The sequence below is a fragment of the Marmota flaviventris genome, chromosome 1 (genome assembly GCF_047511675.1).
Source record: "Marmota flaviventris isolate mMarFla1 chromosome 1, mMarFla1.hap1, whole genome shotgun sequence".
Lineage (NCBI taxonomy): Eukaryota > Metazoa > Chordata > Mammalia > Rodentia > Sciuridae > Marmota > Marmota flaviventris.
In genome coordinates, this window is record NC_092498.1 from 12,465,734 (window position 1) to 12,537,822 (window position 72,089).

A 72,089-nucleotide genomic window follows, 5' to 3' on the forward strand; every position below is an offset into this window, starting at 1 on the left:
TGCTTGTATTTTTGGTGTTTTTTTGAGTTTCTTAAAAATTCTGAATTCTTATAAATTCAGTATTCTGGATGAATACTGAGAATATATTCCCCATTCTAGGTGTCTCTAAGTCTGTTGATTGCTTTTTGGCTATATAGAAATTTCTTAGTTTGGTAAATCACGTTTGGCTATTTTTACTTTTGTTCTCATGCTTTGGGATCCTATTTAAACATCTTTTCCTACTGCTAGGGTTTGGATGTGAGATATCACCCAAAAGCTCATGTGTGAAACAATGCAAGGAGGTTTAGAGGATAAATCATTGGGTTATGATTATTGGGGATGTACCTTTGGGGTATAAGATTTTGTATCTGGCAAGTGGAGTCTCTCTCTGCTTTCTGATCATCATATATATTTGGTGAGCTGAGCTTAGTCTCTCTCTCTCTCTCTCTCTCTCTCTCTCTCTCTCTTTTCCTGACCCTCACATGAGCTACTTCCCACCATCATACTCTTATGCCATGTTGTTCTGTGCACCTGGATCCCTGGGGAGTGGAACCAGCTGTTTGTAGACTGAAATCTCAACAATTGTTCTATTCAGGTCTCCTAGTCACAGCAGCAAAAAACTGACTAAAACACTTACACCTCAGTTTTTAAGTGTTTGCACATATTAGTTTAATTGTTTCTTGTCTTACATTAAGTCTTTGGTCCATTTTGAGTTGATTTAGTATATGATGAGAGGCAGGGACTAAGTTTCATTCTTTTACATATTTATATTTATTTTTATCAGCACTGTTTAAGAAGAGACTAGTCTTTTCCCAATGTACATTCTTCATGCCATTATCAAATATCAGCTGACTGCAAGAATGTGGGTTAATTTCTGGGTTTTCCATTATGTCCCATTGGCCTGTGAGTTGGTTTTTATGCTTATGTCATGCTGTTTGGTTACTATAGCTTTGTTGTATGTTTTGAAGCCAAGTGTTATGATGTCTCCAGCTTTTTTTACCTCCCACTCAGGACTGCATTGGCTATTGTGGGTCCTTTGGATTCCACTTAATCGTCAGGCTTGTTTTTCTATTTCTGTGAAGAACACCATCAGTATTTTGAGGGGAATTGCATTGAATCTATATCACACTGGGTAGTATGAGTATGAGCATTTAAACAATATTAATTCTTCCAATCTATGAATACAGGTATATTTCAATTTTTTTATGTTCTTTAAACTTTTTAAAATCAATGCTTTATAATTTTCATTGTGGATGTTTTACTTCCATGGTTAAATTATTTCCTAAGTATATTATTTAGTTTTGTAGCTATCATGAATGGGATTGCTTCCTTGACTTCTTTTATAGAAAGTTCATTATTAGTACATAAAAATGATATTGTTTTTGCTGTATTGACTTTGTATCTTGCAACATTGCCGAATTCATTTGTCAATTATAAAATCTTTTTGATGGATTATTTAGGTTTTTATATGTATGAAATCATGTCATCTAAAGATCGATACCCTTTTTTTTAATAAATCAGATTTTAAACCCTTCTTCCAAAAACAAAACCCTTCAACCCTTCTGTGGTAAGCCATTGTTATAGATCGTGGCCGCCATTAGAAGATGGCGCTGGCTTCCACTGTGGCCTGTGGTAAACAACTCCTTTTATGGAAAGTTGACACGCAATCCCTTACCACCCTATGAGAGAGATCCACGTGGCAGCTTAGGATTGGAGTGCGGGGGGCTTTATTAAGCTGTGCTTGCGGGCGGACGCCATTAGATGATTCATAACTCAAGGCCTGAATAAACTGTTGAAAGAAGAATCCTGTGTCGTGTTTTCCCTTGCTGGCGAGGGGTCGCGACAATTGGTGGCCCGGATGGGGAACCATATTCCTCGAACCCAGGATCCAGAACTTTCAGCAGTCAGGGTGGTGCACCGGTAAGTTCCCAGGTAAAGTGGGAATCCGCAAGTAAGTAGCGGGACGCTCCTCTGTAGAAAAGGAGAGAGCGGGGATTTTTGTACTTTCACTTTCATTATATCTTTGGAGACATTATGGGCGCTACCTCTTCAAGCCCAATTTTGTTGGCCCTAGATGGGTTGCTACGTTCAAAAGGACTTAAGGTAAAGCAGAGTACTTTGCAAATGTTTTTGAGAGAAGCTGATATAGCGGCTCCTTGGTTTGCCTTTTCAGGGAGTCTTACGATTCCTAGCTGGGACAAATTAGGGAAAGATCTAGATTTCGCTCGTGAGCAAGGCACCTTAGAGGGTGGTGTTATACCACTTTGGAAGTTAGTTAGAGGATGTATAGTAGATAGTAAATGCCAAGAAGCTGTGAGTGAGGGTCAAGCTGTTCTTGAACAACTACATGAGGAAAAATCTGAAGGATCACATAGTGAAGTGGCAGAGAGTATTAAGAGTAAGAGTAGTGAGAAGGCAAAAGAGCCTGAAAATAAAAATAGGAGAAGGCTCTACCCAGACTTGACCGAATTAAAAACGCCTGAGAACACAAGCGACTCAGAGAGTTCTGAGGACCTTGATATATTGCTACAACAACTACGCAAGATAAAAATGAAGAAGAAGAAAAAGGAGATACAGGGCACGCAGGCCTACTATAAGAAGGGGAAAGGATCTAATATCGGTCAACAAAACTCTGAGAGGGAAGAGGTAGAATATCTAGAAGAAGATATGGTGCCGGTTGCCCCACCCCCATATGTGGGGGGGAGCCAAGGTTCCGGGAGATCTTTTCATGCACAAGTTTGGAGGACAGTTAATACCGATATGGGACTTGCCTACCCTGTATTTCAGGACAATAACAGGGGAAGATATCATGAGCCTTTAGACTTTAAGATAATTAAAACCTTGGCAGAATCTGTCCGCACTTATGGCATAGATGCCGCTTTTACCCTTACTCAGGTGGAGGGACTTACTAGATTTTGCATGACTCCCTCAGATTGGGCTAGTCTGGTGCGCGCTTGTGTCTCCCCAGGCAAATACTTGGACTGGAGAGCATTTATGCTAGAGGGCGTGGTAGAGCAGGCTGCACAAAATCATGCAGCGGGACGCCCTGCCTGGGATAAGGATATGCTTTTTATCTAATGCTACATTACCTTCCGCAGCAGTCTGTCTCCAATCTCCGTTCCTGTTTATTTTGGCTAATTTTACACCACAGGGGATACTTAATTGTTCTAATATTACCTGCTATTTGTCTGAGTGTTGGAATAGCTCCTGGACTACGGCAGTGGTTATGAAAGTTCCGACCTTTGTCCCGATTCCGGTTACTGCAGATCCAGAGTCTTTTCCTATTGTTGAACTGATTAGAGCCCGTAGAGATTTTGGAATTACGGCAGCTATAGTGACAGCTGTGGCAGTATCTGCTGTTGCAGCAGTTACAGCTGGAGTAGCCATGGCCAGCCAGGTACAAACTGCTGCCACTATTAATCAGGTTATTCAACAAACATCCACCATACTTGAATCTCAAAGTAGAATTAATCAACACATTTTATCTGGGATTCTGGCTGCTAATCAAAGGATAGATCTGCTTCAAGCTCAAGTTGAGGAGTTGTCTGATCTAGTACATTTGGGTTGTGTCGATCAATGTGCGCATTTATGTATAACCTCTGTCAGATTTATTGATTCCAGAAATGCCTCCCGCATCATCGGGGAGTATCTATCCGGAACCTGGTCCATGGAAGCAGAAAACTTGATCCAGTCTCAACTGACGCAGATTGCTGTTTTGAATAGTACCCGTGTCGAACCAGTGACTTTGGGTCAATTCACCAGTTGGCTATCCTCTGCCTTTTCCTTCTTTAAGGAATGGGTGGGAGTGGGCATTTTTGGGGCTATGTGTTGCTTCGGTGTTGTACTTTGTTTGTGGCTTCTCTGTCGCCTTAAAACTCGCCATGCACAAGAAAAGGCTATGATTGTACAGGCTCTTGCGGCCTTAGAAAATGGCATTTCTCCACAAATCTGGCTTGCACATCTTAAACAGTGATTTCTGGGCATGGCCATTGCACCCCAAGTTAGTTTCACATTGCACTGGGATTGGCATGTCCTCTTCCTTATTCTCTCCAGTGCTGAATAGCCCTTGCACTCTGCAGGTCTTGTTACCATTGCACGCAGATGGGTTTCAGGACTGCTCTTTCTTCTCGACTGCAGACTCTTTACCTTTCTCTGGGGCTTAGGGATTGTGTTGCCAACTTAAATTTTGTTATTATTACCAGGCTACCTGTGTTATCCTACTTCTCGCCGTCGTCACGATGCAGGATGCGAGGCAAAGCACTGCACTTGAGTGATCCCTCAACGGACCTCAAGGAAAGCATGTCCTATTGCATGCGGGTTTGACGTCCACGCCCCGCCCTACGAAAAAAGGCGTCGGCTGATATGGGATCAGGTCTGGGGAAGGCGCCTCCTTAGGACTGAACCATACATTGCAGCCACTTCTGCACAGTGGGATAGGACCTCTACTTTCGCCTGCATTGTTAAATAAAATAGAAGGGGGAACTGTGGTAAGCCATTGTTATAGATCGTGGCCGCCATTAGAAGATGGCGCCGGCTTCCACTGTGGCCTGTGGTAAACAACTCCTTTTATGGAAAGTTGACACGCAATCCCTTACCACCCTATGAGAGAGATCCACGTGGCAGCTTAGGATTGGAGTGCGGGGGGCTTTATTAAGCTGTGCTTGCGGGCGGACACCATTAGATGATTCATAACTCAAGGCCTGAATAAACTGTTGAAAGAAGAATCCTGTGTCGTGTTTTCCCTTGCTGGCGAGGGGTCGCGACACCCTTCCTGATGACATATCCCTATACGTACAGTAAATTGGAATATTTCTACCCTATCGTGGCCTCATGCTTCTAATTTTATCTCCTACTATTATTCTTCTAACTCTACCACATTAACCTTGGCCTTCTTGCTCTCTCTACACACACTAAAGTGAACTCCCTCTTCAGGACCTCTGTACTTGCTTGTAGCTCTTACTTGTTCCTCTGCCTAACAACCACTATCACAGGTGTGGAAAGTTCTGGACCACCCTGCCCAAATATGTCCTTTCCAACAACCACCTTCATGGCCACCTGTTTAAGTCATTACTTCTAGATGCTCTTTGTCCATTTTCCCTGGTTTATTGTTCTCCATTGGACTTATCAATACCCAGTATGTTACTGTGTATTTATTTATACTCTGTCTGTCCCTCAATAGGATGGAAGTCTTACAGGCAGGTCATTGACTCAATCTCATTTCTTGCTTTATCCAGAAGGCACAAAACACTAACTTTCAAACAGTAGAAAATCAGTAAGTATTTTTCAAAAGAATAAATGAGTGAGTAAACTTCTTTCAGAGTTAAAATATCTTGAAAGCTTGGAAGTAATTTTCTGTTATGGAGAAAAGTATAGATCTGTCTTTAAAATTCATTGTAACATGGCAGCTTTTGGCATCTCCTGGTGGTGTTTGTTTAGTACACATTGTATCTCAGATCCCATTGGGACCATTATTCCTTCAGATTCAATCTTGGGTGCAGAAGCCTCCTCAGCCCATGGCAGGCCAGGACAGCTGCAGTTGGGTGGGAGGTGTCTGGCCCACTGCAGATGTCTTAACTGGATCTTGAATGAAATGTCGGTTGAGGGACCCTTAAAGGTAGGGAAGAGAGAGACAGGGAGCAAGGGAGAGGAGAAGCAAATATATGAGGATGTAAAGTGACAGAACATTTCAGGAAATGGATTGCCATTTCAGAGTTTAACATTTGGGGACCTGACAATTTTAAGAAAGTTACAAACTCCCAATGAGCAACATTCTCCAGAATTTGTTTCTAACAAAAGAAGAGAGCACAAGAAGACACCGAGGCCTGAAAGAGATTGTCCAGTGCAGCACAGAACAACCAGGAAGGAGAAACTTATGTTTCGGACCTTCTCAGCCAGCCAAGCCAGGAAAATGGAACCCTCCATTAACCTTGTTCAAGAAACTGCTCTCCAGCAGGGCCTTATTGACTTCCTGTGCACCCTTCTACCCCAGAAGTTCCTCCTGGTATCTGCTTCTTTTTAGGTATCTTGGATTAGCAACGTGGGAACAAAGTTTTTGAAACCAGTGAAACACCTCACACTAGTCTTGTCTCATGCAAAACAAAGAGGCCAGAGAACCAGATGGAAAAATGAGGTTCTTTGGTTTTAGGTTCTCTTTTCTGGGGTGGCAGGAAGTCAGGGATTTCCTTTCCTTTAATAGATTTACGCCTTTAGCTTCTATTTCTAAAGGATTTCTTTGATATACCAGTTCCAGAAGTGTGTTGGCCCTCTCTGGTAGAGGTCTTCCCCAGAGGCCTTTTGTGTTCCTAATGAATTAATTATGTATGGAACAAAAGAGGATTGAGTGAGAGAGCAGGGAGGATTGTAGGAAGAAGAGACTTTGGCTCATTTTCATCAAGAGATCTGAGTACTGGGAATGTCGGAGGAGGTCATTTTCTGACTCAAATATCCAAACCTCTCAGAGAGAGGTCTTTGGAGCAGGATATCTCAGAGACAACACTAGCTCCATGTTCCCTGGAATGGAAAGGAAGGTCCTTCAACATCCTCTTTAGAGTAGAATGGAAGCCACAAATATTATTTGGAGCCTGGGGAAGTCTATATGGGAGATGAAGAAATGCAACCTGATAGGCTTTAGAGTTAGAGTTACAATAATACCTGGTTCACAAAATAGCTGTGAACAATGAGGAAGAAAGAGAGGGTTTCTGTTCTTAGGTAAGACCATAGGGCAGAGGGTCATATGAAGAACAACACACACCACACACACATCCCATATCACATGTACATAGACACACACAGATGGAGAGTCAGAGCACTTTGTGGGAGAAGGAAGAAGAGTTTTCTTTCTTGTGAACACGGTGCTTGTCCCATAAAATCCCTATGAAATACAATTATTAAATCAACGATAGTTATAAGAGAACTAAATACCATAGAAATTAATTATTTACCCAAGATGATACAGATAGTAAGTTGGCCAGACAAAATTAATGTATCCATGTTGCTCATTGCAAAAGCCCTTCTCTTCTCAGTATAGCATGCTGCCTAACAGTTAGGACTTAAAATCCCAGCTTAATCCTTGCAGTGATCCTCTGCACACAGAGGCCAAGATAAATGCCTCCCACCTGGCAGCTAGCGAAGACCAGAAGGATAAACCAATGTCCACAGCCCAGCAGGATTTTTGGAGGGATCAGGAGGAAGAGAAAGAGCAAGAGTCCCTTCAGGCCAGTTGGCAGGGGTTCCCAATGATCCCTCTTCTCCTTTCAAGATGTGCTTTCAAGCGGATTCTGCTTCTATACACAAAGTCAACAGCAGCTGCACAATGGCACATGTCATGACTAGGCCTCCAGGATAGGAGACAGGCTGTTCTTCCTGGGTTTATAGATGAAATAATGTCCTTCTGTCAGAAGTCAATTTAATCCACCTGTATCCACCTGCTTGCTATTTCAAAGTCAATCATGTGAAACAATTGCTGCTCAATTTCCATTTGCCACTCTGGCACTGACTGCCCTCATCTGTTTCCTGCCTTCACTCCAACCCTGTGTTCCTTCTTGGAGTGCCTGCAGGGACTGCACCCCAGATACTTTTCCTGCTCAAGTCTCCAGGGCTCTGGTTCTATGGGAAAGTGGTTGTTGATAGAAACCTCCACGTAAACCAGGAGCTTCATCTGTGTTGTATACACAAGGAGCTCACCCATGCTTTCCTTATAATTCTCTGCTTCCCAGGCCTGGGAACATTTTGAGAGAACCTGGGGAAATAATCAACCAGAGCTATGGCATTCCTTCCCACTGTCACCGTTTTACCTTTTTTTTTAAACCATCGCACCTTGATTTTCCTAGACTTTCTCAGGTGTAGCACTGAAAGTCTTGTGTCCCGGGAAATCCCCAGCTCTGGACACATCATAGTGGCTGATCACTCTAATTCCCCTTTGTCTCAGCTTCTATCTCACACAGTCCTTCAGCACTCAGGTTAGTTTCCAGGAACCTGTACTGGGCTGGGATAGGACAGTTCTAGGGAGGTGATGAAAACAACCTACTCCAGAGCTGCTCTCCTCTCATGGGCTATGGTTCTTTCAATCTCCATTGGAATCATTTATTTATTATTTATTTATTTCTTTTAGTTGTTGATAGAACTTTGTTTTATTTATTTATATGTGGTGCTGAGAATCGAACCCAGAGCCTCACACATGCCAGGCAAGTGCACTACCATTGAGCCCCAGCCCCAGCCCTCCATGGGAATTTTTTATTATGGGGCTTTTAGCTCAAGATGGTAAAATCAGCCCACTTGTTTACTTCTCCCCCTCTCTCCCCGTGAAATAAATGAAGAGAACAAAAACACTAAATAAAAATAATAACTAAATCACACAGCAAAAGCCAGGACCCGAGAAACCTCTTTAGTATAAGGCCCCACTCTATCCCAACCCAATAAACAGAGTTTTAAAAATACTTATTTGTGGACACTCTCTTGATATTTTTCCCAGCTACAAATTCACCTTGAGACTGAAATAACAGTGTCCAGCCCTGACTTCATTCCTGATCTCCTGCCCCTCATTCCAATGGCCTGTTGTCCACTTCCTTGGACATTCAGTTAAACTTTCATTGAGTGTATTCAAAATCTATTTTACTCAAATAATCTCTTCCCCTTGTTGCTTTTACCATTTCTTCAGTCTACCAGGTATGGAAACTAGCATCTTCTTCCTAGAATGGAGCAGGATGAGAGAAGGATCAATCAGCCATCAAGTCATCAAGAGTCTTCCTCCACTCCATCCTTACCCTGGTTTTATTTTGGTTTCAGCCACATTATTTCAACCTCGATAGTCCACTGTGACTATAAGAGTTTCCTATCTGTTGTCCCTGTCTTCTCTTTCCTTCAATTCAAATAACTTTAAACAACATAAATTAGCCTTTTGAAGCTGATGCTTCAATAGGACCACTTCACACTCAAAATTCTTAAGATGTTTCTCTTTCTTATCAAGGTGAATAAAAATTCCTCAATCTGGCCTTCTACTGTGACACCAAATGGCCTTGACAGGTTACTTCCTTCTGCTTTCTGTATTGGCTGCACCAATTTGCAGTCCCACCAGCAACGTATGAGAGTGCCTTTCCCCACATCCTCGACAGCACTTATTGTTATTTGTATTCTTGATAACTGCCATTCTGACTGGCATGAGATGAAATCTTAGAGTAGTTTTGATCTGCATTTCTCTAATTGCTAGATATGTTGAACATTTTTTCATGTATTTGTTAATCAATTGTAAATCTTCTGAAGTATCTGTTCAGCTCCTTAGCCCATTTATTGATTGGGTTGTTTGAGTTTTGGGTGTTAAAGTTTTTGGGTTCTTTATATATCCTGGAGATTAGTGCTCTATCTGATGTGTGTGTGGCAAAAGTTTGCTCCCAAATTGCAGGCTTTCTCTTCACCTTGTTGATTGTTTCTTTTGCTGAGAAGAAGCTTTTTAGTTTGGATCCATCCCATTTATTGATTCTTGATTTTATTTCTTGTGCTTTAGGAGTTGTGTTAAGGAAGTCGGGCCTAATCTTATGTGATGAAGATTTGGACCTACTTTGTCCTCTATTAGGTGCAGGGTTTCTGGTCTAATTTCTAAGTCCCTGATCCACTTTGAATTGAGTTTTGTGCATGGTGAGAGATAGGGGTTTATTTTCATTTTGCTGCATATGGATTTCCAGTTTTCCCAGCACCACTTGTTGAAGAGGTTATCATTTCTTCAATGTATGTTTTTGGCACCTTTGTCTAGTATGAGATAACTTTATTTATATGGGTTTGTTTCTGTGTCTTCTATTTTGTACCATGTTCTACATGTCTATTTTGGTGCCAATACCATGCTGTTTTGTTACTATAGCTTTGTGGTATACATTAAGGTCTGATATTGTGATGCCTCCTGCTTCACTTTTCTTGCTAAGGATTGCTTTGGCTATTCTTATTTTTCCAAATGAATTTCATATTGTTTTTTCTATTTCTATAAGGAATGCCGTTGGAATTTTAATTGGAATTGCATTGAATCTTTATGGCACTTTGGGTAGTATGACTATTTTGATAATGTTGATTCTGCCTATCCAAGACCTTGGGAGATCTTTCCATTTTCTAAAGTCTTCTTCAATTTCTTTTTTAAGTGTCCTACAATTTTCATTGTAGAGGTCTTTCACCTCTTTTGTTAAGTTGATTCCTAAGCATTTTATTTATTTATTTTTTTGAGGCTATTGTGAATGGGATCGTTTTTCTAATTTCTCTTTCAGAGGATTCATCACTGATGTATAGAAATGCATTTGGTTTATGGGTAATGATTTTATATCCTGCTACTTTGTTGAATTCATTTATTAATTCTAGAAGTTTTCCGGTGAAATTTTATGAATCCTATAAATATAAAATCATGTCTTCAGCAAATAATGATAGTTGAGTTCTTCTTTTTCTATTCATATCTCTTTAATTTTTTCATCTCTCTAATTGCTCTGGCTAGAGTTTCAAGGACTATGTTGAGTAGATGTGGTGAAAGAGGACATACCTGTCTTGTTGCTGTTTTTAGAGAGAATGCTTCCAATTTTTCTCCATTTAGGCTGATATTAGCCTTGGGTTTAGCATAGACAGCTTTTACAATGTTGAGGTATGTTCCTACTATTCCTAGATTTTCTAGTGTTTTGAACATGAAAGGTGTTGTATTTTGTCAAATGCTTTCTCTTCATCAAAAAGATAGATTTTTATCTTTAAGTCTATTGATGTGATGAATTATATCTATTAATTTCCATATGTTGAACCAAGCTTGTATCCTTGGAATGAACTCAACTTGATAATGGTGCACTATATTTTAAATATGTTTTAGTATGTGATTTTTCAGAATTTTATTGAGAACTTTTGCATCAATGTTCATTAAGGATATTGGTCTAAAATTTTATTTCCTTGATGTGTTTCTGCCTGGTTTTGGTATCAGGATGATACTAGCTTCATAGAATGAGTTTGGAAGGGTTCCCTCCTTTTCTATTTCATGAAATAATTTGAAGAGTATCAGCATTAATTCTTCTTTTAGGGCTTGTAGAACTCAGTTGTAAATCCATCTTGTCCCAGGATTATTTTGGCTGTTAGGCTTTTGATGGTGTCCTCTCTTTTCTTGCTTGAAATTGATCTGTTTAAATTGTGTATGTCCTCTTAACCTAGTTTGGGTTGATCATATGCCTCTAGAAATTTGTCGGTGTCTTTGAGAGTTTCTATTTTACTGGAGTATAAATTTTCAAAATAATTTCTAATTGTCTTCGGTATTTCAATAGCATCTGTCATAATATTTCCTTTTTCATCACAAATTTTAGTAATTTGAGTTTCCTTTCTCCTTCTTTTCATTAGGGTGGCTAAGGGTTTGTCAATTTTATTTATTTTTTCAAAGAACCAGCTCTTTGTCAATTTTTTTTAAAATTTTTTTTTCAATTTCATTGATTTCTGCCCTGATTTTAATTATTTCCTATCTTCTACTACTTTTGTTGTTGGTTTCTTCTTCTTTTCCAGGGCTTTGAGCTACAATGTCAGGTTGTTTATTTGTTGACTTTCTCTTCTTTTAATGAATGAACTCTATGCAATGAACTTTCCTCTGAGGACTGCCTCCATAGTGTCCCAGAGTTTTTGATAAGTTGTATTGGAGTTATCATTTACCTCCAAGAATTATTATTTTTGAATCTCCTCCCTGATGTCTTCTCTTATCCATGCATCTTTCAATAGCAAATTGTTTAGTTTCCAGATTTTGGAGTAGCTTCTATTTTTATTTTATCATTGATTTCTAATTTCCTTCCATTATGATCAGATAAAATGAAGGGAAGCATCTCTATTTTCTTGTATTTGCTAAGACTTGCTTTGTGGCATAACATATGGTCTATTTTGGAGAAGGATCCATGTGCTGTTGAGAGAAAAGTGTAATCGCTCGTTACTAGATGGAATCTTCTATATATGTCTGTTAAGTCTAACTTATTAATTGTATTATTGAGTTCTATAGTTTCTCTGTTTAGTTTTTGTTTGGAATATCTATCCAGTGGTGAGAGGGGTGAAATAAAGTCACCCATTATTATTGTATTGTGGTCTATTGGTTCTTTGAGTTGAGAAGTTTTTTGTTTGTTTGTTTTTGATATACATAGATGCCCCATTGTTTGGGGCATAGATATTTATGATTGTTATGTCTTGTTGATGTGTGAATCGCTTAAACAATATGAAATTTCCTTCTTTATTCAGTTTCACTGGCTTTTGTTTGAAGTCCACTTTATCTGATATGAGGATGGAAAGAAACCTCCCTGCTTGTATACCTGGTCCATTTGAATGGTACGTATTTCCCCACCCTTTCACCTTGAGTCTGTGGCTGTCTTTTCCTGTGAGATGAGTGTCTTGAAGGCAGCATATTGTTGGGTCTTTTCTAAAAACCCAATCTGTCAATATATGTCTTTTAACTGATAGATTTAAGACATTCACATTCAGGGTTATTATTGAAATATGATTTGTATTCCCAGACATTTTGGTTTATTCTTGGTTTTTAACTTGAATTGGGTTCTTCTTTGATTGGCTTTTCCTTTAGCGTAGTTACTCCCTTTGCTGATTTTCTTTGTTGTTTTTCATTTCCTCCTCCTGGAATTTTTACTGAGGATGCTCTGCAGTGCAGTCTTTCTCACTGTAAATTCTTTTAACTTTTGTTTATCATGAAAGGTTTTTAGTTCATCATCAAATCTGAAGCTTAATTTTGCTGGATATAAGATTCTTGGTTGGCATCCATTTTCTTTCAGAGCTTCGTATATATATTGTTCCAGGATCTCCTGGCTTTGAGGGTCTGTGTTGAAAAATCTGCTGAGATACGAGTTGGTCTCCCCCTATATGTGATGTGATTCCCCTCTCTTCTGGCCTTTAAGATTCTATCCTTACTCTGCATGCTAGGCATTTACATTATAATGTGCTTTGGTTAGATCTGTTGTAATTTTGTACATTTGGTGTCCTGTAAACCTCTTGTATTTGATTTTCTAATTCATTTTTCATGTTTGGGAAATTTTCTGATAGTATCTCATTGAAGAGATTGTGCATTCCTTTGGTTTGAATCTCTGTGCCTTCCTCTATCCCAATAAGTCTTACATTTTGTCTTTTGATGCTATTCCATAATTCTTGGGTGTCCTCTTCATGGTTTCTTACCATCCTCACTGTGTGGTCAACTTTATTTTCAAGATTGTATATTTTGTCTTCATTATCTGATGTTATGTCTTCCAAGTGATCTAGTCTGTTGTTGATGCTTTCTATTGAGCTTTTTAAAATTTTGTTTATTGTTTCCTTCATTATAGTGATGTCGGGTTTTTTTTCCCAGAATCTTTATCTCTTTCTTGAATACTCTTTTGCTACCTGTATTTGCTCCCTTATCTCTTTGTTGGTGTGATCAATGGTTACCCCTATTTGCTCTCTTACCTCTTTGTTGGAGTGATCAATTTTTGACTGTATTTGCTCACTTAGGTCATTCTTTAATTTTTAGGTAATTTTAATTATGTACATTCTGAACTCCTTCTCTGACATTTCTTTAACCGTGCTGTCTGTGGATTCTATTATTGTAGTATCTTTGTTTGTTTGGGGCACTTTCCTCCCTTGTTTTTTAATGTTTTCTGTATATCTCCCTCCCTTTTTTGCAGAGCAGATCTGAGGTATTACAGTTTCTGCCCTATAATCTTGTAGAGTCTCTGCAGATTACTTGTACCTCACCTTGGTGTTCAGCTTCTAGACCCTGGCTGGTGTCCCACAGTAAAAGCTAATGCAACTAAAGGTGGTGGTGGCAATAGCAGAGGTAACTCAAGATAGCAGTGGGGGTGTCCCAAGATGGCTGCAACCACTTTCAGAGAGATGGGGCTGAAAGGGTGGGTTGCCTGTTCAGAGATTCAGCTGCCTCCAGGCCCTGTCGGTTGTCTCAAGGCTGAGGCTACTACTTGGGGAGGGCTATGGTGATGGCTGCAGTGTCCCAAGATGGAGGTGGGCTAGGTTCTGGGCTCAGGGGTGGGTCTGATGGTTGGCAGGGTGATTCTGGGCCTAACCATGTCCTAGGCTCCCACAGGGGTCGGTGGGACAGTCCTAGGCCTGGACTCCCCAAATTTATTTTTGACATTAAAGTTTATCGCCCATTTCCTGCACGGGCGACGGAGTCAGGGTCACTCCACGTGAATTGGGTTGGCAACAAAAAGACCACACACAAACACAGAAATAACCTTTTCCAGGGTTCAAGGAGCCTCTGAGATCTCAGCTCCCACATTGGAGGGCAAGGAAAGCAAGGGAGGCAAGAGGCAAGAGAGCGAGCTTACCCGATCCCTTGTTTTTATTTAGGGGAAAGACATTCAATAAAAAACTCCACCCAAATAAGACAAAAGATTGAGTTATAGCAAACAGGGTGGTGTAGCCCAGTCCCATTGGGTGATGCCCACTCCCAAAGCTACCCTTCCTTGTAGGGAAGGTGAGACCCACCTGCCTTGACTGCATGGGATGCCAGTTCCACACCCCCTTTAATCAAGGCTCAGGGGGTGTGCTCAGCTCCTGTTCAGGGTGGCCCCCAACAATAGTTTTCTGATACTCCTGTTTGACTCTAATAAGGCAAAAAGTTCTTAGAGGACTAACTTCCTCCATATGTAAAAATCTTTTGAATACGTGATTATGCAATGAGAAGTTGATCTGCTGAGTGTTGGAGAATGGATTGCATTCAGAAAGGTGGAAAGAATATAGAGGCTCTGGGTGAGAGATGGTTAAGGGTATGACCAAGGATAGTAGGGGCAGAGAAAACTTGTGAGAGGAACAGTGTGGTTAGAACAAAAGTGGGAAAAGAGAAGGAATGGATAGCTTTAGGTGCTCATCATGGAAGAAAAGATATCATTGGGCAGTGGGAATTTATTTTCCCTCTGACATGAATATGTCTAAGTATTGATAGACAAGGGTCAGAGGATGATGTGTGGGTGCATATATGTGCCAACTCTCATGAGAACCAGGTGCTGATGTCCTCAGCCAGATATGCCTGCACACATGTCTGTGTATTGGTGTTTGTGATGTGAGTCAGTGTCTTTCTGCACATGGGTCTATTTCCAATATGTAGGTGCTGAAGAGCAACTTCAGAGATGTCTATCCGCTCTTTGCCTCATTTCCACATGGTATTTCTGAAAGATTTAGCCCAGGGTAAACATCTGGCTATAGGCCTATGAGGACAAACCTTCTGCTAAGTCACTTAGGACATTGGGCTAATCCCATAGTGTTGTTTTTGGATGATTCAGGAGACCATAATCTTAGGGACAGAAAATAATCTTGTGACTCCTTCTCCTAGAATAGCCCTGGAAGGATGGGTCATCTGAGTCTATTGAAGAAAGAGTTATTTCTTTCTTTTGTTCTTGCACCCAAGAAAACCTGTTTCCTAGTAATTTTTTAAACAGGCAGATGATCCAGATGCAGAGGTGACTACCTGTTCCTGTAGTCTTCTGATTACATTTGGGCCTAGGACAGAGGTAAAACATCTCTCTCATAGAGCATTGAAGGACCTGGCTTCAAACCACACAGGGAGATATCCAAGTGGGGGTGAGTGGGGAGAAGGTATCCACTCTTGACGTCCACTGTTGCCTCATCATTACTTCACAAGACACACAGCCAGTGGCACCATTGGTTAATAGAATCCAGGAGATCTAGTGAGAACATTGTTTTTGGCAGTGTGTGCTTAAGGTATAGGAAAATCAGCTGAGCATGTCAGAGACCATCTGGTTACATGGCTGATGCAATGCCCAAAGCTATAAGAACTTCAGTAATTACTGGGACCAGGGAAGCCAATCATCGCTTCTCTGACAATGCACCGAGACTTGGTTCTTGATGTGTCTGGGGAGCCTCACCTGAGACCAATTAATTATATTAGAACTTCTGGGCATCCTGCCCAAGTGTTTAGAAACATTCTAGAAGGAATTGTACTATGTAGCCAGAGTTGCAAAACACTGGAATTGTGGAATCCCTGGGCCTGTAAACATAACATGTCAAATATTCAAACAGGCACTAGAAATTAAGAGAAATAACAACTCTTTCATGTGAAACTTTCATAACATTCAGTAGATTGTCTAAAATCTATAAGCTGGATCAACTAAGATTTTTTCTCTCAGGAGTTTGAAAGAAAAATTAAAAACAATAGTGGATATTTGACCTAAAAGTTCAGACAAGTTGATAGCCATGCATATTTATCAGGTAATTGGGACCCAGAGGAAGTTGGTCAAGAGAGGGAAGAGGAGGGAAAAAAAAAACATTAAAAGAATCCACAAAGTGATGGGGAAAGGTGTGTGTGAGTGGGGGGCCACCAACAGGGGAGGACACCTGTTCTCTGCTGAGGTCCTTCCCAGATCACTCTACAACCAGAAGAACCCTAAGGAGAACTTGAATTCAGGACCTTAATCAAGGAGGCCAAAGGTCCCTGAAGATGCTGCTTCTCTCATAGCTTTAAGCCAGGCATATACCTATCTTCCTGTCTTCAATGCATCTCATTCTCCCCTTTGTCGCTCAAATACCGACTCAAATACGACAAAAGAATGCTCTCTGAGCTTAGAAGATTGGGGTCAAAGGAGACCCAAATGGAAGAGTGAAGGTCCCAGGGTTATGGAGGTGAAAGAAAAGGTCAGAGGGTGAGGTGAAGATTCTCCCATAGCTCCTCTGTGGAGCAAGAACATAAACTGGTCAGATGATTCTTGATTTCAGCTCCCACACAAGACAGTAGAAGTTTTAGGAGGGGCAGAGAACAACAAACTCTTCATGTTTGTAAGGCTTTTGTAAATTTGGTCATAATCTCAGTTTTTTTTTCCTCCTCTAACTTATACTTTTAGTGTCTGAACCTACATTTCCTGAGCCATTGCTTTAAATTCTTGAATTTTTCATTCATATCCAAGTGTGTTTCCTAAGTAATGTTCAATTATTTACTAGGACACTATCATCAGACAGACACAATTGTGCTGTAATGTATTTAGCACTCTTTGGGGGAAAGTTTGACTCCCCGTGGTTGTTTTGCTGCCAGGATGTGTAATATGTGGTGATTATGATGCTTCCTTCCTTTAGAAAGTGTACCATGGACCGATCACTAAAAGCTGCGAAGGGACCTGCAAACTCTGCCTCTGCAGGAGATGCTGGGACTTGTTTGGGGTGAGGAAAATCCTTAATGAGTCCTTTATCCTCATTATGGGTAATTTACTTTTCTAGATATCTAAGAACAGCAGTATACTAGCTCTTTTATTAATTCTCATTAATTCATAATTTCCTGCTAATTGCCTTTTCTTCCTCTCAGCCTCCATCAGATGTTAAAGTGAATCAATTCTTGTGTAATCGGAGTCCCTAAGTGCTAAACAGAAGATGGAAACAAAATGACATCAGCAGTTAGGATTTTTATGAGAATGGAAAGGGAGCCACACACATTTAAAAATATGCCTGGTAGAAAGTGGTGTCAAGGAGGATGTGACACAGCATTCGTAGGAAGCAGTGGGGACTGAGCCCCAGCTCCAATGAGAGAGCCAGATGTGACAAAGAGGATTAGCTGAAATTTCAATAGTGAAATTGAGACACCAGAAACAGCGGCTTCTAGGTTATTGAGAGAGACAGACAGACAATGTCTGTGGGAAGCACACACCAGTTGAGTTATTGCTATGGGGTAAAGCAAGGGACAAGAAGATGGGGACAGAGATTCTGCCCGAGACATGGTATTGGGCAGTAAGGAGGCTGTCAGAACAGAGTCTGCCAGAGTAAAGCTTATTAATTTGATTTGAGAATTAATAAAGAACCTAAATCTGTTTTGAACTGTTGATGATGCTGTATTTTTTAAATTACTTAGAGGACTGTGGAAAGATACTGGATGTCTCAGTTTTGAGCCAACCATTGTGGGTAAAAGATCCATGTTCCCTCAGGTAAGATGCAATCATATGAGTGTGTGCATGTGTGTGTATATGTGTGTGTGCCTGTGCACACATGCAGAGGTGAGGAGGCATGGTCATTGGGAGAGGATTATTATTTTATAAGGAAGGAATGTGCGAAGGTACTACATCTCTGAGATAATTGCTTTCCACTTGGTTTATAGGTTCTAAGTCCACAAAAAGGCAAAACAATTAGCCTCCTGAGATCCACAGCATGGAAGCTGTACCCACTGTGGGTCCATCCCCACAGTTCCCAAACTGCCCCAAATTCCTTCATCATGATATTCATTTACTCACCAAGTATTACCCTCCAAGCAGACCAGCGATTGACCAAACCATCCTCAAACAGCCCTAAATCCAAGGTTCTCCTAGGTAGATTTTCAAGCCATTGGCCTTGGGACATTTTCTAATGCCTTTTGTAAGAAAGGGTGATTTTTTTTTCCTATAACAATATCCTGCAATTCCTACCCCACTTTTGTCTACAGTTTGTCCTACCATCCACCAATCCCTAGGAATTAAAACGAGCTCAAAATCTGCTCATGGGCCCGGCAGCATAAGGAATGTAGGCAGAATTTACAGACGGTGGAGATCAACTGTATGTGCCTCATCTTTATTAGATATGAGCTTATGGCAGTGACAGTCACTGGCTGACTCTATTCTGCCTTCAGCATGGTTTGGGATCATTATTTTTCCTAGTCAGAACATCTTTCACCTTCACACCCAGGAAGAGTCCATTTACTTGTTCATGTTATTGTTCTACAAGTTCTCTTCAAGCTTTCTTGTCCCCTGAGACCTATGGGGAAAATATGATTTTCTTGCCAGAAGTGCAAAGCCATCATGACCTCTGCCTTGGACTGCTGAGCAGCCTCCTTCAGATCCTGGGCTCTCAGAACAGTTTGATTTGCTGAGTACTTTTCCTTAGGCAGCCCACAGCAGTGTGTCTGTGGCAGTTTTCTCCATTTATTTTCTGTGCTCTCTCTCATGTTTTTCTCTCAAGCTGAGTATCACAGCACCTCTACTTCATTCATCTCGACTAGTGTCCTTTTTGATTATTTTCTCAACTCAGCTTCTTAATCCCCACACCCTCCATCTCTCCACCTCACCTTACTCTCTTTCTACCACCACTTTTAGTTTGATATGGGTCACTCACAGCTTCTAGATAGAGTGGGGCATAAAAATTATGTGGAGGTTCCGAATGCCTTTCATATTTGTCATACTTTGAGGTTCAAACATTAAAAGGCTGGTGGCTGTACCCATCACCAAATTCAGCATGGACCTAATCAGAGATTTGAAGCCCCAGCAGGACAAAGATATGCTTCCCCATATATGCAAGGAAAGGATGATAGAAAAACACATTGACAGGTATTTCAAAGAAGCACAACTGTCTCAGACTCTTTTTTTTGGAGCTTTGACATAGAGGAATTCATAGAACTCTACTCTGGCTTAATCTTGGAGACAGATGTACTGTAATTGTTGTTTGTTATTGTTTTACACAATTCTCGCATAGATATATTATGCAAATATAAGTTCCCCAACCCCAGTTTCCATTTTTCACACTCCAGTGTTTTCAATAAAAATACTTCATAATTGATTAGACAAAGCTGACCTATTGTACACTTCTGGGTGTGATACTTGAAATGTTCACTGGTCAACAAATATGTGAAAATCTGAGTTTGGCAAAGGTGAATGAGCTATGTCAATATAGAGTGTCTTCAGGGTCACAAAAGTTGGAAGTATGTAAGTCAAAGCTTAGCTGTACTCTGCTCTTTGGGGCTGAACCCAGACAACACTAACTTGTTATATGCCCTAGGGTTAGGGGCTTCCTCTTTACCATCAATAGTGAAATAAACACACCAATAACTGCTTCTAGGTTATTGAGAGAGACAAACAGACAATGTCTGTAGAAAGCACACATCAGTTGAGTTATTGCTATGGAGTAAAGCAAGGGACAAAGAAAAAGATTATATAATGTCTTGAATCTCTGGGATGGGAGGTGATGCACATCCTTGGGTTGGTGAGGAAGTTCATCTTTCTGAAAAAGATACACAATCCTTTTGACTTTTGCAATCACAATAATGGGATTCTACTTCTGTTATGTGATGATGTAAGAAGATACAATGCCTACCCGATGAGATGAATGGCACAGATGTAACATTAAGCTACTACATAAGGGTCACTTGGACACAGGCCCTATGATACTAGGACAGTATCCCTGACAACTGAGAGGGCCACTAAGTGACTAAAGGGTGGGCAGTGTATACAGTGTGGATTCATAGGGTAAAGGGACGATGTGCATATCTGGTGGGATGAAGCTGGGCAGTGCAGATTTCATCAGTGTACTCAGAATGATGTGCAATTTTAAAATTTGTAAGTTGTTTATTTTTCTAAATTTCCATTCAGACTTTGACCACAAATGACTGCAACCATGGAAAGTAAAAGCAGGTAAAGGGTGACTACTGTATGCACACACACTCACAAACATGTATATTACCACCATTTCATAATTGTTAACAAGTCCTCAACTTCTCATTTTGGTACACCCAATATGTTGATGAGCAGGCCCTGGTCATTTGTCTATTTCTAAGAGATTTTTCTCTCACTTCAGCATTCTTCTTATTTTTAGTTTATAAGAAAACCACGAGATAGTGGACCTGGTTTTTCCCTCCTGGGTGACCTGAGCTAAGGAGAATTCTTGACTTGTAGCCTCTGTTCTTGAGTTGGTCTACGTCTAAAGCAACTGTGCCCAACTCCCTGCCCTTCCTCTTCTCTCAGCCAGCATCCAGATGGCAAGGCTGTCAGGGCTGCACTGAACTCTGCTCATAGAAGACAGGAAGGAAGAGGGAAAGGGGGAGGGGGAGGGGGAAGGAGAAGGGGAAGGGGAGGGAGAAGGGGAAGTGGGCGGGGAGAGGGTGAGAACAGTCACAGTACTCCAGGAGGCACCTGTAGGCTCTCAGCTCCCTGCTCCCAGGAGCTCAGAGTTGCTAAACTGAGGATGAAGTTGCATTGCCCAAATCCCTAGTACATGCTAACACTCTCTGGGGTCCACCATCATGCCCCTATTCCAGATCCTGCTGAGACACATCATCAGTACCAATGGTTGCTGGAGGAAGGCCGATGTCCTTCTGAGCGCATGTCAGTTCCAGGACTTCCACTGGGAGTGCCTAGAGAGTGGGAGGGAGAGAAAGAGAGATCAGGGCCCAGGTGGGGTGAAGTGGCTCCACCCTGGTGGTGTGTTGTCCTTGTTTACTGTGGACTGCCCCAGATGTCCCAGGGTGGGGAATGTGCTGGCAGGAAGTTGGGGGGGACTTTTGCCTGGTTCATCCCACTGCATTTGCTCTGTTGTCCATCACGTCAAAGCTCTGGGTCCCACATCTGGGCAGCAGGACGTGAGCTGGCCCTGGTGCGTCACCGTACCTTCCTCTCTGTCTTTGCCATGTCAATTTCAACGTCATCAAAGATTTTCATTTTAAATTTGTTTTGTCTATTCCTCCAACTTGGCTGTGAGGTCCAGGACTGTTTTTCTCACCCTGTATTCCTAGAGCACCAACATATCCGGCATAGTCTGTCAGGTCTTCTGAATGAGCAAGCCAATGAGTGACTTGAGTTGCTCATGTCCTCCCACTCACTGGGCTATTTCTGATTCGAGATGCAGCAATGAGTTTCATCATAACAGGAGGAGACTCAATTCCCTGCATTTGGCTCATCTTTCCCTCCCCCTGGGAAGAAGCTCAGCATTTTCTGTCCACTCCCTTCCTGCCCCTTCTTGAGACTGGGTGGGGAAGCTCAGCCTTGGTTCCATCTGATGTATCTCTTTCTTCTCTGTGAACCTTCCTAGGCTTTAAACCATGCAGCCAGGATCCTCTCAATTGGTTTTGCCTCTAATTCTTGTTGCTAGCTGTTCTACTTGCCCAGTGTGCTGTTCCCTCCATGTCCTGCCCCTATGACCAGCCTCTTCCAAAGACCTGGCCGCAGTAAGGAGATGCTAGGGTACTTTCCCTGTCCCACCTTTGCTCTGATCCTCAGCCCTGCTCCTTCGTGTCCTGGAGAAACCCACATGCCTCCCAAGACACTCATGACCAAATTTCCTGCTACAAAGAATCAAGAGGACAGCTTTATCATTTGCATTTCCAGTGTATAAAAAAAAAGAAAGTCATTCTCTGGGGTACGAAAGTTGTTTCAGGAGTCAGAAGAAACAGGGATAATTTACAGAGAACTGAAAGGGCTGACATGCAGAGAGAGATGAATAACAAGGAGGGAACTTTCAAATGGCTTCCAAATCTCTGTAATATTAGTACATGGGGATGGGAGAGCTATCTGCTACTGGAAATTTTAAAATAGATCTAAACAGTAAAGCCTGCAGCATGAAGGATCTGGAGAGAGATGAGTGGGATCTCTTATTGGTTTCCATTATGTAGTATGATAAGTTCTAGGGGTTTGATATGCTGCATAGTTAATGATGCTATATTGTGTATTTGAAATTTGCTAAGAAAGTAGATCTGAGGTTTCCTTACTATACACACAAAATGGTAGCTATGAGAAGTCAGGAATATAATCATTAGCTTGATTGTGGTAATCACTTTACTGTGTATATGCATATCAAGACAACATGCCATAAACCTGAAATATAAACAATTTCAATTAAAAGTGCCTATAACCCACGCTCAGAAATGGCTATTGTTAATATTTTAAAAACATCTTTCTAGTATTTTTCTGTATGAATGTAGATGGCTTGTTTGATGAGTTGATTTTGAGATTGATTTTATAATTTTTAAAGATGTAAATGAAATCACATTGCTTCAGATTATTAAAAGCAGCCAAAGGACAGAGTCATTTAAACCACTAAGTATAAAAGCTGTTTATGGATAGAGTGGGTTTAAGGGAATCTATAAATAAAAAGCCAGCTGCAATGTTGAAGTTAAGAGGCAAAGAGTCCTTGAACTAGGGTGGTAGCTATGGACAAGGAAAGGGAAACTGGATGAAGAAAAATTTTCAAGAGCAGCAATTCAAGTGGTCTAGAAGAGAGCAGTAAAAATCAGAGCTACTCTCCAGTTTGAAGCCTAGATGGCTGGGAGATTGGAGGGCCATGAACATGATATTGGTTTTGAAGAATTACTTCTATGGTTTAGACGTGTTGAGCGTGTGGTGGTGGTTTAGAAATGTGAGCTGAGACTCAGAGACAGACAAAAGCACAGATTTGAGATTCACTTACACTTTCAAGATTGCTTTGGCTAAAGGAGAAAAGAATGAGAAGAGAACTGTGGAAGCTTTTATTTTAAACAATGACAGAAAGACAGCTAAAGTGGTCGGACAAGGGAAAGTCAGAAGTGGAGGAACACTTATATAGAGAGGACAGCAACCTTGCAGTTAAGAGTGAAAGCAGCTTAAAAAATGGGTTATTTGTAGTCTGAAATGTCCCAGAGAAGAAAAATAGGATGAGGATTGAGCACAAAGATGAGAAGTAGTGGTGGGTAGGGTACACAGCACAGTTTCCAGCACAGGAAAAGAAGTGATACTTAGCACCTGTTATTGGATCAAAGGACCTAAATTTGAAAGTTAGAAAACGTTTACCACTTTATCTCCAGACCCATCCAACATCTTGCAGACATGGAGCTTAATAAATATGTAGAATGAATAAGTTGGAGACAAAAGAAGCAGGTGGCTGACTCCTAAACCTGGTCTATTCCTTGCCCCAGGGAAACTTCTGCCTGTGGTAATGTTCCTTCTGGACACTGAAATTACCATGCCCATAGGCTGGTAAACTTGGGGAACCAGGACAACCATCAAGGGACTTGGCCGAGGAGGAAGTTGATGGCTATTTTCCACTAAGGTTTCCTGACCTCTCAGGTATCACAGAGAACTGGCATCAAGTGCCATGAATAACTGCAGTGTCGTCAGAGAATTTGTGCTCCTGGAATTTCCTCATCTCTATGAGTTCCAGATCCTCCTGTCTGCTTTTACCCTGTTGATATATGGGCTGACAGTTCTGGGGTACCTGGCCATTATTGTCCTCTCTTGCCTGGACTCCTGCCTCCACTCATCCATGCATTTCTTCCTCTGAATCTTCTCTCTCACAGAGATATTGATCACTTATTCTGTGATTTCTAGGATGCTGGCAGACCTGCTATCAACTCCCAAGATGGTGTCTCTGGCTGGTCTTATTCTGTCTTTCTTTTACTTCCCTCTGGGTGCCATCAACTTCCTGATCCTCTCAGTCATGGCCTTTGATGGCTATGTGGCCATCTGCTGCCCTCTGCACTACTCAACTGTCATGAGTAGTCCAGTTTGTGTGAAGCTGGTCGTGGCCTGCTGGGTGGTTGGGTTCTTCTCCATCACTCCCCCACCCTGAAAACACAGAAAGCACAACTCTGGTTCTGTGGTCCTAAGGTCATCAACCACTACTTCTGTGACACTGCTCCACTCCTCAAGCTTTCCTGAGCTCATGGACTTCTTCCTGTCCTGGCTCTTTGTGCTGACCACCATGCTGCTTATTGTGGTCTCCTGCATCCTCAGAGTGGCTGCAGTGCTGCACTCCTCTCCTCCTCTGGGCACCAGAAGGCCTTCTCTACCTGTGGATCTCATGGCATGGAGGTGGTTCTGGGCTATGGCAGCACCATCTTTGTCTATATGAGGCCAGGCAAGGGCCACTCCACACACCTCAACAAGGTGGTGAACCTGAGAGTTGTGGTGGTAATCCCTTTCCTCAATCCCTTCATCTTCACTTTCTGGAATGAAAAGGTCAAGGAGGTCATTGACGATGTAACAAAAAGGAACCTCCAGAGAGACCCAGCTGTCCACTGATGAAGGGGCTGGTGAGTACCTGTGCGGTCATGAGGAGTAAAAACCTCAGTACCCTGCAGAGTGGGCACTAGGTACCCAGGCTGGGGCTCCTCCGTCTTCTCTTTCTTAGTCCCTCTCACTCCCATGTCAGCACATATATGTCTCCGCTTTTACACTACAAAGAGCTACTGAACACACAACATGGAGTAAAAGTGATGGAATGATACCAGTTAAGTGAGACACTTAACTCCAAATAAAATTCTTAGAACATGATCTCATAAATCCTCAGAACTCAGTGGATGTTGCTATTGTTATTAAAATCTGCTACGAATGTCTCCCCACGGGGAGGATTGTAACTCAGTGGTAGAGCACTTGCCTAGCAGGAGTGAGGCACTGGGTTTGAACTTTATCACCACATAAAAATAAATAAATAAATAAAATAAAAGTATTATGTGCATCTATAACTAAAAAATAAATAAATAAATATTTTTAAAAAAATCTTAGCTCAGTTTTGACTTTGTGGTTGTTTTTATATCCCCTTATGTTTCTTTGTGTGCAACTTTTACTTTTGGTGTGTTCCCTTCTCGGGGTGTAGGGTGGGGTTTGAAAATGGGCAGCTTTCTGGGAAGAACAGAGAGCCTGGAACCCCACACAGCAGGTATTGCACACTTCCATTGCTCCCACCCAAGCTGCCCTCCTCTCCCTGTGAGGCCCCAGTGCCTCTTGCCTCTCCAGAAGCCAGCCTCTCAGGCCTCTTACAGAAAACCATAAGGGCCGTGTCCTTTCCATACACTCAACAGGGAAAGGAAAGCTGCGTCACCGCTCCCAGACTTGCTGTCTTCTTTATCATGCAGGGTTGTGTTATTCAGCTTTCTGTTGTAGTGACCAAAATGCCTCACAAGAACAACTTAGAGAAGGAAGAGCTTATCTGGGCTCACAGTTTCAGACACTCAGTCCGTGGTCAGCCAACTCCATTGCTCTGGGCATGAAGTGGGGTAGAACATCATGGTGGAAGGGCATGGCAGTAGAAGTAACTCAGCTCATGGTGGCCAGGAAGCAGAGAGACAGAGGGAAGGAGGAGCCAGGGGGACAAGATATAATTCCTAAGGATAAGTCCCTAGTGACCTACTTCCTCCAGCCACAGCCTACCAGCCTATGGTCACTACCCAGGACAGCAGTCCTTTCAAATTATTAATCCATCAAATGGACCAATCCACTGATGAGGCTCTAGCTCTCATGATCTAATCATAAACTCTGGGGGATATCTCATATCCAAATTGTCACAAGGGTGCTACTTCTTTTCTCCCACAGAAACTTAAGCCCATGGCCCAGAGGAGGGAAGAGATGCCTAAGCCCTCTGGGGTTGGGTTGTGTGGAATCAGCCTAGTCATATTTCCAGGATCTCTAGTTGGTAAATAAAATGGCAGAAGCCAGATGAGAAGGAGGCAATAGAGTGGGCTGGTACTAGGAGAGTACAGATGCCAGAAGGCATTCTTTGGAAATGTCAGGGTGGCTGAGGGAGTCATGAGACCATGGGGGAGAGGAGCTCTGGTGACTGGTTTCTTACACAGGATTGAGCCTTAAATGGGCTGGGATTAGCCGAGCATGGCAAAGAGTAGGTGCAAACTTCCTCTTACTTCTGAAACCAGCTCCATCCACAGGAGAGCTTGAGGAGAGGCCCTGGCAGTAAAATGCAATGTGGACAGTGATGGTGTGGAGGGCACCCATGGAGTCAACCAAGGAAGAAAGTCGTGGTGGAAGGGGAAGCGTTCAAGGACATACCTAGAGGCACTGGTCTCCTACTACTACCCTTTTAGTTTGATCTCCATGTAAGTGCCTGCCTTCCTTCCTTCCTTCCTTCCTTCCTTCCTTCCTTCCTTCCATTTATTCCTTTCTTTCTCCTTCCCTCTGTACCTCTCTCCATTCCCCTCTGTCCTTGCCTCTTTGTTTCTTTCTTTTCTACTAAAAGAAGTGCTTGCATTGGGGGCTCACCACCAATAAGTAGACACATCCTGCTCTGCTGAGAACAGTAGGGAAAACACTTTTTCAGCCTGAGGACTTTCACCTCTCAAGAGACTAATTATTTGCTCTCCTTGCAAACTTTGTGAAAAACTGAAGAACTAAGTGGGAAGCAATTATCTCCTTCTGATATACATATACTCTCCTTCAGCTTGTCCTTCTAAAATAATCACTCTACAAATCCACTTGGAGTTTCCCCCGGAGGAACTCCTTCCTACCTGTTATTCTCAACTCTGCATATTTCCTTCTTTAAACATTAAAAACAGTCAACATCTTATGGCAGTCTATAGCCCACTTATCATGTTCCCCACATGTGAGGTCCCTGAGTGGCCAGTTTGGAGGAAGGTGACATTTGTCCTAGGCCTCCATAGCAATTGCCCATCACATCCAGCAATACACTGTGTAACATTCTCAAGGAAACTACCTGTGCTCCATTGGTATTCCATGCATGATGTTTGGAATAGCATCAGCACCTCCTGGGAGGTTGTTAGATATATAGAATCTCAGGCCCTGTTCAAGAAGGCCTGAATTGAAATCTGTTTTAACAGGCCCCCTGGAGTAATACCTGTGCACATCGATATTTTGAGCAGCACCCATCTAAACATTTCACTGGTGGAATTTGCAGTTAAGAAATTGTTCAAGGAGGCCCTTGTCCCAATCCCAAAGTGAAGGGCACTGCAAGAGGGAATTGGAGGTCACATCTGTTATTAGTTGAGCCATCCTTTCTTAGTGACATTTATTTCTGGTCCTATTTCTGGAGGCAGTATCCAGGATAAGGACCTGTAAGATTTTCATCTTGCTCTGACATTATACTGCTTGAGTGATTTTGGCTACATTCTCCAGCCTCTGAATTGCTGTTAGAATCCTGTGGAGATATAGCCTAGAGATGTTCTGGTTTCATACATTTGTCTTGATGGAACAGGAATCCTAGATGTGCACAAAATTGAATGAGCCTCCTGTGTAGACATGTCCTAGGAAACAATGTTATCAGAATTTTCTAACTTGCTGCAAAGAATCTTGGCATTCCAGTTCTAAGTGAATGGGGTTGTTATGAACTAAACTATGCCCAAAAGCAACTGCAAGGGACCTTGCAGGTCACTCAGGTCTGTCTCCTTCCATTTAAGTGAAAGCATCTCCTTGCATCACACTTACCAGCCTGGCTTGGAGACTCTGCTCAAATCAAGCCCAGGAATGCAGCACTCAAAGATGGTGAAGCAGCCCCCTCTTGTGTGACACAGTTTAAATTTTGAACTGAAACTCTACATTGGGTGTGACTCCCATTAACATTCACTGTTGCTCAATATGTCCCCCTGTGAGTTACGTAGGCTAACTAGCATATGAGTGAAGACTCCATTCCAAAGTATTCAGATTGATAAATAAGATGTTGCCATTGAACAACGTCTAGGCCTCTTGCCATTCACATTGCTTCTTCCCATCCCTGTTACTAGGTGGGGTTGCACTAGTGGGGTGTGAGCTTAGGCGACTGAGACAGATGCAGTGGGACAGCCTCTTTCCTGGCTGTGTTTACTGCTCTTCTGTTATCATCCACTAAGGTTGTATTCCATGTCTCAGGTTGCAATGCTAATTCCTGTCCCAAACTCATCTAAAAACCTCATTTTCTGTTTTATTTTTTTACAAATAAAATTTTTTATGAAGCAAAATTCATACAAAATGGCATACTTGATGATGAAGACATACTTTTCAGCCATTCTGTGACATTTTAGATGAAAATTATTTCCTGTTCTCCATACTCACTTTCTTGGTTCAGATTCTCTTCATATGTATCTGAACTTTTAAATTCTCAGTTTATGTTTAAAAAGCAGCACAGCACAGTAGCAAACAGGAAAGCTGACATGTATTGAATACCCACTGTATCCTGGGTACAGGAGATAGGAAGACAGCACTCAATACAAGGAACTGAGGCCTTAGTGTGGGAGGACAAACCTGTCCTATGGAAAGCACTCTGGGAGCTCAGGGGAGAGAACCTCATTCTCTTTGGTTTAAACTGAAAGTTAAGTTGAGACAACTTTTTGTTATGTGAGTTGAATATTGAGGTATGGAAAGCAGTTGAAGAGGCTGAGAGGAAATGTGAACTTCTGAGAGGCAACTGAATATGTAAAGTAACATAGACATAAAATGGTGTGTGGTGTAGACAATTGAAATTCTAGGAGATGGAATTAATAAATAAATGGGCTTTCTGGAGGGTGGCCATGTGTGCCTTCACTAATCTGATCTAGGTTCCTCAGGGGACACCTGAATGTTCCCTGAAGAAAGTTACACTCACTGAAACAATAGACCATGTGATTATGACACTGTATATAGCAGGCATTGGCGGAGAAAACTTTGTGTGTGAGGGCAATGATATAGTCATAGGAAGGCCTTTAGTGCTTGAATTTTATTGCCTTCACGTTTGCGAATAACCTAAGTCAGTTCAGAGAGAGCTTAGCTTTTTTGAAATGCTCAGTGTCCCTCTCTGCCAACAGCTGAGTTGGTCAAGAATGTAGCCCTTCCTGGGGACCTTGTTAGGTTCTTCTAGGGAGCATGAGACTTGGGTGTGAGGACTGAGAAGATGGGGGATCCTACCTTCTGCTCTCCTCTTCTGTGTGTATGGAGAAGAGAGAAGAAAGTCTCTGATGTCCCTTCTCCTTCAATCATGGGCAGCTTGAACATGGCAAGGACAAAGGCTTCCTACACAACCCTTTGGATTTAAAGCCAGGGTGGGAGAATTGGAACTTCTAGGTTAGATTTCCACCAACTGAGAGAGGTGACAGAAACACAGGCATGAGTTGTGAGCTGCGCAGCTGCTAATGAAGGCAGATTCTCTTGCATTTGGAGAGCAGTGTCCATAAGAAAGAAGAATTTATAAAGGAGATGCTATGATTTTACCTCCAGAGGACTTGGCTCATGTCTAGCTTAAGGGAAGGAGAACAGCAGAGATGTTGTGTTGAATGGGGGACAGAATCTGAGGTAAGGCCCAGGGGCAGAATGTTAGTCCATGATACTTTGGAGCCCTCCTGAGAATCAATTGTGAAATCATCAGAACTTAAATATAAACATTCTTAAAAATTAAATAGCACAACCTCATAGTCAAATAAATTGTGATCAAACTGGGCACTGTGGCACATACCTGCATTCCCAGCGGCTCGGGAGCCTGAGACAGGAAGATCATGAGTACAAAACTAGCCTCAACAAGAACAACGCGCTAAGCAACTCAGTGAGACCCCATCTCTCTATAAAATACAAAATGGGGCTGGGCATGTGGCTCAGTGGTTGAATACCCCTAGGTACAATCCCCAGTACCCCCCAACACACAAAAAAATTGTGCTCAAAGCAAAGGTGATAAAAATTCACAACTCCTAGTTAATTTACCAGATTTTACTTTTATCAGGGTGGTGGAAATATTGTCCAGTGCTGTTGCTGAGCATCTCTTCCCAATCTCAAACTCAGTGACGTCATGTTAGCAACTTTATATGGGAAATCATGGAAATGTTCACTCATGGAAGTTGGCAAATGCTAGAAATCAGCAAATAGGGAGCTGGAGATTAAATATTTACATCTTTCTGCATTATCTATCAGGCGTTGTTGCAAGGAATTTATTTATATCAAGACATTTAACACTTAAAGAATCAGTGAAATACATGAATGAATATGGCCACCTAGAAGTTGACTATTTGAGAGGAAAGAAATGTGGATTCTAATTCCAAAGGATTTCCCATATACTTTGATACATTTTGGTGACAGTACAAGAGAGGTGCTGACTCCTGGGCTGTAGACAAGCAGCCCAAGACTTTGAACCAAAACCTTTTTCACCTTTCCAAGGCCTAAAAGCCTATCTATGCAGGTCTTCCTTACTGCTGGCCACCACAGGACCCAACTTACATTTCTTTGAAAAAATAATTATATTCCTTTACTTCCCCACCCTGAAATATCCATATCCTTAATGTCTTGCTCCCTAACCCTCTCAACTAAAAGAAACAATCTAGTTAATGGCTTAACAATTGGGATTTAGTGTATGGCAATGGATTCTGGGCTAGCTCTTAAGAACTCTGTATTTCTAATGGTTGCTAACTACAGCAGTGAATCTCTGGGGCTGGAACACCAGACAAATAGAGGGCTAGTGGGAAGATGTTCAGGGGCAGGGAAGACATTTCTGAGTCATGCACTCCTGCCACTGATTTTGTCTGTATTTAAATAAGTTCTGGGTCCTGTATCACCCTGAAGTAGGTTCCAGTGAAAGCTTCTTCTATGGAGTGGTATGGCTCTTGGCTTCCATACAGCTGAGTCAAATGATCTTAGATAGATTAATGATACAGACCAATGACTTTCATCTCCCTAGGTCAATGTCATAATAGCAAAGGACTGAATCCATGATGCAATTAACATTGTTCATGAACTGGATTAAAAATATGTGTTCAAAATAAAACACTACTATTCAAAAGTGACACTGAATCTATAGTTGCCTCCTGCCAGTAACTAGTTCCTTCCAGTGGTGGGTACTAACTACACAATGACTGTCACTAAGGGCCATCAGAATTTTCGTCATGATAAGACTAGACAGGAACTGATCATACACACTAAAAGAGGGCTTGGCTGAGGCAAATATAGCAGCTTCAGATTCCAGAAATACCAACTTTCAGTTATTTCCATATTTTTAAAAAATTTTTAAATTTGTTTTAATTACTTATACATGGAAGTAGAATGTACTTTCATAATCATCTATAATGGAGTACAATTTCTCATTCTTCTGATGTAGATGGCGTAGAATCACATCGGCCGTATAGTTATATATGTACATAGGACAATAAGGTCTGAATATTTCCAATTTTTTTGTGTGTGTGGTGCTGGGGTTGAACCCAGGGCCTTGTGCATACAAGGCAAGCACTTCACCAATGAGCTATATCCCAGCCCTGAATATTTCCACTTTTGATACAGATATAAGAAGAGATTTCAAGGACAGAGAGATAGAAACAAAGTCAAAGAATCAGATTCCACTGTTGTTCTGCCATCTGTTTTCCTCTCAACCATGGTTCCCGTATTTCTTAAAGAATGTCAGAAACACTGCTTGGCTGCAGCCCAAGAGTCAGCACCTCTCTTGTGCTGTCACCAAAATGTATAAAAATTTGTTGTACTTCCCCCATCTCAGGATATGGGGAACCCCTTGAAGTTAGAATCCACATTTCTTTCCTTTCAAATGGCCAACACTGGGCAGTGCTTTGCTTCTGATGGGTGATGATCTTTTCTAAAGAAATGACTTTGAGGATATAAATGAATGGAAAATATGAAAAAAATTGGTGTGTGAAGTGTGAAGAGATAATATCAGCAGGAAAATTCTTGACTTATTCATCATCCTTTCCTTTATCCTACAAATACTTCCAAAGTGGTGAGCACAGATAAATCTGATAAAAAATCGATTAATTCTACAGCAATAGCAAACACCAGCGCCATTGCTCTGGCTGACAGCCGTCTCAGCAAAGGAGAAGTACACTTTCAGAAAGCCAGAGAAAGGGATGCCTCCTTTAGGAAGGAAGCATCCTGGGGTGGCCCAGGGAGCCCGTGTGAGAACCACCGGGGCCCTCCTCGAGTCTTGTCTCTGAAGCTATCCTCTGAAGGCACCAAATGACCCCACATTGAAACACCTTGTTTTCTTCCACATAGTAAATTTTTTAAAGCTTGACATTTAGAACAAATTAGTAGTTTTTGTTGTTTTCAAGTAAGTGGTACTAGGAACACACCCTTGCTCGTAGTTCACAGACCACAAATAAAGGAAGGTAGTTTGGTAGATGAAAGCGTGTTTACAGAAACAATATGGTAGAAAAATTTAAATTGGCATGTTTTAGAAAATGATGCATAAGTTATAACTACAAGAACATCTTTATTCCGAGGCCACAGTAACTGCAAGATTTTTACAATTTCAGACTCTTATGGAGGAGGGAAGGACAATGGATTTTATTTCATTCCAAGGGGAATATGGAGCACAATGTGTCTTCAGGGATTTTATACTTACACATACATGTGAGCGCTTGTATATGTGTACATACATATTCATACACATATGTTACCCACATGTGCACCTATGCACACATACATATTCATACACACATGTAGCAATTGGACAAAGGAATGCACCAGATTTATTATAATCCCTGCCTTCAGATACCTGAATGTTTCTAATATACATGGAACAATTTATTTTTTCTATCTAAAATTCTGCATATTCATTCTCTGAAAACTTTATACTTCCTGAAAGCTTTGTCATTGTGCCAATGGAGATTTATCTTATTTTCATGTATGTCATTTTTTCTGTATTTCTCATGCACAAGGGGGCCTGATGCTTCATGTCCACACAATGTCCACCTTGTATTCAGTGTGTCCCTGAATCTGTCCTCAGCCTCAGCCTGGTTACTCTCACATCATGTGGTCTTGAAAACCCCCAAAAGTCATCTTGCATTTCCTCTGATGAGGCTGCCATAGACCACCGTGGAAATGCTCCTCATTCCACAGGAAATAGCCTTTATTTTTTAACTAGCCTGAGTTTCGTAGGGATGAGGATTTTGTGCACCTTCTTTAACTTTTTATCTTGTATCTATTATAGTGCCTGACAAGTAGAGTAAATCTGGTTAAATATATAAATAAACAGGTAACTGATTATATAAATAATTGCACACACACACAGAAAATAATTTGTTTTGGTCAATTTTACTTTTCTGTTTAATCCCATGTAACCCAAGCACTCACGATGCAAAAAGTCATCAATGAGGCACACACAGTGGTAGATAAGCACACTTTAAAAACACATACATGCCCATACACACAAACGCACATGAGCCTGGCTGATAGCTCTTGGTTAGAGAACACTTCCTGGCTTCTCTTCCTTGAAAGCAAAGGCCATGTACTTAGCTTGTATCGAAAATCCTGAGCTGACTCCCAGGTTCTGGGCTACCTACAGAGTTCTTATAGCTTACAGGGATTGTGGATGCACTCTGATGGTGGGCTATGACAGCTTCAGGCCAGATATCATAGCACTGAAAATCACTGTAGTTAGTATTCAGAGGCACAAAGGAAAAATCCAAAGAAACTGGACAGTGGCTTCCCATCCAGCCAGGTACTCTGCCGCCTCCTCCCTGAACTGCTTTTGAGAGCCTGGTCAGGTCTCTGGTGCTCAGGATAATACCTCATGAAGGCCTTTCAGCCTCTGCATCTGTCCCCGTAGGACTGCCTTCACTGCCTCATTGCGGAAGGTAAAGATAAAGGGGTTGAGGAAGGGGGTGAGGATGGCCGTTACCAAGGCTACAACCTTATTGACTTCCACAGAATGTGCTTTGCCAGGCCTGATGTACAGGAAGATGGTGCTACTGTAGCCAATGAAGACCAGGGTGAGGTGAGAGCCACATGTGGAGAAAGCCTTCTGGCGGCCACTAGCCGAGGGAATGCGCAGCACAGTGCTCACAATGTAGCCATAGGAAATGAGAGTCACCAGGAAGGAGCTGAGGACAAAGGCCAGGGCCATGATGAAATCCCAGATTTCCAGCAGGTGGGTGTCAGAGCAGGACAGCTGCAGAAGAGGTGCATTGTCACAGAAGAAGTGGTTAATGACGTTGCCATGGCAATAGTTGAGAAGAGCTCGGGAGAGGACAGTGGGTACCATAGCTAGGAATGGAGTTGCCCAGGCAGCCCCAGCCAGTCGGACACACATAGCCCAGCTCATCAAGGTTCCATAGTGCAGTGGGTGGCAGATGGCCACAAAACGGTCCAGGGCCATATCTGACAGAATGAGGAAGGAGGTGGAACCCAGGGAAAAGTAGAAGTAGAACTGGACCATGCAGCCAGTGAAGGAGATGACTGCGTGAGAGGCCAGCAGATTGGAGAGCATCCTGGGAACCACAGTCATGGTCACCAAGGTCTCTAGCAGGGAAAAGTTTCCCAGGAAGAAGTACATGGGAGTATGCAGGTGAGTGTCAGCTATAACCATGACTATGATGAGGGTGTTTCCCAGGAAGGCGATGAGATACAACATGAGGAAAGGTCCATACAGGAGAACCTGTAGCTCACCAAAAGAGGAGAAGCCCAAGAGCACAAATTCAGTGTGGCTCAGATTCGCCATGATCCAGGGCTTGTATCTCTGTATGTAAGAGAAACAAGAAACCCAGATGGAAAGAGGAATCATGGACCCTGACGCCATGGACCAGAGATAGGCAGGAACAGAGACAAGGAACAGGAAGAGGAAGCCAAGGAGCCAGCTGGTGATGAACAGGAGGACATAGAGCAAACGCAACAGAACAACAAAGGGAATATGAGAATCACCCAGAAACGGGGAGCAGGGAAGGTGTGGCCAGCCATTGATAAGGGGAGGGAAATCAGGAACAGAGTAAGAAAGAAAGCAGAGCAACAGACACTGACATTTAGAGAGAGAACAAGAAGGGAATAAAAGGGAAATAAACAGACAAGGAATCGAGGATCACCAAATATGGGGGGGGGACAGAGAGAGATGAGGAGACATGGAAGGAAAGAGGGAAGATTAGGGAAAATCATCCAGAACCCCATGGAGGTTGGTGCTGGGACCCTGTGCCATGCCCCAGAAGCTCTGCACCAAGACCCTTTGAAAGGACCCCTGGAAATCTCTCTGCACTGTTTTCTAAAGACTCTCACTTGTCCACATCTTGCAACTATGGCCTTCACTTGTCCTCCTTTTACAGCTATGACCTTGAAATTAGCAAAAAGTCAGTGTTTTGTGTTGATAAATTAGTTTTTCTTAGTTACCCTCTGGTATGTGCTTGCACACATTAAAAATAGAAAGGACACAAGAGTCTGGGGTATACCCATGGAATCCAGGCAGCTGCTTTTGCAGTGCCAGCCAGGTAGTCAGGGATGTTCCTGATGGCCTTCTATGCTACTGTGGTGTCCCTTCTCTTTCCCTTCATGGTACAGAGCATGGGCTATGGACGGGTGTTTTTGTAGCTGGGGCAGGGGGGACTATCTGTGTTGAATTCTGCATCCAACTCTTATTTGCTGTGGACCAGAAAACTGCTCCTCTTTTATTGACTTCTTCAATGACTCTTTCCAGGGACAAAATGAAGATAGGGTTACTGTAAATACTAGGGTTACTGTAAACATTAAATAAGTAAGTCACTTGATACAGTCATTTACATGTACTGTACTAAGAATTCAACAAATAAATGTTGGGTTTTTTTTTCATTGTTCTTAATTTAGTCATTGCTAATGAAGCTTAAATTTGCTTGGTCTACCAGCTCTCCATACTGCCTTAGTGGCAATGTGTGCGTGGTGTACAATGTTAGATACTAAAAGGATATTGTGAAACATTTTAAACCCCAAAGCACATAAGCATCAACAAGCCTACTAGGAATGGAGAGAGCAAAGCTGTATACAGGTAACTCTTCTCCTTTCCAGGCTCCCTAAAATCTTCATTTGAGGTGGTGTCCCAGAAACCTAGAAATAGCATTCCAATTTAAAGAAGGCTTCTACCTTTGTCATTGACAAAACTTAACAGTAAGTCAGTTCTACACCCAGCATTGACCAAATCCAAAATCAATCCTGAGTCTGTACTAATGTGAATCTGATGGATGTACAAACAAGCCACTCACCTTAGCCAAAGAGCTGAGTCTTCTCCTTGTGCTTCTCTCCTTTAGACACCTATGCCCGGAGTCTCCTAACAGGTTCACTCTGTGACATGGGTAACATAACATATGCCATCATTGCCCTTTATTGGCATCTTGAAGCTGGCAGGGTAGCACAGGGCTTCATGCATGGCTGGGCAGGGAAGGCACTGCTGGTAGAGTGAGTTGGTGAACCAAATAACACCAGTGCTTATGTTGAACTCCAAATTCAAGTTTAGCCTATCTCACTACAAAGCTCAGGTGGGAAGTGGGGACAGTGGTGTGGGTCTGGGAGAGAGGAAAGAAGTGGTTTGAGAGATCAGAGAGGAAAAGGGCTGTTTCTTATCTCCCAAGGATGCGTGTTCTTGGTTCTATCTGCCAGTCTCCAGGACCTTGGTTTCTTGATGCTGGTTAGAACTGAGCTCATGCTGGATGGGAGCTTGCTCTCCAGCAGAGCGTTCTCTGTGGGAATGAGGGGAAGGCAGGGAGCCTCCTGGGACTGCTGAGATGCTGGTGATGCTCCTTAGGTTAATGAGAGTCCCGTGCTCTGATGAAGTGACATTGCCAAGGTGATCTGAGTGAAGACAGGGTAGAAGGGCTTAGACTCAGTTCCAAGGCAAGGCATACCTCTTGGCAGTCTCTTTCCTCCTGGGACAATGGAGAGAAAATGAGGATACAGTGAAAAGTTACAAAGGATTTTCCCCCATAGAAGTGAAATTTGAGCAAATTGGGTAAATGGCTAGGGCTAGATTTAGAATTTCCATTTGGAAATTTGTCTCCTTCCCAGATCCAGGTATGTGGGATCTAGGGAGATAGGGCATAGAGGTTCTGAACAATGGTGCCCACGTTTTTAGTTCTCCCAAGTGTTATTTGAAGAAGTTTGGTGATCAATACCATAACTGTGGAGGAGACCTCTAAAATGTTGGTTGGTTGGGAAAGAAGTATATGTGATCTACTGAACTCACCTCTTTTTGTTGGTAGTGAAGGGAGAAGGAAAGGATTGGATGACTGACTCTAGGTGTTTGGATCCTTAATTTCTTTGTATGCTGCAGGAATCCTCTGTTTTTATGGTGGGCTTGGGCTCTGAAAGCTTCACATTGCTGCTCTGATCCCTTACATCTCTTGTTTTTCTGCATCCAATCTCCAACTTTCTCCTGCACATCTCTGCATATTTTCATTGCTGGCAGAGAGTGGGAGTTGACCTCCTTGCCTCCAGCAAGCTAACAATCAGGGTAGGGTTCTGTCATCCTTGCTAGCAGGAATCTTAGGACAGGAGGTAACAACAACCCCAGTTTATGGGAGAAGAGGTGACTTTCTAGTTATCTTTTGCTACCTTCAAACAGTGGTTTAAGACTCAGTGACTTTATTATGTCTCCCAATTATTTTCCATTGATGCTACATGTCTACCAATCATTGCCCAGGAACCCGACTCTGCTCATGATTATTGCACAGGGCCCATGATGATGGAAGCTCCATTTTAACACACTCTTCCATGACCCTTTGAAAGAAAGAGAATGGTGAATTGAAAGCTGGTCCTTCAAGCTTATTCTTAAAGTGATTTGTGTCACTTCCATCCATAGCTCTCTGGCTCAGGCAAGTCCTCAGGAGGACAGCAGTGATGGGTGAACAATAACTGAGCATTGCAGAATTTCTTTTCTTTCCTTTTTTTTTTGAAATTTTCTCTTCTTTGTGATTTTTAGGTTTGACTTATCAAGTAATATAGATAATTTCCATTGCACAGTCCCTGTCATTGTCGAGCTAAGAATATTCGAAATGGGCATTGCATTAGCATGCTCTCTCCCTCTGTCCTTCTTGGTCCCCTATGTCCTCCTTCTTCCCTCATTCAGGTTGTCCTGGACACATGTATTCCATTGACAGAATATCTGGAACAACCCTAACCTTGTCCCGACACCCTATGCTTCCAAAAATCTAAATTCCAGATGGTTCAAATAGATTTTAATATAACATGTAACAAATGAGAATTTTTCCTTTTTAATTAATTTAGGAAATGAATATAGGCTTTTTCTAAGGAAAACACAGATCCCAAGAGACTAAAAACCTGTGAAATATGAATGCATAAGAATAAAATATTTATACTTGATAAGAACAAAATGTAAAAATTAAAAACATGTGAAGTAAGGTTTATTTAATTTACACACAAAATCATCTTGAAAACCAGTAAATTCATTAAAGAGGAATATAAACATTTCTATAAATTAGAAAAGGCATTTTACATTGTTCACAATTAAAATTAAAGAAAACTTAAGCCAAGCCCTGTAGTACAGGCCTACAATCCCAAGTACTTGGAAGGTCCTGGCAAGAGAATCACAAGTTCAACTTAGTCAGATTCTGTCTTGAAACACAAAATAAAAAAGTGTTGAAAATTAACCAGAATATTTTTTGAGTAACTGGTAACTGTTGCTTTTGACAGGGTGTTGGAGTGTTGGAGCACATTCTTACACTAGTGATGAAGGGGATTCATAGACCATATTTGATGAAGACTGGTATTACTGTACATTATACAAACATGCACACACACACACAATTACAATTAGGGAATCATTTTGAAAAGGAAAGTGGGCAGTTGGAATAACCCCCATTGTAGCATAAAGGAGATGTGAGGGTGTGGGCATTTACACCCCTGCACCAATAAGGCCTTGGAAGCCCACTGTCTCTGATGAGGGGCTGTAATATTGGGGAGCATTCCTCTTTGGGGTTGATTTCTGGGGAGACCCTCCAGTGTGGCTGGGGCAGTGAGTACCTTGGTCCTCCCCGACAGCAGCATCCGCCCTGGCAGGGCACCTGGATGTGTCTGCCGAGGTCAGGGGAGGCATCTGCAGGAGAGTGATATATCCTGGTATCTGCAAGTGCTTAGGCAGAGCTGGGTGGGAGACAGATGAACCCTTCAAGGGAAGGTGGGGTGTGAGACAAAGCCCTGGGAGGGACAAGGAGAAACTAACTAGGTGTTTGAGGGCAGCGTGGGGTAGCAGGGGAATGAGATGATTTAGAGAGAGAACATTTAAACAGGATTTGGGGCTTTAGGCAGAGGTCAGTGAGAGAGATTTTAGTCATGGGAGGGACCTATTCTGAGATGTGTTCTAGAAGCTCACTGGGCCTGCTATGAGAGGAGAGCAGACAGAGGGAGGCAAGGTTAGTCATGAAGGTCAGGCAGGAGGCTTTGATGACAGTCAAGTGAAAGATTCCTTCTCATTTCCTTTTTTATGGACAAAGAACCTATATGCGGAGCAATGGCTTTATCTATAATAATGCATACTTTATCTATAATAATGCTTATTGGGGCAATAACACTGTCTTTTTCACTCTGTCACCAAAGTGGCTTTTCCTTTCCCTGGACAAGATGATTTCTTTTTCACCTGGGTTCCCAGTGGGAAAGCTGAAAGACATGATGATCTTGGCATTAACCTTGTTCACCAAACAGTTTTATCTACCTGTAAAATCAGTAACCTAGGATGGGTTCATGCACTGGATCAGGTGTGGCATGTAATAGTCTTTGAAGATATTCAGAGAGAAGTGGGGTTTTGACAAAGAAGTTGGCTTTGAGGAGAGCTGTAAAAACAACCAGTGGAGAGCCTCTGTGGAGGCAGAGAGGCTCAGTCCTCCATCCGGAAGGCCAAGGATGAATCCATTCCTGCTCCATGACTTTGGTCAAGGAAGAGATGAAACAAAAAAAAAAAAATGCATATCATGTACATCCATGCCCTGATATCATAGATGAGAAAAGCAACTCAGAGGAATGCTAATAAGCACCATTTCATAGCTCATAAGCAGAAAAAAAAAGAATTGTTCAGGTTACCTGACTCCAATTTTGTGAATTTATTCATGATGCTTTCTTGAAATCCTTCCACTTTTACCAAAGATGTTGCACAATTTAAAATTGTGCTTTCAAAATTAAAGGCTGTATTGGAAGGAGATTTCTGTTTTTCCTTTTATGACAAAAATTCTCTATTCCCAAAGGAGGGTTTGCAGAAAGTTACTCAAAGACATTTTGGAAGAACTTGGCCAAAGAGACACCTGTTGGGAGAAATGTCTAGGAGTCATTTGTCACACTCTGATATCTGTTAGGGTTACATGAGCTCTTTCCTCCTCCTGCATCCTGTTCTGCTCTCTCACCTCTTGCCTACCCCACCCCAAAGCCACAGTCTAATAACCACACTTTCTCCACTTACTCTATTTGCCTTCTGAGTCACTCCAGGGTTACCTTCATCCTTCTCCTGACTTTACCTCATTTTTTTGCTCATCAGGCCCCTGAAAAGGAGTGACATTACCTGTTACATATTTGGATTTGTTTAAAAAATATTTTCAACTGGATTTCAATTTTATGCAGTAAAAACAGTACTTAAGTGCAAAGTGTAATGAGTTTTAACAAATTCATATACAGTCCAAATTTCCACTGCAATCAAATTATACAACATGTTCATCACCTGACAGGTTTCTCTGTGTGTCTTCCATGTCAGTTTCCAATCCCATGCTCAGTTTCTGGTAACCATTTGCATTCTGCTGGTATTGATTTAAGGGGTGGAGGTTGTACTTCTTAGGTTTATTACTAGACGAATAAAGCATTGGTTTTTATGTCTAGATCCTTTGGCTTAACATAACCTTTTAGAAACCATGACTCATGGGGATGTTTCTATCAGTAGTGAATTCCTTTTAATTGCCTAGATTTTCACTGTATGGATATACCACAATTTATTTGTTCATTCACTTAACCATTATCGCATGAGTTGTTGGCAGTTTTTAAAAATACATACATAAACACATTTTTTTGGTGTGTGAACACATAATTTATCTCAGTAAAGTATCTGAATGGGACACTATGGGTTGGTATGTTAGGTGTATGCTTAATTTTTAACATTATACATATTGTGCACTCAGCGCCAGGTATATGAATTCTAGTTGCTCCACATATTCACCAAAATTTAGTGTCATTATAGTCAATAGAAGATATATACTTGGATCTGAGTCTGAATTCTCTATTATTTTTGTATATGTGTTTACTTACCATACTGTCTTTATTACTGTGGCCTTATAGTAGATCTTAAAATTAGATATTATGTATGAGCACCCACCTCCAGATTTTTGTTTTTCTTTTAAACACTTTTTTTGGGCTTTTTAGGTCCTTAATAATTTGGATGGATATTGCATTGAATCTATAGACTAAATTGGAGAGAATTGACATTGTAACAAATTGAGTTCTCTGATTCATGAAAATAAAGTATTTCAACATTTACTTAGGTCTTTAATTTTACCCTGCAGTGTTTTATATTTTTACTTGTGTAGATCTGACTTTACATTGTTAAATGTATTCCTTCATTTTCTTCATATTTCTGGATGTTATTGCAAACTGTATTTTTATATTCCCATTTCAAATGTGTACAACTAAATATACCAGAGATTTTTGTATATTGATCTTTTATCTTGTGACTTTACTTATTTATTTTTTAATTGATTTTATTTTTTAAATACATGAAAGCAGAATGCACTACAATTCTTATTACATATATAAAGCACAATTTTTCATATCTTTGTATATAAAGTATGTTCACGCCAATTCATGTCTTTATACATGTACTTTGGTGGGTTTTTTTTTTTTGCATTACAGTTCTTATTACATATATATACCACAATTTTTCAGATTTCTGTTTGTATATAAAGTAGGTTGACACCCAATTCGTGTCTTCATACATGTACTTTGAATAATGATGTCTATCCTATTTCACCATCCTTGCTAATCCCCTGTCTCCTCCCTTTCCCTCCCTTCTCTATTCCCTATCTAGAATTCATCTATTCCTCCCATGTTCCCCCTCCCTATCCCACTATGAGTCACCCTCCTTATATCATAGAAAACATTCCACGTTTGTTTTTGGGGGATTGGCTTACTTTACTTGACATGATCTTCTCTAATGCCATCCATTTACCTGAAAATGCCATGATTTTATTCTCTTTTATTGCTGAGTAAAATTCCATTGTGTATATATACCACATTTTTTATCCATTCATTCACTGAAGGGCATGTAGGTTTACCTTGTGACTTTAATAATCACATTTATTAATTCTCCAAAACTTCTTAAGAGCTTCAACATATTGGAGTATGTCATCTTTAAATAATTTTATTTCTTTATTTATTAACTATAAGTTTTAAATTCCATTTTCTTGCTTTATTGAATTGGCTAAGAATTTCATTATAATGTTGAATAGAAATAGAGTAGATATTCTTACCTTGATCCCTATCTTGCAGGAATAGTATCAAGACTTTCATGAGTAAGTTTGAAGTTAGTGCCAGGTTTTAATTGTACATTTTATTTGTCAGTTTGGGGAAGATCTCTTTTGCTCCTAGTTTGTTCAGTTTTAAATCAATTGAAGTTGATTTGTGTCAACTGCCTTTTATGCCCTTATGCATAATGATCAGTGGGGGGCTTGGGTTATGTCTCAGTGGCAGAGTTGCTTACCTAGTGTGTGTGAGGTTTAATCCTCAGCACCACATAAAAAATAAATATATAAATAAGCTAATAAAGCATATTGTATCCATCAACAACTAAAAAATGTTTAGAAAATGTTTCATGGGCCTGGGGCTGGTGGCACACACCTGTAATCCCAGTGTCTTGGGAGGCTGAGGAATGAGGATTGCAAGTTCAAAGCCAGCCTCAGCGACTCAGCGAGGCCCTAAGCAACTCAGTGAGATCCTGTCTCTAAATAAAATACAAAACAGGGCCGGGGATTGGTTTAGTGGTTGAGTGCCCCTGAGTTCAATCCCCAGTCCACCCCCAAAATTGATCCATAGCCTTTGCCCCTTTAATTCTGGTAACACAGTGAATTACATTGATTGATCTCCTAATGATAAATAACCTATGTTTCTAACATAAAAATTACCAATTTGTTGCATATACATATATTACCTTCCCTACACATTGCTGGATTTGATTTTTACACTATTTTGTTAATAATTTTTGCATGTTGTTCATAAGGATATTTGTGTGCAGATTTATTTTCTTGTATAGTCTTTGGTGTCAGGATAATCCTGGACTTATAAAATGAATTGGGAAGTATACCATTCTCAATTTTCTAGAGAATTTTGTGTAGGATTGGTATTATTCCTTTCCTAAATATTTGATAGAATATAACAGTAAAGCCATCTGGATTTGGATCTGGAGTTTTCTGTGAAGGAAGATTTGTAACTATGGGTTCTATTTACTTGATATATTTAGAAATATGCAGTCATTCTACTTATTTTTGAGTTGGTTTGGACAATTTTTATCTTTTAAAAGATTTTTTCATTTTATCAGTTTTGCTAATTGGTATTTAGGTATCTTATTTTGTTCTATTCAGGTTAAAATTAAAATTAAATTTTAATTATACCTCTGTTCATCCTAGATCAGGCAAACAAAAGTTCTCTAATACAGTCTTGGAAAGTGTGTGAATTAATATAAAGTCTTTAGAACATAGTTTGGCACCATAAAAAATAATGTATCTTCAAGAAATCTACAGCGAGAGATTCCAAATATAAACAATTATTTACATATTTATTAATGTCTGAGAAATATTTATAACATACTTCATAATAAAAATGGAAATGACAAAATTGACCACAGAGGTCTAGCTAAGAAGAATAAAGCATGCACACAGTGGAATATGCTGGGAAAAAAGAGTGAGGCAATACAGGTTCACAGGGAAAGGGATCTTGATTTGTTAGTACATGACAAAGAAAAGGTTGCAGAACAGATTTGCAGAGCATTCTTTTAAAAAGACAATGGAGATCCAAGCTTAGAAATTTCCTCTAAAATTAGGTAGCAAACTGGTTGAGTTTTGGCATTTTAAGGATTTGGGAAGAAATATTATTCCCGATTTACACCCTAATGTACCAACTGACATTCTCAGATTTAACAAGCATACTCACAAGGAAAATCAAAACCCATAGAAATAGGTCCTAGCCCTCACTTTTCCATCTTTTCCAGCACCAAGCAGATTTCCGAGTTACATTTTGTTCATTTTTCTATGTTGTGAATAGAGCTGCCTGCAGAAGCTTCCCTCTGCCCTCCCCATCTTGAAGGGGCCCAGCTGGTAATCAGAAGCTGCCACAGAAAGAAGTGGCTGGGAGAACCTTGGGCGAAGGCTCACAGCTGTGCGCATGCGCAAGAGTGAAAACCTGAGCCCTTCCAGAGGGGAGTGGAGCTTGACTCAGGGGCCAACCCTCTCTACAGCATCCTGCAGGGTCCACAGTACCAAGAGCAGCAGCCTGCAGAGAATGAATGGCTGCGTGGGGGATTTGGGGTGAAGTTAAGGCTGTGACCAAAACCAGTATGCAGGGCCTCAGGGAAGTTGGTGCATGGTTTAGAGGCCAGCTGTGATGCCTCCTATGGAAGGAAGGAGCTGATTTGGGCTCTGAGGAGCTGAGAAACCTGGGATTGGCCTGGGATGAAAAGCGTAGTCTTTTGGAAAGCTCCACTTGAGGCCTTTGGGGAAGTGGCCTGGGATGAAGAAGTCCCTGATGGTAGGATTTCAGGGTTTTCCACTCAACAAAAACTTTCCAAACTTCTAAAATTTAATTGGTCAAAATAGAAATAACTAAAAGTGTTTTCTGCTCTCCCCAGGCTGATTGCTTAGGGAGTCCCTGAACATGGGCTAATTAAGAGGAGGGAGCTCCGTGGCTCAGTCCTCTTGGGAGGAGAAGAGAGGCAAGGAGAGGGAGACCCTCAACTCTGCACAGCACTGTTATTCCTGGACTTCTTCTTGAGCCCCTGCATGAGGACCACTTCTTTCTTCACGGGAGTGGAGACAGCTGCAGCTCAGAAACTCAGTACCAGTGGGGTCAAGAGTGTGCAAAGCCTCTGTGTAGAGGTGAGTGCCTTCTCAAGGGTCCCCCTCTGTGAAGGGGACAGTAGGAGGGAGCTGGTGGCAGGTTCAGGGCCTGGCTGCCTTACAAAACCAGGTACCTGGAGCCTGAGGATTGGGCTAGGGGAGCAGCAGAGTGGACAGTCTCAGATCCAAGTCCTCCTGCTGGGCAGAGAGCACCCTAGTGCTGCACAGACACAGCACAGCATGAGTGCCCACCCCTTCTCCAAACACAAATACATGTTTGTGTATTTTTTGGCATCAGGGACTGAACCCAAGGGCACTTAATCAATGAGCCACATCTACATCCCTTTTTTTAATTTTTCTTTTGAGACAGTGTCTCACTAGGTTTCTTACACCTTGCTAAGTTGCTGAGGCTGGCTTTAAACCTGTGATCCTCATTCCACTGCACCCTGTTTACATGTATGTGTGTGTGTGTATGTGTGTGTGTGTGTATGTGTGTGTGTGTGTGTAAATATCTATAAATTTTCTGTGGCAGTTTTAGAATATAGGTTTTTAAGGTGTCCTTACCCACATAGAATTTATTATTGAACATCATAGATGAAAAATACATAAAATAAAATTTCCTATACCCTTCTTGACTTCATTTTTTTTCTATATGGCATGATCAATATACTAGTTTGTATGTGCTGTGCTTCCTTTTCTTCTGTGTGTCATTTGGCCCTTATCTCTTATTTGACTATAATAAACTCCAAAGGACAGGCATTTTCTTTTGTTCTGTTCATGACTCCATTTTTTTTTTTGAAGTTAAATGAAGAGTGAATAAACAATTAGACATTTAAAGTCAGGCAACAGAAATTGCTATGAAAAAAGTAAAGTCCAAAAATATCAAGCCTGCTTTTCTGTTTTGAGTCGGGAGACTGGAGAAGTCCTTGAAGAGGTGATAAGTGAGAGGCAGGTTCCGGGCATCCCAGCATCTGCTGGTCCAGGGCTGTCCTTTCTGGTCCAGGTACTCTTCCTCCCAGGACTTCCCAGGAAAAATAGAGTTAGAGAAGCTGGGTCAGCTTTCAGCAATTGTCCCACACCCCAGGGTTCTCAGGTGGAGATCGGGCCACTCTGAGGTGTGAAGGTTTTAAAGTCTGGGAACAGTAAGGAAGTGGGTCCTAGTGGCCCACAGTGTGTCTCCACGTGGCCATTACTGTCCAGGGCCAGGGCTCAGAGTCTAATCCTGAACATCATCTGGAATGCCTGGGTGTCCTCTAGGGCAGTTAACTGGGAGGGAACTGGGCAATTCCAGAACCAGAGTGGCCTGATTAATGCAGCCTTAAAACGGGTAGCTATAATGCACCTATTAGAAAAACTTAAGAGAAAGGGAAACCAATAGATAGAGAAAGGGGATCATGGGAGGAAAGAAGGGAGTAAATGTGGAATTTCTGGGGATTCAAATACAGTCAATTTTACTATATTCATTTATGAATATTTTACACTGAACCCCACTTTATGTATAACTATAAAATACTAAAAAATAAATATATAAAATTAAAAACACAGTGGCCTATTTAAAAGACCTGAGGCTCCTTCACCTCGACAAAAGGCATATTTATTGCAGAGAAGAATAAGGGAGGTTTTCTTCACCCCAATAGGCATCTCCACCATTCAAGAGAGTGAGCACTGTAAAAAGGGAACCTCACTTACAGACTCGATGCTTCCATAGTGAGCTCTGGCTGTGTGCAGAGAACAGTGGTGGGCATGTCTCCTGGTCCTCAGGTGGGAAATAGTTTCTCATCCTGATCTTCCTTCTCTCATGAGAGCAGGACCATGTGGAGCAATGCTCTCTTTATTTTGTTCTCCAGGTTTCTCAAGAAGCAGAAGCGAGGACCCAGTGATGGACAACCACTCCAGTGCCATTGAATTCTGCCTTCGAGGCTTTCCTGGGTCCCAAGATCTACGCAGCACTCTTTTTGCTCTATTCTTTTTCTTCTACTTGGTGACACTAATGGGAAACATGGTCATCATCACCATTATCGGTGTTGACAGACGTCTCCAGTCCCCCATGTCCTCGCTCACCTCTCTGTCCTGGAGATCCTGATCACAACCATAATTGTTCCTGTGATGCTTTGGGGATTGCTGCTCCCTGGGATGCAGACAATATCTCTGACTGGATGTGTTGTCCAACTCTTCCTGTACCTTGCTGTGGGGACCACAGAGTTCACACTGCTTGGAGCAATGGCTGTGGACCATTACGTGGCTGTGTGTGACCCTTTGAGGTACAACATCATCATGACCAGCCGCACCTGCAACTCTGTGGTAATTGTGTCTTGGCTCTTTGGGTTCCTTTCTGAAATCTGGCCAGTTTATGCCACATTTCAGTTTACTTTCTGCAAATCAAATTTTCTAGATCATTTTTACTGTGACAGAGGACAGTTGCTCAAACTGTCCTGTGATGATACTCTTTTCATAGAGTTTATTCTTTTTCTGATGGCTGTTTTCATCATCATTGGTTCTTTGACCCCTACAATTGTCTCCTACAGCTACATCATCTCCACCATCCTCAAGATCCCCTCGGCCTCAGGCCAGAGGAAAGCCTTCTCCACCTGTGCCTCCCACTTCACTTTCGTTGTGATTGGCTATGGTAGCTGCTTGTTCCTCTATGTGAAACCCAAGCAAACGCAGGCAGCTGAGTACAACAGGGTAGCATCACTGCTGGTGTCTGTGGTGACCCCTTTCCTGAACCCTTTCATCTTCACTCTCCGCAATGACAAAGTCAAAGAGGCTCTTGGGGATGGATTGAAACGCTGCTGTCATCTCCTTAAAGATTAGCCCTTCTCCAAGTGAGTGGTAGGTGGTACCTGCTCTGTGTGGATTATTTAGTATCCTAAGAAATCTTAACTCCTCTTTGCCACATTGTGTTACAATTTCCTGGCATAATTCTTGTGCCAAGAAAGTTAATACGTATACAAAAACAAATTCTAGTCTCTGCCCATTAAAATCTCATAATCTTGATATCTGCCCATGTCTACTGTTGAATTCAAAGAAGCATGTTCCTGGGATATGGGAGGAACGAGAGAAAGGAAATCAGCAACTTATAATCACTTTGTTAAAATGTATTTCCTGGGGGAAGAGAGGAAGTGGGAGAGAGGTATGTGTGAGTGGTGCCATCACCAGATTGCAGAGGAGAGATGCTCACTTTGGTCCTCATAAGCATTGCAAATTGTTTCCCTGTACCTTTGTGTGATGTTTTAATGATATGCATATGATATGACCATATACATTTGAAATATCCCTAGGCTTTCTTTGTGTGGTTATGGCTTGATGCTATTGCTACTACAAAGTAGCATCATTTACATCTTAGCATAGAACTACTCTGGAATGGAGATGGGGTGTGGAATATTCTCCATTTGGCAACTCTTGCTCATGTTCAGAAGAAGAAAGTATTTGGCAATAGGTGCAGGGGAAACATTCCTTTTTCTAAACTTCAGAGTCTGCATAAATTTCTCTTTGTGGCAGGCAAAGAAACAAGGGCAAATAAGAATTAAATGACTAATTTTAGAAAGAGCATCTTGTGTTTTATAGATGCATAAATCATCCATGTCTATTGAGACTTCTCCTATACCCAGCCTGCAAACTTCATAATGTTCTTGTTTTTGTCTCTCCCAAATCCAGCAGTTTCAGTAGAGTGCCATACATGTTATCTTTGGCACATTTTTTAAAAAATGTGAGGATACTTTTTTTTTAAAGAGAGAGAGAGAAAGGATTTTTTTAATATTTATTTTTTTAGTTTTTGGTGGACAACATCTTTATTTCATTTTTTTATGTGGTGCTGAGGATGGAACCCAGCACCCTGCACATGCCAGGCAAGCGCGCTACCTCTTGAGCCACATCCCCAGCCCATGAGGTTGCTTTTTTGATTCCCAAATTCCTAGCAATTCAAGGACTTGACTTTTGGCAATGCACACGTGGAAATTTTGTATAATGTTGGAAAAAGAGTTACAAGGAAGGAGTTTACCCGAATGTATGCAATCAATAGATTCTGCCAGTCCTAAGTGGCGGAAGAAATTGAGCTGCCCAGTAGTGAGTGAAGGGCTATTACCGTTCCAAAGAGTACTCTGGGAGCTGTCTCATCTTGTCTAGTGAGGGTGACCAAACCATCAGATATTACCAGGTAATTTGCACTGCAGAAACACAACAGACAAGGTGGTGAGTGCATCCTTAAATCCCACCAGCCCATGCTTTGGGAGCTGACCCATGAGCCCAGTGAGGCTGCACTGATTGGAGAAAGGACTTCTGGTTTCCAGGCCAGTTTAGGAAGATATGTTCTCATCAGAAGAAATACCTTTTTTTTTCTAATTTATTAATCCAGAGAAGAAGCCTCTAATAGATGAGAAAATAGAGGCTCAGAGAGATGAAGTAACTTGCCCACATTGACTTAGCCATCAATTCTATTGCAGCCCTGTCTATAACTCTGGAGTACTAATTGTTAATATGGATGCTGGAGAATAAGAGTTTTTGTCCATTTCTGATGGGGATAAAAATGAATGGTCTCAGTAATAAGAAATCCTAATAAGCAGCAACAGTGCGGATCCTCTGGCCTACATAATGGTGGCGGGTGCTAATGAGCCCACAAAAGGAAGTCCTCAGCCTCAGGCCGTGTTTATTACTTTTTCTTTGGACTCAGTTTCTGACAGTTTTTATCCCTCTTCTGAAATCTCTCTCTCTTTGTGCATATTGTCCACCTTTCCATGACATCATTTAACACCTTTTTCCTTATAATGCTTTTCGTTAAGTATTTTAGGAGTTTGAATCATTTATTGATCATTCACTGTATTCTTAGTGGGTGCCCTAGGGCTTATCTGATCAGAATTCACTTAGTATTCATACTTAACAACACCAGGGAGAAGAAACATTGCTCCTGCGTGCCTGGATTTCCCCTGCCTCTCTCTTGGGTTATCATTGGGGCATATGTTTTATTCATTTAGTTACAATCTCAAAAATACATTCTTAAAATTGTTATTTGTGATTTTTAAAGAAGTTGGGAGAAGAAAAAAGAGCAGGTGTATGTTTCTAGCATTTGTTATCTTAACCTTATTTACATTTTCTGGATCTTTTCATTTGTTCCCCAGATTCAAGTTACCCTTGGGGGTCATCTCTTTATTTCAAAACAGTTTTGTTACCTACCTATCTTTTGTGCTTTTATTGTTAAATATATTACATTTCTTTATGTTTTCTATTTAACAGCACAATTGTGTATGAACTGTTTTATACAGTTGCTTTTTAAATCAGGTAAGAGAAAGAAGGAGAAGAAATACAAATTTATATTTTCTCTTATAATTAAAGAATTGCCTCTATCCGTGCTCTTTGTTTTATTTGTGTGAATTTTAATACTGTCTGGGCTCACTTTCTTTCATTATGAATTATTGTGCTTTTAGTCTCTAGAATTTTCATCTAGCCCTTTTTATGATTTTGATATTTTCGTTGGTATTCTCTATGCAGAGAAGCATTGTCATCAGACTTGACTTCTTAAGCATTTGCTTTCTTTAGTTCTTTGAATATATTTATAACGTGGACTTAAAAGTTAAATGTCAAATATGGCATCTGGTCCTTCTCTCGTGCAGTTTCTGTTGTCGACTTTTCCTCCTGTGTATGGGTCATACTTTTTTGTTTCTTGAAAAATTTTTTTTTTTGGAAATGAGATAGTTTAGATCTTAGCTTACACGGTTCATTCTGAATAATCACACTCCATCCTCAGGGGCTCGTGATTGTAGTTTTCTTGTCAATTGGCTTAACGTCCCTAAGGGACCATTTTGGTGAAGTTGTATTTCCCTGGCCATGTGTACCCTTACGACTGCCCCTCAGAGGGGATAGGCGTGGGTACACCTGCGGTCACCCTGAAGTGACAGAGGTCTCCTTGATTGATGCTCTCATCACACCCACAGTTCGCCTCCTCTAGTTGGCAGCTCATTGTTCTATTCTTTTTTTAATGCTCTAGGGCACAGGTTGCTCCGCAGGCTGACCCAGTCGGATTCCTTTACAAAGGTGGGTTTGGGGGTGAACATTGGAGATTTATTCATTCACCAGAAAAAGTACTTCTTACCTCTCTCTTCCTCTGTTCCTCTTGGTGGAACTGTCTGGCCTATACTTCATCTCGTTTCTCTTGTGTATTTATCAGACTCCTTTGTTTTTTGCTTTGTATGAACGCCCCCATTGTTTGAGAGGCCTTCAGACTGGAACTTCCCTACACTCTGTTTCAAGTAAAGTCAGTTTCCTCATAACTTTTTCTTTAATGATTTGACCCTCCCACTGGAAAACGCAGTGGAGTCCTATCTCTGGCACTGGAGGTGGGGACAGTTGTGCCACCCTCCCTTAGTAACAGTTCACCTTAGTTGCAGGGTGTTAGGCAGGGGGTGACTTTTGAACTTCTGACTGTAGCATTGGAGGCGGAACCTGCACCCTGTGGGTGAGCAGGACTGGGGCCTACCTTCCCACTGTGCGGCTTCTGAATGAAGAGTGAACAAAGGAGGGCCTGTGACCTCCTGGAATTAGCTTCTGCAACATGTGGGGGAAGAGAGGGATGAGAAAGGCCGGCCATCTGCTGCTCTGGGAAGATACCAAAGCTCTCAGTGAGGGCTGTGGAAGAAGTCAGTGTCCTAGCAGCACCTGCCTGCGTGGATTTCCGTCACGCTGAGCTGTGAGGAGGCAGGAAGAGAGAGGGGTGGTGGCCCTCACACCAGACTCCCACGATCTTACCCAGTTTTAGTAGATTTTGAAAGGACACTCACAAAGTCCACACAAAGTCCAAGGACCACACCACACACCAGAATCCCACTCGAGAGATTTATTGTCAGAGCATGGAGCAAACTGGACGAGGCTGTCCCTCAAAGGAGAGCAGCAGTGTGTCAGCACTGACAGAGCAGCTTTAGAGCCTGCAAGAGGAAGTTCACAAGCATGCGCTAGGGGTTATGTCCTGGCCTGGGGTGGGGTCGACCCTTTAGCAGGCCATGTTCTTAAGGGAGGCCAAGCAGCATTGCCTCAGGATCTCTAGAAAAAATGGCTCCTAAGTCAAAACCTCGGAGTCCTAGATAAAATGGCTCCCATCCCAAAATGGCGGCTGTAATGCCAATATTGATCTGATACCAATAGGTTTTCTTACATAAATGCTTTTTCCAATTGCTAGAGTAATTTCAAAAGACTATAAATGTTCTTTTTTCTTAAATTATAATTTTCAACAAGTATCCTTGTTTAATGACCAGGCAATTTTCAGGCTCTTAATCAAAGCTATTTAAAAGTCACTTAAGAGTTTCAATACTGAATCGGTGCTTCTTTTGGTTTATTGCTCCTCTTTTCTTGAAAATGGATTGTTTCCTCCTCCTCCCCCTCCCCCTCCTCCCTCATCCTCTTCCTCCTCCCCCATGGCTGCTCATTCTTCCTCTCCTTCTTCTTCCTCCTCCTCCTCTTCTTCTTCTTTCTTCTCTCTCCCCTCCTACTCACAGTCCCGCTCCCCTCCCCCTCCCCATCTCACTGCCGTCCTCCTCTTCCCTCCTCCTTTCCTCCTCCTCCTCCTCCTCCTCCGCCTTCTTCTTCTTCTTCCTCCTCCTCTTCATTCATGATATTTTGAAAATTAAATCTCAGATGTTGTAGGTGGAACAGTCAGTGTCTGCGGTAGATAGTATTTACTCCTGGAAATGATACTTTTTATCTAGTCCAGATGTAAGTGTGAGGGCTTCAGTTAATCTGGTCAGGAAGTTGAGCTAGGTTAGGGTATTTGGTTGTCCTTAGTGAACCACGTGCTGCAAATTCCTTTAGTCCTGCTGCTATTGTCTTTGGGTCTAGAGTATTCAAATTAGATATATAAATTGGGCTTAACATAAAAACAAAAACTACCTTAGCACTCACTATGTATGAGGTGTTTTAAAGTATTTACAGTGTTATTGCAGGTGACCTTGATGTTGACCATTCCTTGGTCTCACCAGATAGATATTTGTAGGAGGGATAATTCCCCAATTCTTCCATCTTTATTTCTACTATGCTGAAACAGCCTGGTCTTGGTGAAACAACTTGTTCACTGATTTTTCTTCTGAATATATTTCCTATTATTCTCAAGCCAATGAATATGCACAGTTCAAAAATGTTTTGAACAGTTTTACACAAAATCTCCCACGTGTACAAATTTTCTCTTAATTTACCTAGACTTAAGGCAATTTATGTCATGAGGTTAGCACTAGCTACTGTTCTTAGAGAGCTGATCAGTTTTGAACCTGTTTTCTCTTTTTCACCACCACAAATTATTTGGGCAGGTTTTTTTTTTTTTTTTTTTTTTTTTTTTTTTTTTTTTTTTAGAATTAGAAGGCAAAAAGGATAAAAAAATTTTTCTTTTAACTTTCACTTTCACCTCCTATTCACTTCTTAAGAATAAGTTGTTAAGCAGTGCTGAAAACTTCAAGAGCTGTTCTAATTTTATAAAGATTAACCAGGGCTTTAGCCCTACACATGTAAGCAGTTCAATAATGTATTTAGAGCATCTTTGAAATTTTCCTCATGTTGGCTCTTCGGTCTAGTTGCTAAAGCCAACTCCATTGTAGACTCAACTACACTCACATTGGATATCAAAATGGCTGTCTTCTCTTAAATGACTTTTTTGGAAATTGTAGGTTTGGGGCATTATGTAAGACAGAAGAACCACCAGCTGATCGGGTGCCCCATACTCACCATCCCCTCTTTCAGGCCATTGTCCCCATCCTGCAGCTGCTCACACCCTCACCTTCTTCAGAGAATTTCCCTTAACTGGACGGGCATCTCCTTGGGTGGGAGGCTTATATTCTATCCCTACCCAAGCAAAGCCCACCGCCTAAGACAGAATGATTGACCGACAGATCCAAATGTCATTCAACTTGACTTATCGCATGTCCAAGTCTATGGAGCGATTCTTGCCTTTAAAAGTCCCATGGGGGTGATCCCCCAGGTCTTTGATCCTTAATTCCACTTTCCTGAGACACTCTGGCCTCCATCTAGGACAACAGTTTTGGTTAGCTTTTTCCCCTTGCCTTATGCTGCTTCTCTCACTCTCCTTTTCCAGAGCATGCTCCTATGATAAATTCCACAAGAATCTCTGTCTCAGGCACTGTCTCTGGAGCACACAATCCAAGTCAGTTGATACTAGAAGCGGTCCTGAAAGCAAAGGAACTGGAGATGGATCCAAATTCCCTAGCAGAGCATCCCACCACCGGAAGTGCTGACGGGTTCTAGAAAGGTTATGTGATGGAGCAAGTGCAATGATTCAGATCCTTTTCCTTTGGTGAGACTAGTATTTGAGAGGGTCAAGGAAAATGTGAACTCTAAGGACTACGGAACTTAGTAGCTGTTGCTAAATAGCTGTGTCATTTCTGGAGAGAAAAGGTAGGCTCAGTTCTACTTATGACAATATATGAGAACTAGAGGTTGTTTTACTCTGTTTTCTGTTGCTTTAACAAAAAGCAGAGGCTAGGAATTTTATCAAGATAGGAGGTTTATTTAGCTTATAGTTCTAGAGGTTCAAGAGCATGGCACCAGCATTTGCTTGACTCTGGTGGGGGCTTCCTGGTGGCTGGCATCAAAATGGTGGAAGTAATGTGTAGAAGAGGTCACATGGCAAGACAGAAAGCAAAATAGAGGACCAAGACAGCCATTATGACTTGCTTTGTAACAACCCATTTTCAAGAGAAGTAACGCACTTCAAGAAACCAGTGCCAATCCCTTCTGAGGGTGGTGTCTGTGACCTAATTGCCCCTAGGCTTGGTAAAAGATTTCTGGGTTGATACTGTTGGGAACCTTGAGCACACAAATTCTTCTACACCCTCTTGGCCCGAGATGTGGCCTACTCTCCTTTTGGACAAGTAAGTCCTTTGGACCTACTTTAGAAATATTCAGAAAACTCAAATATGGTAGCTACCACGTAAGATAGGTTTGTCTTCCTTGGAATCTGCCTCCATCCCTTCTCCTTCCACCAGTTTTATAGAGTTAGATCTCAACATAAACTGTGGCAGAGCTGAGGCTGCCGACAGAATGATGTTATAGACCAAAGTTCCTAGGAGCACTCCTCGGCCAGCATTCACAGGTGCTGGGAAAGCGGGGAATCCAGAGGGCAGTGGATCGAGAGCGTGGTTGAAATATAAAGCTGGATAAGGGAGAATGTGTTGAGATGGAACCACTTCTCCATCACGTAGAATTTAGCACTTTGGCAAGGAGCCTAGAAAACGAATCGAATGTATGCTATTGCTGATTCATGGAAATTTGGAAAAAATAACAGCTTTCATTAAAGTAAGTGGAGATGCCAGAAATTGCCTTGGGAGACTATGAAAGAAAGGATCGAAAGGCTTAGAAAAGTGGAAATGCAGTAATTGGTCTACTGTTAGACAGAAGAACCTACTCGCTGATCATAGCCTCAGACGCCTGGACAACACCCTTTCTAGCAAAGTGACTTTTTAAATGTGCAGTACCTAGATTAGCTATTGTGAATTCAGCTGATATAAACATTAATGTGGCCGAGTCACTGCAGTGTGCTGATTTTCAATTCCCCTATAAGGGGGAAAAGGGAAGAACAGATATTCTGTAGATTAGACAAAGAGGAATGAAAGGAAGGGTGGGGGAGAGTAAAAGGAAAGATAGTGGAATGAATCAATAATTTTCCTATGTACTTACATGAATATGCCATAGTGAATCCCACCATCCTGTGCATCCATAAGAATGGGGTCTTAACTAGAATAAGATATATTCCATGCTTGTATAATTATATCAAAATGAATTCTACTATCATGTACAACTAAAAAGAACCAAGAAAAAAATGAAATCTTATTCACTCAAAAAAAAGTGCATTACAGAAGATATCAGCTGAGATGCTCATGTTAAGAGCTGCTGTTACAGAACAAAGGTTCTTAGCAGCAAGAGGACACAGGTAACCAGAATAGCAGAGGCCATGTGGTTTGAGGCCATGTGGCTGCACTTAGGTTTGATGTAAAGCACACACACTTGCCATCCTGGGCAGGAAGGTTGAAGTGGAAGATAGGAGTTTGAACGACATGGTCTTTGGCATGGTTGAAAGGAAATGGTGATCATGGGGTAAGATATATGGGCGACCCACAAGAGTGTGGCTCAATATCCCTAATCAAAGACATCAAGAATAAATGAGAAGAAGGCTAAAGCAATCATCCCAGTGGAAAGATTTGATCCTTTGCCCAGTTTCCAAATTTGGGCCAGTTCTCAGATCCAGGATTTTTTACACAAAAAGGAAGCCAAAGTACCAGAAGTCAGACTCTCTGATGATACAAATTGATCCAGTGTCAATTTCAGAGTCTGTCCCTGCAAAGCCAACAATTATCTTTGTGAATAGCCATTCTTAGAGAAAATGGAATACTCAGATATTCCAAGGGCTGCAGGGTGTAGGAGAATGTGAATTGAGGTGAATAGCAAGGGACAAATAGCCCCATGGATGCCCCTCATTAGGGAGCACGTGGGAGTGAGCTTATTAGAGTAGTGCTGATCTAGAACCACCTTGCTCTAGTTCCATGGAATCCTCTCTTTTCTGCTTTTTTTCCCTCTCTTTTCTTTTCTCTCTCCTCTACTCCTTTCTCTCTTCTTCCCCCCCCCCACCAATCTTCACCTTCCCAATTCCTCTCTCTGTTTCTCTTTCTCTGACTCTCCCCACTCATCCCTCTGTAACACACACACCCAAAACTCTGCATCAGGCACTATATCAGGCACTACAAGAGGCACTGATAATTCAGAGATGAAATCCAGGCTCCCTGACTCATCAACAGCTCAGTGCAGTGAGGGAGAGGAATAGGTTCATGAACAGCTGACTTAATGAAGGGTCCCTAGAGGTCTGTATGGGGTGGTTATGGCAGCACAGAGACAGACCATCCAGCTAGACAGGAGCAGGGGAAATGAAGGAGAGGTTCTCAGATTCAGTGATGTTGACTTCATGTTAGAAAGAGAAGTAAGTGTAATCAGGCAGAAAATGGAGACTCCCTATGTTCTTATGCTCACTTTCAACTGGGACTTGGCTTTCTTCAAGGTTCATCTCATAGAATATATTTATTTGTAGTCATGGCAAGTAGACATTTTACAGAAGACTCAGCTGGCATTAAACCAACCATGAGAACGTTTGGAAAGCTATCTCATATACAGGAACTTTCCCCTCAGGAGTTTGGATTTCAAAGGGTATCTAATTGGCTTTTACCAGGTTATTCTATTTCTCTGTCATGGATGAGCAAACATCCTGAGGCCCCCAGAACACTCTAAAATTTGAACAGAGAGCATCTCTGGTAGAAGGAGCTCTACATGCAGAAGAGTAGCTTTCCAAGTGGCCCGAATTCTTTACCTTGCATCTAATTTTACCCTGGAAGATGGTTAATAGGAAAACACGGAATTTGTAGCCAGCTTAGTCTCCAGTTCTGCTCTGTCAGTTCTGAGTCATGTGACCTGACATCCAACCTCTCTGAGTCTTTATAGGGTCCACTTCTTAGGAGGTGGAGGAAATTAAAAACAAAAAAATTGGAAGAAACAAGTGCATATCAAGTTCCCAATAAGTTTCAGAGGTGGAACAACCACCTGAGGTCATCTACACTTTTCCGTACATAAATCTTGGTCCAAATTCACATGGTTAATGGGCCTCTTGCTTGGTAAAAAGAAGGTGAACTGGAGAGAAAAATGTGCACAGGAGTAAGAATTTCTATACTTAACAGACAAGTTTATGGTAATACGCACTGCAAATTGTTTAGAACGCTCAGGGAACCAATGGAAATCAGGGAAGATTCATGGTCTGCTGAGAGCCATAGCCGAGTCTGAATGACACATGGCATTTTTGCCAGAACGGAGTGGTTGAGAGGTGGCCAGCAAGCCATTGAGATGATAATGGTTATGTTAAGCTGTGTATATTAGCTGTCTGCCTTGGCCTGCTACTTTGGAGTTCTTGCGCTACTTTGGAGTTCTCGCGGGGATTCCCGCAGAGTTCCCATTGGTTGGGGAAGTGCCAGAGGAGGGATTTCCGGTTGTTGGTTCCTGGAGGAGCCGTGTGGTGTTCGGACAGTTCCCTGGAGCATGTGTGGAGTGTGTTGGTGGAGCTCAGAAATAAAGTTTGTTCCTGCTTCAGTGGCTCATGATTTGTGCCCAGCCAGACTGCGGCATTTGGTGGCCCGTACGGGGATCGAACTCGCGACCTTGGTGTTATGAGCACCAAGCTGGCTGACAATGGTCGAGTCCTAGAAAGACCAGTGATCACAAATACAGCTAAAATATGAAAGAAAAAAAAAGATGAATGATGATAGATGAAAGGATGTATTGATTAATTTTTAAGCAAGATTACAGAATCAAAGAAAGACAAGACCCCTCTCGTAGAAGGCAGATCAAACATGGTAGAAGAAACTGGCTATGGACAGAGTTCAGAGAAGAACATCTACCTGGAGAACACCTGGCAACTCCTGCTGTGTGCTGAGATTTGTTTTGTATAAGCAGAAAGCTCAGGGCCCAAGCCTTTTTAACAGAGGAGTGCTATGGTCTGGGAATGTCCCTCAGAATCTGTATGTGGGGAACTTCATCCCCAAAGTGTAATGGCATTTGGAAATGGGGCCTTTGAGAGGTAATTTGAACTAGATGACATCATGAGGTGGGGTCCTCAATGTGGCCTGAGGGGTTTATAAGAAGAGGAAGAGAAATGCAAGCTAGAATTTGCCCTGTTTGCCATGTGGTACCTTCCACCATGGTATGCTGCAGCCTTCCAAAAGCTGACCAGATGGTGAAGTCATAACCCTTGGGCTTCCCAACCTTTAGAACCATGGGCTAAATAACCCTTTCTCCTTAAAAATTACCTGGCTTCAGGTATTTACTTATAGCAGCAGAAAAAGAATTAAGATAGGGTCCAGACCAAAAACAAAAAAAAATGTTGGTAGCAGTGATTTGGGGGACTTCCGAGGGAGAGAGGTGGTGGTGACAGTGAGTGAAGCTTCCAGAATATTGTGTGTGAGGGAGGGAGACAGAGTATAAGCCATTTGGATAGACCTCTTGGAGCTGTGTTATGACATGGATTATAAAAGTAAACACTTTGAAAAAAGTTGTCATTTGGATTAAGTTGTTGGAAGTTTAGAGAAAAAATTTTTGAAAATTAGTAAAAGGTTGTCTGTGTATAGTGATATAAATTGGTTCATCTCTGGTGTATGGATGGGTTTTATTTATAATTCTTTCCCTTGAATTGAAATAAATGTAGAATATGTTGGTGTAAATTTGAATAGGAAACTGAAAAGATGAGGAAGGTAGAGAGAGATCAATGAATAGGTGTCTAGACAACTTAAGACCATGAAACATGCAGAGGGAGAGATGGAGGAAGGGTTGGTGGCCAGGTAGAGAAAAAAATACAGGCAGTTCCTGGCTGGTGACATTTTTATTTTTATTTTTATTTTAGCTGATGATTTTCAGTCTTATGGTGGTATAAAAATAATGCACATTCCAAAGAAATCATACTTCAAATTTTGAATTTTGACCTTTTCCCAGGCTATCAATATGTGTTCAGGACTCTTGTGATGCTGGGCAATGGCCATGAGCAGCTTCCGGTCAGATGTGCAATAATGAGAGTACATGACGGGTACCCTACAGTGCCCTGTTGTCAGTTCATCCTGGATACTGGGTGTTTGCATCCCACGAGGTCTACAAAATGCCCATCTGTGTGTGTACATAAGACAGTCAACACTCTATTATAAAACTAGGCATTGTGTTAGATGGTTTCGACATTCAGTGTGTTAGATATATTAAATGCATTTTGAATTTGTGATATTTTCAACTTAGGATGGTTTTACGAGGCATAATCCCATTGTAAAGTCTGGGAGCGTCCACACTTGGTATTAGGAAGGACAGGTCAATTAAAAACAGAACTACAGAAGACCCAGTGGAGTGAGGGAAGAGTCACAGAGGCAGTGGGTGCCGGGGAGTGAAGGGCAGAGGCTGGGGGCATAGGGAGAGCTCCTGTGTACAAAGTCCAGGGACATCAGCTCAGCTGACTGACCACAGGACGGAAAGCTGGGGTTCAACAGGGAAGGATGGAAGTGCCTGTAAATGCCACAGACATGGCTAAGCTGTCTAAGAATGAAACTTGGAATGTCATGTTCAATATATTGCATACATTGTTTCTAAATACAATGACCCATTAAGAAAAGGTTATTGTCTTCTTTTACAGGTGAAGAGTATGAAATAAGAAACACCTGGACAGAAGTTGCATTTCACCCCAGGCCTGGCTGATGCCAAAACACTGCCTTGGTGCTTCCCAACCATGGCTGTTGTAGGACGCTCAGGAGCATGCGATCGCAAGTATTGCCAACATGCCGACTCCGTAAAGCAAGCTAAGTTTAAATGTCCGTACGTAGTTCATGCTCAGATCAATGAAATACCCACCATAGGGAAATATTGCTGATTTTTTTCATTTTTCTATTGTATGAATTTTCTTATTGAAGAATAGCAAAATAATCCAGTTTGTGACTTTGGTGTTAAGTGAGTGTTGGGGTGGGATTGTTGGGTTCTAAGAATGTGTTGCCATTTGAAAAGGAGTCCTGTGTTCAAGGAGTTTCGTAGCCACTGCCTGCTGCTTTTCCTTGACCAGCCACATTCCACATATTAGCCCAGGTGGGATATAATCTGTATAAAAATAGCATGCACCCCCAAAGATCTCAACAGTATGAAAAAGGCACTGTGCACTTTATGCGGGTGTGTGTATACGTGGTGCATAGACAGAATGGAGGAGAGGTGGATGGCTGAGCCTATTACACTGCAATCTGTATAGAGCCAGCCTCCCATGTCTTTGGACGCTGCCAACTTCAGTAATATGAAAAAACTCTTGTTGGAGATAGTTTCTCTAATTACTATGTTTACCTCTCTTTTTCAAGTTAATTGATGTTAATGATCAATTATCCTCATGGCCCACCCTCCAAAGGAAGAACCTGAGCAGGCAGAGGCCACGTTGCCAACGCTGCCGCCAGTGCCTTCTCAGAGGTGTGTATCTACCCCCACCTAGTGACCACTGTAGGTAACCGCAGGAAGTATGTTTCAGGCATGATGTCAGAGGGAAAGGAACCAGGACAGGTACTCGTTTTCAGGGAGTGGACAACAAAAAGTTAGAAAATATTGGGTACAAAATTTTAAAAATCTGAAAATAGGAGGCAATTCGGAAGCAAATCAAATGTCCAGAAAATGCTTGAGATCTATGAACAGAGAAACTCATTTCCTGGGAAGAATAACAATTATTTCCGTGGGCAGAAAAATTTATTTATATTTATTTACTTACTTTGCAGTGCTGGGGATTGAACCCAGGGCCTTGCATGTGGTAGGTAAGCACTCTAGCACTGAGCCTCATCCCTGTCCTGAATTGTTTGAAGGTCATGAGTGTGATCTCCAGTACCCCCCCAACACACACACACACACACACACACACACACACACACACACATCTGAACAGGACTCAGCACTTATTGAATCCCTCCAGAAGGGCTGAGGAGGCAGGGCAAAATTTGGTGAAACAGTTAGGGTCAGAAAAAATCATGTTCTCAGGTACATATTTAACTGAGCTATTGCAAGCACAATATTGTCTTGTGGGATGAGATGGCATGAAACTGTTTTTACCAACTACCTTGAATGCTTCTAATAGTAGCCTCATCTGTGGAACACACGCCCTACAGTAGGTCTGCCATAGGGACTATACCTACCGCATTATCAACACAGACAATGTTGTACCATTAGGTACCATCAGCTCTCCACATCCATGTGTTCCACACTGTGAATTCCACATCTGTGGATATAACCAATCATGTATGGAAGACATCTGGAAAGAAATGTGTGTCTGTATCAAATGTGGTCAGAACGTTTTCTTGCCATTATTCTCCAAACAATGCAGTGTAACAACTGCTTACGTTGTACTATGTAGAATATGTCAACTAAGGGTGTCTTAAACTATACCGAGAATGTGCATAGGTTCTGTGCAAATGCCAGGCCATTTTATAAAAGGAACATGACCATACACATTTTAGTATTCATGGGGTGTCCTGGAACTAATTGCCCGTAGACACCGAGGGATGATTGATTATATTCTGTCCTATGTCAAGCACAAGGAAGACAGGGATTCAGAGATGTCAAATAACAAACCCAAGATCTCCTAAGCACTGAAAGGTCAAGATGGTATTCAAGTTCAGGTCCATGATTCCAGATCCTATTCTCCCCATCATACATATCACATTGCTTTTCTTTAAATTATCTACACTTAAAATTTAATTTTGATGTTGATTTGTTAACAAATTCATATAGCAAGACGTTCAAAAAAGAATAAAAGTGTAGCAAGTAGAAAGAGATCACCCATCTACATCCAGCTGTCCAGCAACTCTTTCTTGAGGCAGCCCCCTGTTACTGGTGCCTTGTCTACCTTTCCAGAGAAATTAATCCATAAGAACAACTAACAAAAATTAATAAATGTTAACATCAAGATGATGGCTCCCCCAGCATCATAAGAAATTTTATTTTTATAAGTAAATCAGAAAGTCACACCAAGAGGTTCTTTCATTTAAACATCAAAGTCAAAACTACTTTGCTTGTTTTAACAAAATCCTATTCAATCAAAAGCTAAGCATAGAGGATTTTTCAAAATAAAATACGGTAATCCGCTGTTCAGTCATTTTAGTTTTGAGTCACTACTAAAGTAAGGCTTAAAAATGATTGCTGAAATTTTCTCCGAAGCTTATATGTCTTCCCAAACCCCTGTTAGAAAGCACCAAATTACCCATAGCCTGTCTCCCATCCCTTTCTTTTATTAAAAACACTCTTCTTATTCCCAGACCTCTTCTCAGATATTAGATTGACCCTGAGCCAACCAAGTTAATATGGCTAGAGATACTCTTGCTAAAGAGTCTCAGCCCAAAGTGCCGGTCTGGATTTTATTTCTAGGGCAAACTAGATGGCCATTTCTTTAACAAAATGCCTTGAAGTTTAAAAAATGTTCCCAAACTCGTTTGCCACATGTTGTTTTGTCAGTACGAGTCCAGTTTTCACATGCAAAATGAATCAGCTTCATCACTCTCAGTGTTAAGTACATTTTTGCAAGAGGTCCCATTTTTAGCCAAGTCACAGCTGAGCGTTACTTTCAGCTAATTAGTACTTGTTCTTAAATTGGGCAGTTCTAACCCAAGCTAGAAGATGAGATGCAATTTACTTCCTCTCTACTCTCCTAAAATTAACCAAGCTGTAAAATTCAAGTGTTCCCTTGTTTTCCCCTTTGTCTCCCCCAGGATTTAGTTCCATCATAAAGAATTCAACAGAACTCAGACTATTTCCACAAATCTTGCTGTTCTGATCTGAGCAGTAATGGAGAATTTCCTTTCAAAACCTCTGCTCTTTGGTTGCCAAGCAACCATTAATTTATTGCAACTAACTTGTTTTGAAATTATATATGATAGTTCACTAAATAATGTGCTTTCCATGCTCCTAAATCCAGACAACACTGGCCAAATCTGAATGAATATGATGTTCTTGTATAAAAAAAGAATTATAGGAGCATCTCTTGAGATGAAGAGAAGAGGGAATCAATCTGTCTATTCCCTGATTTAGGAATACAGGGATCTGTGGGATCATACAACTTGATGGCCACAAAATTGGAGCAATTTCAGGTACTGGATCCTTCTTTTTCCTAAAGAAGAGTGACATGAACTACAATTAAGTCCCCTTGAAGGACCCATTATTTTGTTAGGCCGATCCACTTTAACCCATATTTTATCATATAAGGAAATTCTAAATAAACCAATAATTCGGTTTGTGGCCAATTTATTAAGTGAGCTAAATTTAATGGGATAGAAATAGAGAATGACTTTCTTTTCTTATTAACCATTACCTCTAACATGTTCCATCATGTCTCACTTCCCTTCCCCATGTTACATGTAGGACATATCCTGTCTAAATTAGAACTTCCATATTGCATGCAGTTTAGAGAATTTCTTCTCCTCTAAACAAGTTTCTGACCAGCAACTTGGAAACCCATGGATGGAAAGCAGGAACATCTGGCTCTTTCACACCCCCCTTTTTACCCACTCCAACCCCCCATCTCTGCCCTGGCTCTTTTGATACCAGGACAGGCAGGAGATTAGAGAGGAAAGGGCTGAAGTCTTTGTAGTTGTCTGGAGCTGTCTGTCCTTTCCTTGGCTGCTGTTGCCCTTCATGGGAAGGCATCCAAATGCAATCACACTCACTGGGCACCTTTGTAGGTTCTTTAGTTACCCAGGAAGGACAGTAACTTGTAGTTACCCTCAAGTTCTGCATTAATTGTTCACCTTATACCTATTACCTTGCAGTGCTAGGGTCTCCTTGTTTGAGTAGGTGGCCCTCTTGGATGAAAAATCTTCACAATTGTTTGTACCTTCCCTGGTGCCCATTGAGCCTCTTTTGCTGTATCAGTGATAGAAGTACAAGTTTAATGGCATCCTCCCCACGAGACAAGAGCACTCCCTGCTCTCTCAAACTCTAAGGAAGGGTGTTCATCGCTACAGAGGGCTATCTCCATGCTGCTCCTCTGAGAGGACTAAGGTGGGTCTGTGGGATAAATAAGAGACCTCATTTCTGTGGAATGTATACATAAGCCTCTTGGAGATTGGCTGTTCTTCCTAGGGCATGTGGGAGAAGGCACTAGGGTGCTCCATTGCTGTGATTTTTTTTTTCTCCAGTAAATGTATTCCTTTGTCCTTCAGCTTGACTGGGTGGTGAAATGAGGTCAATAGGTAGCTATGCTGCATTTTGCAAAGTTGACTCTGCTCTTTTCTTTTAGAATTCATTGGTGCTAAACACCTATTTTCTGAGCTTTGGCTTTGTAGTTCGATGATAATGAAAAAGCCCATCTCAATATGTCACTATAAAGGCAACCACAAAACAGGAAAGGTTTCAGCAGTAGAAACAGAACCCCACAGTGTGATAGCTGCTCATCTTGGAATCTGCCAGTTTTGCTTCCATGCCTTTGGTTTTCTCAGGTTGAAAGAGAGAGTTCAGAGTTGGGTCAAGGACACGGGCCACATCAGGAGAAGGAACAGAGAAGAAGGTGTAGTAAGGCAGCAGGACCTAAGACTGGCAGACAGACAAAATCTAGAAAGATTAGAAAGGAATCTGTAAGGGAGGCCATGGGAAGTGAAGCAGTCTCCACCCATCCCTCTTCTTATCCTGCAAAACTATTCCAGATGATTCCTCTCTGTGCTAGGCTGGGCCCCCCAAGAAGCAGACACCAAGTGAGCCATTGGATAGTGATGCAGATACGAGCATTATGAAGGAGGGATGGAAGGTGGGAAGGTTTGGGGAAAGAGTCTGAGATGGCAGGGAAGTTCTTATGAAGTTCAGTAAGGCTATCAGGTTGTTGTTGGGCCTATGTCACCCCTCTGAGCTGCCCATGCCACCCACAGTCATCAGCTGGGAGCAGTCCCTGGAAAACATGGCCCCAGCAAAGACACCTGAAGGATTTTGGAGCACAGCAGCTGGCACTGCCTGTCAGTTGAACTCCTTGTCATTAGAGACATAAGGAGTAGTACATTTGCATGCCACTGCATACTCCAGACAATGAAATAACTGAACGAGTCAATATCCTTTTCTTTTTCTTAGCTATTATGTTAACCCAATCTTATCTTTTCTTCTATGACAAATCTCCTGAAATATAAGTACAACTCAGTGCTCTTCCTTCCATATGTTCCAATATTTGTTTACCCACAGCAAGATAGATTCTCCTCCCACTGCCTATGGACACTGCTCTAGACATAACTATCGTCCATTTCCTGGGACTGAATACATGCACCTGGAGATAAAATAAAATCAATCAGGGAAGATAGTTGTGGATTGAGGGACGTGAACAGCCAGAAATCTGATGGAGGGAAGGGGAAGGCAGGAATGTTTTAGAAAATAGAGGGGAAAAAAAAAAAAAGAGCAGAGAGGTTGAAGAAGAGAGTGGATTTTAAAAATATCTTCTCTGATGTCCAAAAGTCTTTGCGGACATATAATCTGGGGAGACCCCAGGGCTTCTTGGTCATATGCAAAGTGAAAGGAAAAACATCAAATCTGCATCTTAGGTTGACTTCAGATTTGTCCAAAGAGGTCAGCCTCTTTGAGTCTTTGCTCTCCCCAGAGAAAAGGCAGGCAGAAAGGTGCATGCTGGGCTTCTGCTACCCAGACTTTCTTTCTTTCTTGGGCCCTCTTCCAGGTTCAGCAGTTGCTATTCTCCTGGTAAGAGGCTGAATTGACTCATATGAATCATCACAGGTTATGTGTCTCATGATCTTCAACTTCAGTTTATATCCTTCTCCTTTAAGTCTGAGCACATTAGTTAAATTTTTTGGCATGCTAGACCATGCGATTAGACAAGAGAAAAAAATGCACATGTAAAATATTGGAAAGGAGGAGAAAATAAAATTACCCTTAATTTCAAATGATGTTTACATCAAAAAACACAAGAAAATAAATTAAAATACAGCAAGATAACTCAGTAATGTGACTAGGTATAAAATTTATATTCAGAATCAAAAGTCTTCACATATACAAACATATTCAATTAGGACATATAATGGTAGCAAAAGACCTCATTTACAAAAGCAACAACAAAGAACAAGAACATTAGGAGTAAATTTAATAAGTAAAGTTTTATATAAAGGAAACTTCAAAATTTTCCTGAGAAACACCAAAGAAGACTTAAGGTGGACTCAACAATACAAAGAGGTCCACTTCACAGAAGAAGAAATATAGTCAAGAAATACATAAAAAATGTTCAACATCTGTAGCATAATTGGAGAAATGCAAATCAAAACTACACTATTTCATCTCACTCCAGGAAGAATGGCAATTATTAAGACTATAAGTAGGGGCTGGGGATGTGGCTCAGGCGGTAACGCGCTCTCCTGGCATGCGAGCGGCCCCGGTTCCATCCTTAGCGCCACATGCAAACAAGGATGTTGTGTCCACCGAAAACTGAAAAATAAATATTAAAAATTCTCTCTCTCTCTTTCTCTAAAAAAAAAAGACTATAAGTAACAATAAATATTGGCGAGGATGTGGGGGAAAAGGTACACTCATACATTGCTGGTGGGACTGCAAATTAATGCAACCACACTGAGATTGCACAATTAAGCAATATGGAGATTCCTCAGAAAACTTGGAATGGATCCACCATTGACCCATTTATCCCACTCTTTGACATATACCCCGAGGAGTTAAAATCAGCATACTATAATGACAAAGCCACATTAATGTTTATAGCAGCTCCATTCTCAATAGCTAAGCTATGGAACCAACCTACATGCTCTTCTCAGCAGATGAATGAATAAAAAAAAAAATGTGGTATATATACACACTGGAATATTATTCAGCAATAAGAAAGAATGAAATTATGGCATTTGCTGGTAAATGGATGGAACTGGAGACTATCATGCTAAGTGAAATAAGCCAATCCCCTCCAAAAAACAAAGGAGAATGTTCTCTCTGATACGCAGATGCTGACTCACAATGGACAGGGAGGAGTGGGGGGAACGGAGGGGGTATGGAAATGGGAAACACAGTAGCATGAATCAGACATAACTTTCCTATGTTTATATATGGATACATGAGCAGCATAACTCCACATCATTTAAACCCCCAAAATGGGAAGTTATACTTCATGTGTGCATGATGTGCCAAAATACATTCTACTCTCATATATAACTAAAAAAGAACAAATAAAAAAAATGCAACCTAAAAAACCTAATACAAAGAGGTTAACTCTCCCCTAAAAGTATCCATAAAAAATTATATAATCACTATTTAAAAATATCATTCTTTTTAGTTAATCAGATTAAAATTTTATATGGAAAAATGTACAAGCAAAAAATAGGCCAACATATTCTGAAAAAGAAACATAATAAAAAGGAAATATATCTGTAAAATGGATTATATAGTGATAATTAAAATGTTCAAGTACTATCAGTGGGAAAAGATGGATTATTCAATAAATGGTGAAACAAACTAGATAATCATCTAGAAAAATAATTGAGTTAAATTCACTATTATGTATTTCACTCCAGGAAAAAATTCAACTAAGCCAGATTTAAATGTAAAAAAAACAAATCATAATTTAATGTAAGAAGTGAAAGATTCCACTCTCACGATGTGCTGGTGACATACTGGCAACAGGCTGAACTCAGCTACATCTGATTCTCCCAGATGGGCGCAGAGGCAGTGAGAGGCACTGAAGACAGATTTCAAAGCCAATGCCCAGAAGACTTCTGGTAACAGCATAGAAATCACAAAAGTAAAAAGGGGACAATCAACCCTGACTGAAGCTTGAAATGCTACATTTTCAAGGTGAAGATATGTAGGCACCTGTTATGACAGATTAAAATCGATCTCACTTCATGGGGAAAGAAATGTACCTGTCTTATTCATAAATTGACAATGCCAATGTGCATTTCACTCTTTTTAAAAAAGAATGTACATAGAAATGAATAAGATATTTTTAAGATATTTCATAAAAAAGTTTGTCAAACCTGACATTGTTAAGAATTTTCTTTAAAATAAAATCACAATGGTTCATACCACCTTAAACAAAATATACAAATGAAATTGCTAGAATACATTATCTGCAAACCATATCACAAAAGACTGACTTGCCTAATGTATAAAGAACTCCTATAATGCAATAAGGAAAAAATATATAACAATTGAATAAAAAAGTGGGCAAAGGATAGAAATATAAAAAAATGCCCTCATTTTCTCTCATAAAGAGAACAATGCAAATTGAAATTACAGCAGGATGTCACTTCTCACTTATTGGCAAATGTCAACAGGTTTTCTACTACACTGAGTGAAGTGGTGATGCAAATGCAAAAACCTGCATTAAGAGCAATTTCATAATGTCTTATCAGAGTTCTAAATATCAATATGCCTTGATCTAGTGTTTCCTCTTCAAGGAATCATCATTCATATTCTGGCACAGGGAAATGATGTGTGCATTTGATTACTAAGTACATCATTGGTTGTAGAAGCAACAGCCTGAACTTAAACGTTGATCAGTGGAGAACAGTAAAATAAATAAATGTGCATTCATATAGTAGAATAATATAAACCATTGAATAAAGGAGAAAAGGAATGTCTTATGTACAGCTATATAATGATATTCAAGGTGCAGTTATTTAATCTACTATCATTTGTACAAAAAGAAAAAATTAATTTGCATCCATTTGCTTATAATATGCTTAAGAATATCTATAAAGACATAAGAAATTGGTAAGATTGGTTTCAAAGGAAAAGAAGAATCAGGTGGAAAAGTAGAGAGAAGTGTTTTAAAGATTTTTTTTTAACTATGTGAATGTATTATGCTTTGTTGCCTTAATATTGGAGAATAGTTATATCCTCATTTCATATTTTGGCACTTAAAAATGGCTGTTTTAAAGATATGTTGTAAGCCTCAATCTCTAGATACCATAATTAACATATATATATGTCTACATATGCCTCTCTGTTTTCAATATATAAATAGGTAAAACTCAACTCTACAGACTTTCTAGAACAAACCTAAAAATCAGAAAACAGCAAAACAAATCAGCAAGCAGATAAAATAAATGTCCCAAAGTCCATGAACTGAGTGAAGTTTAGGCACTTTGCTTACAGGAAGTCTGTTAAGCTTGCTTTAATCTATTTATTTATTTATTAGAGATAATCGTATCAAGTTTGCTAAAGTAATTTATCTATAGAAAGTCAATAAGAAAGGGCAGGGCCTCCTGTAAGCAATGAGGACTGTGTCAGCTGATGATCCAAAGGCAGGTTAGGAAAAACTCTGCAGAGCTGCTCCTGACTCTTGGGACATTTGGGTCATGGAGACCAGGAGCAGGCCTTCTCTGAGATCATCTCTGGATGTCTGCGACCACTTAATGTTAATTGGGAGGGAGCAAAAAGGCATTCAGAAGTGCTTAACAGTATCTTTTTTTTTAAGGTTTTAATTTTTTTTAAATTATACATGAACACAATATCTTTATTTTTGTTTATTTATTTTTATGTGGTGCTGAGTATCGAACCCAGTGCCTTACGTGTGTGAGGCAAGTGCTCTGCCACTGAGCCACAACCCCAATCTTTAATAGACTCTTTTGAGATAGGCTTTCATGCTCAATATTTAAATGGATCACAAAAAACTTTCAATGATTGAAAGTCTAAAATTTAGGCTCTTTGGAAAACACCACAATGCAGTTCAGGTTTCTGGTGGTTTATAATCTATTTTTAAAATGCTTAAGTGAAATATTGACTAAAGATTCCAGAATAACTAGTCAGAGGTTTCCCTCAGTATTGAACACAATAAAATAACAAAATGAGTATTCAACAAATGAAAATGCCAATATTGAAAACTGGCAGAGATTTATCAAAAACAAAGCAAGAAAACTATCATAGCACAAGAAATAATTTTATCATACACAAGAGCCCAGAGAACCTTCTAACTTTTCTGCAATGAATGGCTCCAAAAATCAGAATAAAAAATATTAATAATAGGTAAAATCTGTTAGTAGAGAAATGAGAATTATACCAGTCATCAGTCTAGAACAGGTTAGAATAAAGGCAATAGTAATTTAATGATTAACCATAATGGAGTAATTAAAATGATCGCTGGTGTACTCTTTGACCTAGCCATTTCTAGGAATTGTTCTTCTAGATGTATGCACATTAGGTACAGAGATATGCACACCAAGATAGGAATACCTTTGTTAGAAAACTATCTAGACTGCTTTGAAATAATGAGGCTAAAAGCAACTTAAATGTCCAATGAAAGGGGACTGATAAAATAAATTTTGTTATATCCATACAAAGGAATACTATGTAATCATTAAGTAGATGTGTGTGTGTGTGTGTGTGTACTCATACTTAAAATTAACTACTTTAAAACAAAGAAAAGGGCTGTGACTGTGGCTTAGTGGTAGAGCCTTGCCTCACACTGGCAGAAGATTTATCAAAAAAAAAAAAAAAGCAAGAAAACTATTGTAGCACAAGAAATAATTTCATAATACATAAGAGCCCAGAAGTATGAGGCACTGGGTTTGACCCTCAGCACCACATGAAAATAAATAAAATCTATAACTAAAAATATATTTTATTTTATTTATTTTTTTAAAGAGAGAGAGAATTTTTTAATATTTATTTTTTAGTTTTCGGCAGACACAACATCTTTGTTTGTATGTGGTGATGAGGATCGAACCCGGGCTGCACGCATGCCAGGTGAGCACACTACCACTTGAGCCACATCCCCAGCCCCCTAAAAATATTTAAAAAAAGAAAAAAAAAATAAGTTGCAGAAGATCATACAATGAATCATATTTAAAAATTCTGTGTGTGTGTATGTGTGTTTGTGTGCATGTATTATGATTGGAAAATAGTTAGAAAGATACCCACCAACCAAAGTGGTATATAAATTGAGGATTTGGAGAAGCAGACTATGGGTTTGAATTTTTTGCATTACTCTATAGATAGTTATATTTGATTTTTTAAAAATGTTTTTTAAATGTTTAAAAACAAGAATATTATTGTTAACTTTGAAAAATTAATTGATGGAATGGACCAAGAAATCAAACCTAACTTATAATTGGGTTAAAATAATGCATTGAAAATGATGGAATTTGAGAATGGTATATAATGGATAGGGATCACTCTGCTAGAACATGCCCTTCCTTCCTCTGGGCAATGTCAGCAGCACTTCCTTCCCTTGGACAATGTCTCTTCCTCTCTGCAAACTTTTGGCTTAAAGAACAAATTCTATGCTCCTGACCAAATGATAGGCCCAACAGGAAGCTCCTAGCCTAAACTGGGCCACACATAGAAACAGGACTCTGTCCCCAATATACATGACGGTGTGGGAGTCCAAGCAAAACCTGTCACAGCTCTTTTCAGCATGTTTCAATTGGTATTTGAGAAGGGGAGGGATTCCTTCTGGGGGGTGGGACTCAAAGGTGCATCCCTGGAGATGTCCCCTCCA

General features: G+C 41.0%; 2 protein-coding genes and 2 pseudogenes across 2 annotated transcripts; 3 read left to right on the top strand and 1 right to left on the bottom strand.

Annotated features, from left to right (window-relative positions):
* The first annotated feature begins 23,751 nt into the window (after window positions 1-23,751).
* Window positions 23,752-24,677, top strand: LOC139702909 (olfactory receptor 6V1-like; annotated as a pseudogene).
* Window positions 24,678-33,834: 9,157 nt separating this feature from the next.
* Window positions 33,835-34,776, bottom strand: Or6v1 (olfactory receptor family 6 subfamily V member 1). Its single transcript, XM_027943335.2, has one exon. The coding sequence runs from the start codon at window positions 34,774-34,776 to the stop codon at window positions 33,835-33,837; it is 942 nt and encodes a 313-aa protein (XP_027799136.2).
* Window positions 34,777-46,982: 12,206 nt separating this feature from the next.
* On the top strand, window positions 46,983-47,914 carry Or9a2 (olfactory receptor family 9 subfamily A member 2). The gene is given in 2 exon segments (XM_027943292.2): window positions 46,983-47,148; window positions 47,151-47,914. Coding segments are annotated over 2 exon segments (822 nt in total). The 5' UTR covers window positions 46,983-47,090.
* Window positions 47,915-67,153: 19,239 nt separating this feature from the next.
* On the top strand, window positions 67,154-68,423 carry LOC114099109 (ATP synthase subunit epsilon-like protein, mitochondrial; annotated as a pseudogene).
* Window positions 68,424-72,089: the final 3,666 nt, after the last annotated feature.

Excerpts from the sequence above, each read along its gene's own strand:
- Or6v1 (XM_027943335.2), bottom strand. The coding sequence starts at position 34,776 with ATGGCGAATCTGAGCCACACTGAATTTGTGCTCTTGGGCTTCTCCTCT.